Source organism: Barbus barbus (genome assembly GCF_936440315.1).
Source record: "Barbus barbus genome assembly, chromosome: 39".
In the NCBI taxonomy this organism is placed as follows: domain Eukaryota; kingdom Metazoa; phylum Chordata; class Actinopteri; order Cypriniformes; family Cyprinidae; genus Barbus; species Barbus barbus.
This window is the reverse complement of record NC_136717.1, coordinates 5,952,949-6,024,091: the sequence shown is the minus strand read 5'-3', so window position 1 is coordinate 6,024,091 and position 71,143 is coordinate 5,952,949. Positions and strand designations below refer to the sequence as shown.

The 71,143-nt window shown below is 41.5% G+C and overlaps 1 protein-coding gene across 1 annotated transcript; it reads right to left on the bottom strand.

The window, feature by feature from the left end:
- Positions 1 to 10,406: 10,406 nt before the first annotated feature.
- Positions 10,407 to 32,728, bottom strand: LOC306858523 (scavenger receptor cysteine-rich domain-containing protein DMBT1-like; the record flags this gene model as incomplete). Its single annotated transcript, XM_079399089.1, has 21 exons — positions 10,407 to 10,427; positions 10,770 to 10,825; positions 10,899 to 11,061; positions 11,146 to 11,219; positions 13,415 to 13,577; positions 13,662 to 13,735; positions 14,637 to 14,813; positions 14,912 to 14,956; positions 15,882 to 15,984; positions 16,891 to 16,950; positions 17,035 to 17,108; positions 19,670 to 19,846; positions 19,946 to 19,990; positions 22,074 to 22,250; positions 22,350 to 22,394; positions 26,063 to 26,239; positions 26,339 to 26,383; positions 30,068 to 30,244; positions 30,344 to 30,388; positions 31,419 to 31,425; positions 32,702 to 32,728. 21 exons carry the CDS (start codon positions 32,726 to 32,728, stop codon positions 10,407 to 10,409), a joined length of 1,932 nt encoding a protein of 643 aa, XP_079255215.1.
- Positions 32,729 to 71,143: the final 38,415 nt, after the last annotated feature.

Sequence of the window (71,143 nt, the reverse complement as noted above, 5' to 3'; positions counted from 1 at the left end):
ATTTAGCGTTTGATAACTTTATTCAATTTCTGTATTTTTCTGCTGAGCGGCACAGGTAGCCTAGCTAAATATTTTATTATAATGGATTTACGTGAAGATTGTTTTAAGTTCACTTAAAATTTAAGTTATTTTTAAAGTCTAATAAATGTTAAAATTGATAGCTCTTAATTATAATGTAATGTTTAATGGCTATAGCCAATGGTTAAATATTAGATTTTTTTTATAGGGAAATCAGTATTACTTGGTTTCGGTGATGCTGGTCTTCAGTCATAAAAAAGATACCATTAAACAAATATTAAATTTGTTTTTGTACATTAAAGTTTTTAAATATACTTTTATATTGCAATAATTTCACATTCAATCTTCAAATTAATGTTAGGTGGGATTAATCGTGATTAATCATGATTAATTTCAGAAAAAATGTGCGATTAATTTTTTAATCGATTGACAGCACTAATATATGTATATAAGTAATAATGCTTAATAATAACTTAATAATAATGATCATGTTAGTGGATAATATATTATTCAAATATAAATGACGATGTATTTTTTCAGCATTGCAACATTTGCTTCTTGTCATTTATTTTTGAATCCTGTAAGCAGGCCTAAAGCTTACAATTACGATAAAAAAAGTCTGAATGATGAAAAAAATATTTTTTATTAAGTATAATATGCATATCGCTTGTATAGTTGGCACACCTGGGGCCTGTACCATGATGGTAGATGTTATTGGATACGTTTGAGTTACCATGAAGCTGATCTTCAACTTTCTCTGTCAACTCAGGCTTGATCCTGAGTTGACAGAGAAAGTTTCACATGAATGTGCGACATCAGCAGTGAACAGCCAATCACAACTCAGAGCAAGTGTGATTCACTTCTCACAAGAGAGCCATTGATATTCAAAATTATTTTGTTAAAAGTTAAGAGATTAATGAATATGAGGAATTTAAACACATTTCCACTGAAGTACTTGTTCATGAAAGAGGACAAATAAAGGAAATTACCATGCTCTATCAGTGCAGTCACAACTGAAACTGTGAAGTTAGTTTATATAGTATTTGATAATATATAGCAATATAGACTCAAACATGCATGGCCACATGTAGCCATTTTTAAAGTGTTATCTATTGATTCTACCACTTATTTACACTGAACAAAATTATAAACGTAACACTTATTTTTGCCCCCATTTTTCATGAGCTGAACTCAAAGATCTAAGACTTTTTCTATGTACACAAAAGGCCCATTTCTCTCAAATATTGTTCACAAATCTGTCTAAATCTGTGTTAGTGAGCACTTCTACTTTGCCGAGATAATTCATCCACCTCACAGGTGTGGCATATCAAGATGCTGATTAGACAGCATGATTATTGCACAGGTGTACCTTAGGCTGGCCACAATAAAAGGCCACTCTAAAATGTGCAGAAATGTTTACAGAAATGTAAACAAAGGAATATTCATCCTTATTACAACGTTATTGTTTCGCTGGACTAAAAGTGCTTGCTGGATGTTGTTCTGTGGACCCTTAGCTCTCGAACTAAACTGGGATTTCAGCAGTGGACGCGTTTGTGGCTCGTTATTACAATGAATCTGGTACATACGGCTTTTTTATTCTGCCTGTTTTGATGTGTACTGCTTACACAAATGTAGCAAATACATTCCTTATAAGCTTTCCATCGAAAAACAGCGATCCGTCGTCGTTGCTTGAGACTTAGACCTTCAGAATGATATATAGTTTGTCAAGATTAATGATATTCTTTCACGTTAAATTCATTCATAAACATTAAACTAGTGGGGGAAAAAACGCTTCAGTGCGCCGTCGCTCTGGTAAACGTTAACAGGTTAAATATATTAAGGTTCTGCAATATATTCTGCAATATATTGTGGAAACTTAATTTCCTGTAGAGCTGCTTTGCAACGATTTGTATCGTGCAATATATAAATATATTGTGGAAACTTAATTTCCTGTAGAGCTGCTTTGCAACGATTTGTATCGTAAAAAGCGCTATACAAAGAAACTTAATTTCAACCACGCTATAGTCCAGTGGTTTTCCATCCTGGTCCTGGGGACCCACCGCTCTGCATTTTGCATGTCTCTCTTATTTAACACACCTGATTTAGATCAACAATATTTTAGAAAACACATTTTATTCTAAAACTGCTAGAAAATTCAAACCAACAATCTGAACAAGTTGTGTTCCAAATTTGAGGTTGATTTCTCAAAAAATGAGCTTTCAGTGAGATTTTGTTTGGGCGTAATACCAAGCTTTTCAACTAGATGACCATCAAACCCCATTAGTAACCATTTAAGGGCGCCTCCATTTCCATATATGGTTTGAGTGATCTGAAACATGTTTTTCCAATATTTATGAAGTAGACATCACATTCAGAAGAATTAATGGCAGTATGACAGTATTTGATGTCAATTCAACCTCTAAAAAACACATAAAAGACATGCAACAAGAACCTTAGACCTACATTACAGTTCATGCTGCATCAAAAATGGATAATATATTGTTTTTATTTCTTTATATTCAAAACACTTAATATCCATTCTATTTTTGAAGAAAAATAATATATTTTGAACACTTGACATGAAAATGAATGGAGGTTTTTACTAATTTTTGATGATTTCATATGTGCATCACTATTTCAAAGTAGAGGTCAGAACTTGTTCTCTGACTTTTTGTTCTTTTAGTTCTCTTCTTGCAAATTAATAAACAACTGATAAAATGATCCACCCCTAACCTATTAACAAATTTTGATGCAATAAATATGGTATAATTGAACAGTGTTCATCCTTCCAAAACACTGAAAACATCTTTCACAAACATCTACATGTCTATTTTATTTTTTTTTTTTTTTTATTTTTATTTTTTTTTTTTTGGCCTATGTCATGTCTATTTTAAAGTGATTAGTGTGTATAATAAGTTGTATTTGTAGGGGTTATTATATCACAGCTCTTATGCACCCAAGATGGCGCCGAGCATGGCAGCCGTGTTGCGAGCTCCAAGAAAACTGCAGTTTTTCTTATGTTTCTTATGTTTTATTTGTTATTTTGTTGTTTTACGTGTTGGATGTTGTCAGTATAACTGTCTACGATAGACACACGCTTTTAAACATTGGTTCCTTCGTCGCGCAACGCAAACCGGACTTTGAGTTCCTGAACGCCGGCGCCTTGTTTACAGACACCGCATCAGAGCCCTTTGTCTGGGCTGCACGATCGCGACCGAGGAAACGCCGCCGGAAAAGGGGGAAGAGAGCCGGCGTCCTTGTCAGACTCAGACGCCGTCCCCTCCGACCTCCTCTCCCAACTATTTTGCTGGCTAACGTTCAGTCACTGGACAACAAACTCTGTGAACTGCGGGCACGCATCTCATACCAACGGGAAACAAGGGACTGCTGCATTATTTGCCTCACAGAAACCTGGATGTCTGCAGTGGTTCCAGACTCAGCCATCGAGCTTACGGGGTTCTCCGTGCACCGCTCGGACAGAACGAAAGAGCTCACAGGGAAAAGCAGAGGTGGGGGCGTCTGTTTCTTTATCAACAACTCGTGGTGTGATGAAAGGAACCTACACTCTATTAAATCCTCCTGCTCCCCTGATCTGGAATTTTATATGCTTCTGTGTCGACCATTCTGGCTACCGAGGGAATTTACAGCGATCATAATCACAGCTGTTTACATTCCCCCTCAAGCCAACACAGACCAGGCACTCAAGGAACTGCATGGGAATATAAGCGAGCAGGAAACCGTGTACCCAGACGCAGCGTTTATTGTTACGGGGGACTTCAACAAAGCCAACTTCAGAACAATAGCTCCAAAATACTTCCAACACATCACCATCAACACGCGTGGTGATCGTGTACTTGACCACTGCTACTCTCCATTCCGGGACGCCTACAAATCGCTCCCCCGCCCACCTTTCGGCAAATCGTATCACTCTTCCGTTCTGCTCCTGCCTGCTTATAGACAGAAACTGAAACGAGAAGCACCCGCCCTCAGGACAATTCAATGCTGGTTGGACCAATCAGACGCTATACTACAGGACTGTTTTGATCATGTGGACTGGGACATGTTCCGGGCAGCGTCTGATGACGACATAGAGGCGTACTCAGATACTGTAACGTGTTTCATCAGGAAGTGTGTAGAGGATGTAGTACCGACAAAAACAATCCGCATCTACCCCAACCAAAAACCGTGGATTAACAGCGATGTTCGAGCAGCCTTGTCAGCGCGGTCATCTGCCTTTAAATCCGGAAACTCTGACGATCACAAACAAGCCAGTTACGATCTCAGGAAATCAATCAAAGCTGCCAAACGACAATATAAAAACAAAGTTGAAGAACAATTCAAAACCAACAACGCAAGAAGCATGTGGCAGGGTATCAATAACATCACAGATTTCAGAGGGAATAAACCAGCTACTGTGAACATTGCCGCCTCTGTACCGGACGAACTTAAATGATGTTTTATTAACAAAGTTCGGGAGGAGCACGTCAGATACTTAGCCTAATTAAACACAAGTGGTACGCAATCAAGTCAATCAACTTACGGACATAAATACAGCTGACATACCTCCACTCATTTGACGGTCTATCAGCATCCCTCCACCACCCCTTCTCCACCAATATCACTAAGTTCTCACCATACCACGGGGGGATACTCTGGGTTCGGGCCATTCCTGAGCTCAGAGCCCTTCCTCAGGACAGCACGCCAACTACGTATTACCATACTCGCCAAATACGCATTACGTAACTCGTGCTAAATATATGTAAGTGTGAACTCGTGAATCACTTTTACGCTCGTTTCGAGGCTCACAACACCGCCCACACAGAGCGCGCTCCCGCGGTTGTAGCAGAAGAGGCGAGCGCACTTTCCTTTTCTGTCGCAGATGTAACCCGATCCTTCCGACGGGTGAACATCCGCAAGGCTGTGGGTCCCGATGGCATCCCAGGCCGTGTGCTCCGAGCATGCGCATTCCAACTAGCCGGGGTTTTCACAGACATTTTTAACCTTTCCCTCTCTCTGTCTGTGGTTCCCTCATGTTTCAAAAAATCCACCATTGTGCCCATACCAAAGAAAAATAAAATCACATGCTTGAATGACTGGAGGCCCATGAAGACACCCATCTTCAGCAAGTGCTTTGAGAAACTCATCAGAGACTACATCTGTTCTGTGCTGCCTGACTCACTGGATCCCCTACAATTTGCTTATCGCAGAAACCGTTCCACAGACGATGCTATTGCCTTCACCCTGCACACTGCTCTCTCCCACCTGGAAAATAAGAACACCTATGTGAGAATGCTGTTTGTGGACTACAGCTCAGCATTTAATACCATAGTGCCTGCCACACTGGTTGAGAAGGTCCAGACTCTGGGACTAAACGGATCTCTGTGCAGCTGGATCCTGGACGTCCTGACGGGCAGATGTCAGGTGGTCAGAATGGGCAACAACACTTCATCCCCGCTGACCCTCAACACTGGTGCTCCTCAGGGCTGCGTCCTCAGCCCACTCCTCTACTCCCTGTACACACATGACTGTACAGCAACACACAGCTCCAACGTCATCGTCAAATTTGCTGACGACACAACGGTGATAGGCCTGATCACTGACAACGATAAGACGGCCTACAGAGAGGAGGTGAGAACCCTGACTAAATGGTGTCAAGAGAACCACCTCTCACTCAACATCGATAAGACCAAGGAGCTGGTGGTGGATTTCAGGAGACAGAGCAGAGAACACACACCCATCACCATCAACATGACACCTGTGGAGCGAGTAAACAGTTTCAAATTCCTTGGTGTTCACATCACTGAGGATCTCACATGGTCCGCGAAGAAGACACACCAACGCCTCTTCTTCCTGAGACGGCTGAGGAAGTTTGGACACATTATACACAGTATGTACTACATACTGTGTATAATGTGTATCGGAAACTGTATGTCTGTCTAATAGTACACTGTGTGTACGGAGTATATGTATGTGTATATTACACATTGTCATCTGTATAAGTCTGTAAGTATGTATGGTAATGTCTATATGTAAATTGTTTCTACACTGTCTGGAGCACGCTCTCAAGAATTTCACTCACGAAGGCACATGTGCTGTGGTGATGTGACAATAAAAGTGATTTGATTTGATTTGATTTAACCTCAAACCATGGCTACAGCCATGTCCACAAATTAGTTAGATTGTCTGAACTTAATTTGTCATTTATGGGACTGTTTTTGTCACGAATCCTGGCCATGCTCTTCCGTTAACTCGCCACCAGATGTCACTCACTCATCACATTGACTCTTACACTACACAGCACACTGGACTACAGTTCCCACAATCCATTGCACAGATCACAGCTGTCACCATTCACACATCACACACACCTGATTATCATTTCAATCACCACCACACACCATATAAGCCTGGGACTTGCTCTTGCTCAGGGCCGAGTATTATTTGCAGTTATCTCTCTCCTAGCGATAGCAAATTTACAGAGCCATTATCATAGTCTTAGTCTTGTCTTGTTTTCTTGCCGTGTCTGACCCTGCCTTTGTTTCCTGGATTTACCCGTTTGCCTTGCCGTTTGGACTGTGTTCGCTCCCCGTTTGGATTATTGCTTTCGTTTCTGGATTATCTCTCTGCCTTGCCCCTTTGGATACTGTTCGCTGATCGTTGACCCACGCTTGCTCCACGGATTGCTGTGTCTTGCCCTTGCCATACCTGTTTGCCACTGTCTGACCCTGCCTGTTTCTGACCATGTTTAATAATAAAGCTTTGCATATGGATCCGTATGTCTCACGTCTCGTCAGCCCTGTAACAGAATACTCGGCCTCACAAGGATCCAGCGGCTTTTCAAGAGGACATTGGCCAGGTATGGACACTGCACGACTGTTGTTAACCCTCGAGCAGGGTTTGAGACCGCTCGAGGAATACATACAGGAGTACTTAGACCTCGCCTATTTTTCTGATCTGCCAGACTATGCTCTTATAGATTTTTTTTGCGAGGGCATTAATCAGCCGCTCCGGTCAAAGTTAATCCGCGAGGGTCCCCGTTCATCTCTCAGTCAATTTATGGACTATGCTTTGCTGTGTGTGGGCTCTTCTTTTACTGTGGGCGTCGCGGAGGAACGCGGCACCGCACTCACTCACAAAATGGCGGCAACAACAACACCCCTTCACGTCTCCGCTGTCAAGCCAGAGTCTGCTCACGTCTCCGCTGTCAAGCCAGAGTCTGCTCACGTCTCCGCTGTCAAGCCAGAGTCTGCTCACGTCTCCGCTGTCAAGCCAGAGTCTGCTCACGTCTCCGCTGTCAAGCCAGAGTCTGCTCACGTCTCCGCGTTCCAGCCAGAGTCACGCCACGTCTCGGCTCCTCAGCCAGAATCTCTTCACGCCTCCGCCGAGCTGCCAGAGGCTGTCACCAGAGATCTAAGGTCAGTCCTTCGAGTTCCCTGTCTGATATCCAGTGTGATGGACCCACCACTGATGTCAGTGCGAGTAGCTGGCATACCCAGGGCCTCAACCCTGTCTGTTACAGAGACTGTTCCCCTGACCTCAGTGCTTCCCGTTATGGCGGTTGCCATTTTGAGTGTGTGGGCTGCACACTGTGCTCCTGAGGCCTCTTCAGTCCACGAGTCTGCCCCAGAACCTCCAGAGGAGGTGGCATCCACTGCAGAACCACCAGAGGTGGCAGCTTCCGCTGCAGAACCTCCCGAGGTGGTGGCGCCCACTCATGAACTCGCTGTTTGCCCTGTCACGGCCACGGAGGCCGTTCCTGTACTCACTGTCTGCCTTGTCACGGCCACGGAGGCCGTTCCTGAACTCACGGTCTGCCCCGTCACGGCCACGGAGGCCGTTCCTGAACTCACGGTCTGCCCCGTCACGGCCACGGAGGCCGTTCTTGAACTCACTGTCTGCCCCGTCACGGCCATGGAGGCCGTTCCCGAACTCCCTGTTTACCCTGTCACGGCCATGGAGGCTGTTCCTAAACTCACTGTCTGCCCTGTCACGGCCAAAGATAAGCCGTCTGTGAGCTCACGCCCTGTTCTGTCACGGCTAAAGAGGCCGTCTGTGAGCTCACGCCCTGTCCTGTCACCGCTCAAGAGGCCGTCTGTGAGCTCTCGCCCTGTCCTGTCACGGCTAAAGAGGCCGTCTGTGAGCTCACGCCCTGTCCTGTCACGGCTAAAGAGGCCGTCTGTGAGCTCACGCCCTGTCCTGTCACGGCTAAAGAGGCCGTCTGTGAGCTCACGCCCTGTCCTGTCACGGCTAAAGAGGCCGTCTGTGAGCTCACGCCCTGTCCTGTCACGGCTAAAGAGGCCGTCTGTGAGCTCTCGCCCTGTCCTGTCACGGCTAAAGAGGCCGTCTGTGAGCTCTCGCCCTGTCCTGTCACGGCTAAAGAGGCCATCTGTGAGCTCTCGCCCTGTCCTGTCACGGCTAAAGAGGCCGTCTGTGTACCCTCGCCCTGTGCTGTCACGGCTAAAAACGCCGTCTATGAATCCTCGTCCTGCCCTGCCACGGCCCCTGAGATCATGAATGCTCTCCCTGTGTTGTCTGTCTCTGTTTCCCCCAGATCTCAGACTCTGCCATGGTTTCCTGCCCAGTCTGCTTCCTGGCGATGGTTTTCTGCTCAGGTCTGGTGGTCCTCTGCCCTGCCGTGGTGGTCTTCTGCTTGGGTCTGGTGGTTGTCTGCCCCGCCGTGGTGGTCTTCTGCTCGGGTCTGGTGGTCGTCTGCTCCGCCGTGCTGGTCTTCTGCTCGGGTTTGGTGGTCTACTGGAACTGGACTACAGTTCCCACAATCCATTGCACAGATCACAGCTGTCACCATTCACATCACACACACCTGATTATCATTTCAATCACCACCACACCCCATATAAGCCTGGGACTTGCTCTTGCTCAGGGCCAAGTATTATTTGCAGTTATCTCTCTCCTAGCGATAGCAAATTGACAGAGCCATTATCATAGTCTTAGTCTTGCCTTGTTTTCTTGCCGTGTCTGACCCTGCCTTTGTTTCCTGGATTTACCCGTTTGCCTTGCCGTTTGGACTGTGTTCGCTCCCCGTTTGGATTATTGCTTTCGTTTCTGGATTATCTCTCTGCCTTGCCCCTTTGGATACTGTTCGCCGATCATTGACCCACGCTTGCTCCACGGATTGCTGTGTCTTGCCCTTGCCATACCTGTTTGCCACTGTCTGACCCTGCCTGTTTCTGACCATGTTTAATAATAAAGCTTTGCATATGGATCCGTATGTCTCACGTCTCGTCAGCCCCGTAACCGTTTTAGTCCCGACTGATTTGTTAGGTTATTTCAAGTCAGGTTTAAGACTTTAATCCCTGCTTTTCCTCACATCTCCATAGTGTTGTGATACGTGATGTTCACACAGCAGCAGTGGTGTATGAGAGAACATGCTTGAGAAACAGTTTAGAGAGGAGAAATCAATCTACATATAAAATATTGGTCACAGAATGGTTACATTCTAAACAAAAGTATAGCGCATCCACTAGTAATTATACTGTATACAAATAAACCTGTTTTTACTGCAAATGTCAAACGATTTATCGCAATACAAATGTCAATTTGTAGCTGATGCACAGTTTTTAAAATCAATACATCGCATCGTTAACTTCTATGCTGATGCATCGAGCAAATCTGTGAATCTTCCCATCCCTAGTCAACAAATATCTAAGCATGTGTTTTGTTTTAGGACATATTGCAACAAGACATGACACTAAAATATGAAGTATTTTATTATTAAATTAAAACATATTTTGGATTAAAAATTTATTGATTGTTTTGTCAGGGATAAAAATTGTATTTACAATTTAGACTAGTATTGTATTTACAAGAAACTGACAGTTTTATTTATTTTTTTATAAATTTTAGTATTTAAAAAAAAAATATATATTTAAACAATTTATTTAAACTTAACACACCCCCGAAGATGGTAATGCAGTTACACTTTCAAACTAGCAACAACATCCTGGGCTGCCTCTAAGCAGTCACTGAAGAACAAAGTTTGCCTAAGAGTGTATGTATGGTGAAAGAGAGCAAAAGAGAAAACTTGTGTAATTATTTCTCAACCAAATATTTAACCCAGAAAAAGTGTGCTAACAAAAGGAAACAGTTTATTTCTTCATTACATTTAATATAATTTACCAACTTAATAGCAATTAATCACAAACATTACAAAGATAGAAGAACAGGTGTTGTTTATTTTTTGTATTTTTGATGAGATAAATAAATGTGCAAATGGAAAATTTAATTGTTTTAATTCTCTAAACCATTTGCCTTTAATATGCAAATAAACTGACTGCAACAATGTTGACTGTGACAATGGCAAGCATGAAGTGAGGCTGTACCTTTGAACACTGAACAAAATACGGAATCTGACACTGAGGCAAGGCGATTCATTTAGCCTGCGCCATCAACTGGGTAAAAGATAGCAAAGTTATAAATGAAGTGAAATGTCTTCATAGCCTTTGATCGACTTTTCCTAAGATCACCGCCAGGCATCCTATGACCAAACAAATCTATTCAACAGTACTACGTGCATGCCATTGGTGAGCTTCACCCGGTTTGAAGTATAAAGTTTATATGAATGGAAAACTTTTGTTTTGCCTTAGGAAATTTAAAAAAGGGGAAAAATAGATTGATAAATTGGTCCTTTCACGTAGATCACGTTATGTAGAACACTAAACACTGTTGTATTGCTGAAATATAGTGTCCAACACCACGTCTATATATTAGTTGTATAAATGTGTTTGACTCACCTTGGCAGATGACTCCAGCGTCTTCTTGGTGCACACAGTCATGTGTTCCCCATCCTCTTGATGAACAGTTTTTCAGTGTAGATTCATTCCCACTGCACTGGACATCATCCAACCATATTTGTCCAGAACCTTCTCCAAAATATGCAGCTCTCTTTGCCTCTACAACACTCCCACAGCCCAGTTCTCTACACACCACTGCCGCGTCTGTAGAATCCCACAGGTCATCACACACCGTTCCCCAGATTCCATTGTGGAGAACCTCCACTCTTCCAGAACAGTGGTTGGGTCCATTCACCAACCTGAGAGCTATTAATCACAAACAATATACAGAACAGGTCATTAGATTTTTTGTTTGTCAACAAGGTAATAACAATACTGGAGTTGCATCATCCTCAACATGATTACCTCTGACTTCTGGCTGTGAAGTAGTTGTGTTCAGTGTTCCTGTTGCTACAGAAAAAATACAAACAAACACCCAAATACAAAACATTATGTTTTAATGATGGTATTGACATGTCAGACTGATTGCAGTGCTTCAAGTTTGTTCAGTTCAAACAAATGTTTTAGGTTGTTACAGGTTGTTCAGTGTTCCTGTTGCTACAGGAAAAAAAACAAACACACAAGTACAAAACATGTTTTAATGATGGTATTTACATGTCAGATTGATTGCAGTGCTTCAAGTTTGTTCAGTTCAAACCAATGTTTTAGGTTGTTGCAGATTGTGAGAACAGTTCTAATGCAAAGGTGTTTACTTGTCCGTGGTGCTGCACTAGTATGTGCCTGGCCAATTACAGAAAAGAGAGATGATTGAAGTCCATTACAATTTTTTACCTTTTGCTAGGTCTTTGCCACAGTGAAATTGGTATTCAAATGGATGGTAAACAATAAATGGTTCACATGCTAAGAAAGTTGAAAGCAATGATGCAGAGCATGAAGTGAGGCTGTATCTTTACAGACTGGAACAAAATGTGGTATATTACGTTGAGACCAGACCAATTAATTTAGCTCATGCCACCACCTCTGCAAAAGTTCCAAAGGTATAACTGAAGCAAAATATACTCATAGCCTTTCATCGACTTTTCCTTAGATCACCACCGGAAAAGCTATGACCAAACAAATCTACTCATCAGTACAACATGCATGCCACTGGTGACATTTACCCCATAATAAAGTGAGCGATTGAACGAGCGAAGTGATGTGGGGCCAAGTATAGTGATCTATACTTGGAATTTGTGCTCTGCATTTAACACATCCAAGTGTACACACACACCATGAACACACACCTGGGGCCTGTTTCATAAAACTAGTTTACCAAATAAGCCAGGCTTATTTCAGAGAGTCTGATTTATTTTGAATCAAATCAACTGACGATAAGTCAGACTAACTGAAATAAACCTGGCTTATTTGGTAAACTAGTTTTATTAAACAGGCCCCTGGAGCAGTTGTCAGCCATATTGCTGTGGCACCTGGGGAGCAGTTGGGGATCCGGTGCCTTGCGCAAGGGTCTCACCTCAGTCACCTCGGCATTGAAGGTGGAAGAGAGCGCTGATTATTCACTCCCCCCACCGACAATTCCTGCCGGACCTGAGATTTGAACCGGAAACCCTCGGGTTACAACTCAGAATCTCTAAACATTAGGCCAAGACTGCCCTTTTCCTATGTTCACCACTGGGGGTGCAATGACAAAACAAATCTACTCAACAGTGCTTGACCCCTAATTGAGGCAGAAACAGTATATAAATGGAAAACTTTGTTACGCCCTTTGGAAATTAAAAAAAAAGTAAAAAATGATACATTGTACATTGTCCTTTAAAGAAGATCACACTATTTAAGACACACGACACTGTTACATCGCTGAAATATAGTGTACAACCCCACATCTATACATCAGTTGTATAAATGTGTTTGACTCATCTGGTTCTTATTCAAAGGTGTATAATTTCTTGTCCGTGGTGCTGCACGAGTTTGTGCCTGGCCTATTACAGAAAACTAAAGATGATCGAAGTCTAATCCAGTTCCAGAATGCCTTTCTTTATTGGCGTGCTCTTTCCCACATTGAAAGTGGTATTCAAAGGGATGGTAAACAAGAAATGCAAAAAGTCGAAAGCAATGATGCAAAGAAAAACGAGAGGCTGTTCTTTGCACACTGGAACAAAATGTGGTTTCTTATGTTGAGACCAAGCCAAGTCATTTAGCCCATGCCACCAACTTGTCAAAAATTCCAAAGGTATAAAGGAATGAAATACATTCTTAGCCTTTGCTCAACTTTTCCTAAGATCACCACTGGGGGGGGGTTGCTATGACCAAAAAATATACTCAACGGTACTACGTGCATGCCATTGGTGAACTTGACCCCATAATTGAGGCATAAACAGTATATAAATCGAAAACTTTGTTTTGCCTTTGGAAACTTAAAAACGGGGAACAAATGGCTTGATAGATTGGGTCTATCTTTGCTGAAATATAGTGTACAACACCACAGCTATACATTAGCTGTATAAATGTGTTTGACTCACCTTGGCAGATGACTCCGGCATCTTCATGGTTACCACAGTTATGTGATCCCCATCCTCCCGATGAACAGTTTTTCAGTGTAGATTCATTCCCACTGCACTGGACATCATCCAACCATATTTGTCCAGAACCTTGTCCAAAATAAGCAGAACTCTTTGCCTCTACAACACTCCCACAGTCCAGTTCTCTACACACCACTGCCGCGTCTGTAGAATCCCAGTTATCATCACACACCGTTCCCCAGATTCCATTGTGGAGAACCTCCACTCTTCCAGAACAGTGGTTGGGTCCATTCACCAACCTGACAGCTATTAATCACAAACAATATACAGAACAGGTCATTAGATTTTTTGTTTGTCAATAAGGTAACAACAATACTGGAGTTGCATCCTCCTCAACGTGATTACCTCTGACAACTGGCTGTGAAGTAGTTGTGTTCAGTGTTCCTGTTGCTACAGAAAAAAAACAAACACACAAGTACAAAACATGTTTTAATGATGGTATTTACATGTCAGATTGATTGCAGTGCTTCAAGTTTGTTCAGTTCAAACCAATGCTTTAGGTTGTTGCAGATTGTGAGAACAGTTCTAATTCAAATGTGTTTACTTGTCCGTGGTGCTGCACTAGTATGTGCCTGGCCAATTACAGAAAAGAGAGATGATTGAAGTCCATTACAATTGCAGAATAGATTTTACCTTTTGCTAGGTCTTTGCCACAGTGAAATTGGTATTCAAATGGATGGTAAACAATAAATGGTTCACATGCTAAGAAAGTTGAAAGCAATGATGCAAAGCATGAAGTGAGGCTGTATCTTTACAGACTGGAACAAAATGTGGTATACAAAATCAAGACCAGGCCAATTAATTTAGCCCATGCCACAAAACTGGGCAAAAGTTCCAAAGGTATAAATGAAGCGAAATGTAATCATAGCCTTCAATCGACTTTTCCTAAGATCAGCACCGGGGTTGCTATGACTAGACAAATCTACTCATCAGTACTGCTTGCATACAATTGGTGAGCTTGACGCCGTAATTGAGGCGTGAACAGTATATAAATAGAAAACTTTGTTATGCCCTTTGGAAACGTCAAAAGGAAAAAAACGAATGATACATTGGTCCTTTCAAGTAGATCACGCTATTTAGAACACAAAACACTGTTGCATCGCTGAAATATAATGTACAAAATCACAGCAATTCATCAGCTGAATAAATGTCTTTGACTGACCTTGGCAGATGACTCCAGAATCTTTTTGGTGCCCACAGTTATGTGTTCCCCATCCGCTTGATGAACAGTTTTTGAGTGTAGATTCATTCCCACGGCACTGGACATCATCCAACCATATTTGGCCAGTACCTTGTCCAAAATATGCAGCTCTCTTTGCCTCTACAACACTCCCACAGCCCAGTTCTCTACACACCACTGCCGCATCTGTAGACTCCCACAGGTCATCACACACCGTTCCCCAGATTCCATTGTGGAGAACCTCCACTCTTCCAGAACAGATGTTGGATCCATTCACCAACCTGACAGCTATTAATCACAAACATTATACAGAACAGGTCATTAGATTTTTGTTTGTCAACAAGGTAATAACAATACTGGAGTTGCATCCTCCTCAACGTGATTACCTCTGACAACTGGCTGTGAAGTAGTTGTGTGCAGTGTTCCTGTTGCTACAGAAAAAAAAAAAACACACAAGTACAAAACATGTTTTAATGATGGTATTTACATGTCAGATTGATTGCAGTGCTTCAAGTTTGTTCAGTTCAAACCAATGTTTTAGGTTGTTGCAGATTGTGAGAACAGTTCTAATTCAAAGGTGTTTACTTGTCCGTGGTGCTGCACTAGTATGTGCCTGGCCAATTACAGAAAAGAGAGATGATTGAAGTCCATTACAATTTTTTACCTTTTGCTAGGTCTTTGCCACAGTGAAATTGGTATTCAAATGGATGGTAAACAATAAATGGTTCACATGCTAAGAAAGTTGAAAGCAATGATGCAGAGCATGAAGTGAGGCTGTACCTTTGCACACTGGAACAAAATGTGGTATATTACGTTGAGACCAAGCCAAGTCATTTAGCCCATGCCACCAACTTGTCAAAAATTCCAAAGGTATAAAGGAATGAAATACATTCTTAGCCTTTGCTCAACTTTTCCTAAGATCACCACTGGGGGGGGGGGGGGGGTTGCTATGAGCAAAAAAATATACTCAACGGTACTACGTGCATGCCATTGGTGAACTTGACCCCATAATTGAGGCATAAACAGTATATAAATCGAAAACTTTGTTTTGCCGTTGGAAACTTAAAAACGGGGAAAAAATGGGTTGATAGATTGGGTCTATCTTTGCTGAAATATAGTGTACAACACCACAGCTATACATTAGCTGTATAAATGTGTTTGACTCACCTTGGCAGATGACTCCGGCATCTTCATGGTTATCACAGTTATGTGATCCCCATCCTCCCGATGAACAGTTTTTCAGTGTAGATTCATTCCCACTGCACTGGACATCATCCAACCATATTTGTCCAGAACCTTGTCCAAAATAAGCAGAACTCTTTGCCTCTACAACACTCCCACAGCCCAGTTCTCTACACACCACTGCCGCATCTGTAGAATCCCAGTTATCATCACACACCGTTCCCCAGATTCCATTGTGGAGAACCTCCACTCTTCCAGAACAGTGGTTGGGTCCATTCACCAACCTGACAGCTATTAATCACAAACAATATACAGAACAGGTCATTTCTGTTTCATAAAACTAGTTTACCAAATAAGCCAGGCTTATTTCAGAGAGTCTGATTTATTTTGAATCAAATCAACTGACGATAAGTCAGACTAACTGAAATAAACCTGGCTTATTTGGTAAACTAGTTTTATTAAACAGGCCCCTGGAGCAGTTGTCAGCCATATTGCTGTGGCACCTGGGGAGCAGTTGGGGATCCGGTGCCTTGCGCAAGGGTCTCACCTCAGTCACCTCGGCATTGAAGGTGGAAGAGAGCGCTGATTATTCACTCCCCCCACCGACAATTCCTGCCGGACCTGAGATTTGAACCGGAAACCCTCGGGTTACAACTCAGAATCTCTAAACATTAGGCCAAGACTGCCCTTTTCCTATGTTCACCACTGGGGGTGCAATGACAAAACAAATCTACTCAACAGTGCTTGACCCCTAATTGAGGCAGAAACAGTATATAAATGGAAAACTTTGTTACGCCCTTTGGAAATTAAAAAAAAAGTAAAAAATGATACATTGTACATTGTCCTTTAAAGAAGATCACACTATTTAAGACACACGACACTGTTACATCGCTGAAATATAGTGTACAACCCCACATCTATACATCAGTTGTATAAATGTGTTTGACTCACCTTGGCAGATGACTCCAGCGTCTTCTTGGTGCACACAGTCATGTGTTCCCCATCCTCTTGATGAACAGTTTTTCAGTGTAGATTCATTCCCACTGCACTGGACATCATCCAACCATATTTGTCCAGAACCTTCTCCAAAATATGCAGCTCTCTTTGCCTCTACAACACTCCCACAGCCCAGTTCTCTACACACCACTGCCGCGTCTGTAGAATCCCACAGGTCATCACACACCGTTCCCCAGATTCCATTGTGGAGAACCTCCACTCTTCCAGAACAGTGGTTGGGTCCATTCACCAACCTGAGAGCTATTAATCACAAACAATATACAGAACAGGTCATTAGATTTTTTGTTTGTCAACAAGGTAATAACAATACTGGAGTTGCATCATCCTCAACATGATTACCTCTGACTTCTGGCTGTGAAGTAGTTGTGTTCAGTGTTCCTGTTGCTACAGAAAAAATACAAACAAACACCCAAATACAAAACATTATGTTTTAATGATGGTATTGACATGTCAGACTGATTGCAGTGCTTCAAGTTTGTTCAGTTCAAACAAATGTTTTAGGTTGTTACAGGTTGTTCAGTGTTCCTGTTGCTACAGGAAAAAAAACAAACACACAAGTACAAAACATGTTTTAATGATGGTATTTACATGTCAGATTGATTGCAGTGCTTCAAGTTTGTTCAGTTCAAACCAATGTTTTAGGTTGTTGCAGATTGTGAGAACAGTTCTAATTCAAAGGTGTTTACTTGTCCGTGGTGCTGCACTAGTATGTGCCTGGCCAATTACAGAAAAGAGAGATGATTGAAGTCCATTACAATTTTTTACCTTTTGCTAGGTCTTTGCCACAGTGAAATTGGTATTCAAATGGATGGTAAACAATAAATGGTTCACATGCTAAGAAAGTTGAAAGCAATGATGCAGAGCATGAAGTGAGGCTGTATCTTTACAGACTGGAACAAAATGTGGTATATTACGTTGAGACCAGACCAATTCATTTAGCTCATGCCACCACCTCTGCAAAAGTTCCAAAGGTATAACTGAAGCAAAATATTCAAAGGTGTATAATTTCTTGTCCGTGGTGCTGCACGAGTTTGTGCCTGGCCTATTACAGAAAACTAAAGATGATCGAAGTCTAATCCAGTTCCAGAATGCCTTTCTTTATTGGCGTGCTCTTTCCCACATTGAAAGTGGTATTCAAAGGGATGGTAAACAAGAAATGCAAAAAGTCGAAAGCAATGATGCAAAGAAAAACGAGAGGCTGTTCTTTGCACACTGGAACAAAATGTGGTTTCTTATGTTGAGACCAAGCCAAGTCATTTAGCCCATGCCACCAACTTGTCAAAAATTCCAAAGGTATAAAGGAATGAAATACATTCTTAGCCTTTGCTCAACTTTTCCTAAGATCACCACTGGGGGGGGGGGGGGGGGGGGGTTGCTATGACCAAAAAATATACTCAACGGTACTACGTGCATGCCATTGGTGAACTTGACCCCATAATTGAGGCATAAACAGTATATAAATCGAAAACTTTGTTTTGCCTTTGGAAACTTAAAAACGGGGAACAAATGGCTTGATAGATTGGGTCTATCTTTGCTGAAATATAGTGTACAACACCACAGCTATACATTAGCTGTATAAATGTGTTTGACTCACCTTGGCAGATGACTCCGGCATCTTCATGGTTACCACAGTTATGTGATCCCCATCCTCCCGATGAACAGTTTTTCAGTGTAGATTCATTCCCACTGCACTGGACATCATCCAACCATATTTGTCCAGAACCTTGTCCAAAATAAGCAGAACTCTTTGCCTCTACAACACTCCCACAGTCCAGTTCTCTACACACCACTGCCGCATCTGTAGAATCCCAGTTATCATCACACACCGTTCCCCAGATTCCATTGTGGAGAACCTCCACTCTTCCAGAACAGTGGTTGGGTCCATTCACCAACCTGACAGCTATTAATCACAAACAATATACAGAACAGGTCATTAGATTTTTTGTTTGTCAATAAGGTAACAACAATACTGGAGTTGCATCCTCCTCAACGTGATTACCTCTGACAACTGGCTGTGAAGTAGTTGTGTTCAGTGTTCCTGTTGCTACAGAAAAAAAACAAACACACAAGTACAAAACATGTTTTAATGATGGTATTTACATGTCAGATTGATTGCAGTGCTTCAAGTTTGTTCAGTTCAAACCAATGCTTTAGGTTGTTGCAGATTGTGAGAACAGTTCTAATTCAAATGTGTTTACTTGTCCGTGGTGCTGCACTAGTATGTGCCTGGCCAATTACAGAAAAGAGAGATGATTGAAGTCCATTACAATTGCAGAATAGATTTTACCTTTTGCTAGGTCTTTGCCACAGTGAAATTGGTATTCAAATGGATGGTAAACAATAAATGGTTCACATGCTAAGAAAGTTGAAAGCAATGATGCAAAGCATGAAGTGAGGCTGTATCTTTACAGACTGGAACAAAATGTGGTATACAAAATCAAGACCAGGCCAATTAATTTAGCCCATGCCACAAAACTGGGCAAAAGTTCCAAAGGTATAAATGAAGCAAAATGTAATCATAGCCTTCAATCGACTTTTCCTAAGATCAGCACCGGGGTTGCTATGACTAGACAAATCTACTCATCAGTACTGCTTGCATACAATTGGTGAGCTTGACGCCGTAATTGAGGCGTGAACAGTATATAAATAGAAAACTTTGTTATGCCCTTTGGAAACGTCAAAAGGAAAAAAACGAATGATACATTGGTCCTTTCAAGTAGATCACGCTATTTAGAACACAAAACACTGTTGCATCGCTGAAATATAATGTACAAAATCACAGCAATTCATCAGCTGAATAAATGTCTTTGACTGACCTTGGCAGATGACTCCAGAATCTTTTTGGTGCCCACAGTTATGTGTTCCCCATCCGCTTGATGAACAGTTTTTGAGTGTAGATTCATTCCCACGGCACTGGACATCATCCAACCATATTTGGCCAGTACCTTGTCCAAAATATGCAGCTCTCTTTGCCTCTACAACACTCCCACAGCCCAGTTCTCTACACACCACTGCCGCATCTGTAGACTCCCACAGGTCATCACACACCGTTCCCCAGATTCCATTGTGGAGAACCTCCACTCTTCCAGAACAGATGTTGGATCCATTCACCAACCTGACAGCTATTAATCACAAACATTATACAGAACAGGTCATTAGATTTTTTGTTTGTCAACAAGGTAATAACAATACTGGAGTTGCATCCTCCTCAACGTGATTACCTCTGACAACTGGCTGTGAAGTAGTTGTGTTCAGTGTTCCTGTTGCTACAGAAAAAAAACAAACACACAAGTACAAAACATGTTTTAATGATGGTATTTACATGTCAGATTGATTGCAGTGCTTCAAGTTTGTTCAGTTCAAACCAATGTTTTAGGTTGTTGCAGATTGTGAGAACAGTTCTAATTCAAAGGTGTTTACTTGTCCGTGGTGCTGCACTAGTATGTGCCTGGCCAATTACAGAAAAGAGAGATGATTGAAGTCCATTACAATTTTTTACCTTTTGCTAGGTCTTTGCCACAGTGAAATTGGTATTCAAATGGATGGTAAACAATAAATGGTTCACATGCTAAGAAAGTTGAAAGCAATGATGCAGAGCATGAAGTGAGGCTGTACCTTTGCACACTGGAACAAAATGTGGTATATTACGTTGAGACCAAGCCAAGTCATTTAGCCCATGCCACCAACTTGTCAAAAATTCCAAAGGTATAAAGGAATGAAATACATTCTTAGCCTTTGCTCAACTTTTCCTAAGATCACCACTGGGGGGGGGGGGTTGCTATGAGCAAAAAAATATACTCAACGGTACTACGTGCATGCCATTGGTGAACTTGACCCCATAATTGAGGCATAAACAGTATATAAATCGAAAACTTTGTTTTGCCGTTGGAAACTTAAAAACGGGGAAAAAATGGGTTGATAGATTGGGTCTATCTTTGCTGAAATATAGTGTACAACACCACAGCTATACATTAGCTGTATAAATGTGTTTGACTCACCTTGGCAGATGACTCCGGCATCTTCATGGTTATCACAGTTATGTGATCCCCATCCTCCCGATGAACAGTTTTTCAGTGTAGATTCATTCCCACTGCACTGGACATCATCCAACCATATTTGTCCAGAACCTTGTCCAAAATAAGCAGAACTCTTTGCCTCTACAACACTCCCACAGCCCAGTTCTCTACACACCACTGCCGCATCTGTAGAATCCCAGTTATCATCACACACCGTTCCCCAGATTCCATTGTGGAGAACCTCCACTCTTCCAGAACAGTGGTTGGGTCCATTCACCAACCTGACAGCTATTAATCACAAACAATATACAGAACAGGTCATTAGATTTTTTGTTTGTCAATAAGGTAACAACAATACTGGAGTTGCATCCTCCTCAACGTGATTACCTCTGACAACTGGCTGTGAAGTAGTTGTGTTCAGTGTTCCTGTTGCTACAGAAAAAAAACAAACACACAAGTACAAAACATGTTTTAATGATGGTATTTACATGTCAGATTGATTGCAGTGCTTCAAGTTTGTTCAGTTCAAACCAATGCTTTAGGTTGTTGCAGATTGTGAGAACAGTTCTAATTCAAATGTGTTTACTTGTCCGTGGTGCTGCACTAGTATGTGCCTGGCCAATTACAGAAAAGAGAGATGATTGAAGTCCATTACAATTGCAGAATAGATTTTACCTTTTGCTAGGTCTTTGCCACAGTGAAATTGGTATTCAAATGGATGGTAAACAATAAATGGTTCACATGCTAAGAAAGTTGAAAGCAATGATGCAAAGCATGAAGTGAGGCTGTATCTTTACAGACTGGAACAAAATGTGGTATACAAAATCAAGACCAGGCCAATTAATTTAGCCCATGCCACAAAACTGGGCAAAAGTTCCAAAGGTATAAATGAAGCGAAATGTAATCATAGCCTTCAATCGACTTTTCCTAAGATCAGCACCGGGGTTGCTATGACTAGACAAATCTACTCATCAGTACTGCTTGCATACAATTGGTGAGCTTGACGCCGTAATTGAGGCGTGAACAGTATATAAATAGAAAACTTTGTTATGCCCTTTGGAAACGTCAAAAGGAAAAAAACGAATGATACATTGGTCCTTTCAAGTAGATCACGCTATTTAGAACACAAAACACTGTTGCATCGCTGAAATATAATGTACAAAATCACAGCAATTCATCAGCTGAATAAATGTCTTTGACTGACCTTGGCAGATGACTCCAGAATCTTTTTGGTGCCCACAGTTATGTGTTCCCCATCCGCTTGATGAACAGTTTTTGAGTGTAGATTCATTCCCACGGCACTGGACATCATCCAACCATATTTGGCCAGTACCTTGTCCAAAATATGCAGCTCTCTTTGCCTCTACAACACTCCCACAGCCCAGTTCTCTACACACCACTGCCGCATCTGTAGACTCCCACAGGTCATCACACACCGTTCCCCAGATTCCATTGTGGAGAACCTCCACTCTTCCAGAACAGATGTTGGATCCATTCACCAACCTGACAGCTATTAATCACAAACATTATACAGAACAGGTCATTAGATTTTTTGTTTGTCAACAAGGTAATAACAATACTGGAGTTGCATCCTCCTCAACGTGATTACCTCTGACAACTGGCTGTGAAGTAGTTGTGTTCAGTGTTCCTGTTGCTACAGAAAAAAAACAAACACACAAGTACAAAACATGTTTTAATGATGGTATTTACATGTCAGATTGATTGCAGTGCTTCAAGTTTGTTCAGTTCAAACCAATGTTTTAGGTTGTTGCAGATTGTGAGAACAGTTCTAATTCAAAGGTGTTTACTTGTCCGTGGTGCTGCACTAGTATGTGCCTGGCCAATTACAGAAAAGAGAGATGATTGAAGTCCATTACAATTTTTTACCTTTTGCTAGGTCTTTGCCACAGTGAAATTGGTATTCAAATGGATGGTAAACAATAAATGGTTCACATGCTAAGAAAGTTGAAAGCAATGATGCAGAGCATGAAGTGAGGCTGTACCTTTGCACACTGGAACAAAATGTGGTATATTACGTTGAGACCAAGCCAAGTCATTTAGCCCATGCCACCAACTTGTCAAAAATTCCAAAGGTATAAAGGAATGAAATACATTCTTAGCCTTTGCTCAACTTTTCCTAAGATCACCACTGGGGGGGGGGGGGGGGGGGTTGCTATGAGCAAAAAAATATACTCAACGGTACTACGTGCATGCCATTGGTGAACTTGACCCCATAATTGAGGCATAAACAGTATATAAATCGAAAACTTTGTTTTGCCGTTGGAAACTTAAAAACGGGGAAAAAATGGGTTGATAGATTGGGTCTATCTTTGCTGAAATATAGTGTACAACACCACAGCTATACATTAGCTGTATAAATGTGTTTGACTCACCTTGGCAGATGACTCCGGCATCTTCATGGTTATCACAGTTATGTGATCCCCATCCTCCCGATGAACAGTTTTTCAGTGTAGATTCATTCCCACTGCACTGGACATCATCCAACCATATTTGTCCAGAACCTTGTCCAAAATAAGCAGAACTCTTTGCCTCTACAACACTCCCACAGCCCAGTTCTCTACACACCACTGCCGCATCTGTAGAATCCCAGTTATCATCACACACCGTTCCCCAGATTCCATTGTGGAGAACCTCCACTCTTCCAGAACAGTGGTTGGGTCCATTCACCAACCTGACAGCTATTAATCACAAACAATATACAGAACAGGTCATTTCTGTTTCATAAAACTAGTTTACCAAATAAGCCAGGCTTATTTCAGAGAGTCTGATTTATTTTGAATCAAATCAACTGACGATAAGTCAGACTAACTGAAATAAACCTGGCTTATTTGGTAAACTAGTTTTATTAAACAGGCCCCTGGAGCAGTTGTCAGCCATATTGCTGTGGCACCTGGGGAGCAGTTGGGGATCCGGTGCCTTGCGCAAGGGTCTCACCTCAGTCACCTCGGCATTGAAGGTGGAAGAGAGCGCTGATTATTCACTCCCCCCACCGACAATTCCTGCCGGACCTGAGATTTGAACCGGAAACCCTCGGGTTACAACTCAGAATCTCTAAACATTAGGCCAAGACTGCCCTTTTCCTATGTTCACCACTGGGGGTGCAATGACAAAACAAATCTACTCAACAGTGCTTGACCCCTAATTGAGGCAGAAACAGTATATAAATGGAAAACTTTGTTATGCCCTTTGGAAATTAAAAAAAAAGTAAAAAATGATACATTGTACATTGTCCTTTAAAGAAGATCACACTATTTAAGACACACGACACTGTTACATCGCTGAAATATAGTGTACAACCCCACATCTATACATCAGTTGTATAAATGTGTTTGACTCATCTGGTTCTTATTCAAAGGTGTATAATTTCTTGTCCGTGGTGCTGCACGAGTTTGTGCCTGGCCTATTACAGAAAACTAAAGATGATCGAAGTCTAATCCAGTTCCAGAATGCCTTTCTTTATTGGCGTGCTCTTTCCCACATTGAAAGTGGTATTCAAAGGGATGGTAAACAAGAAATGCAAAAAGTCGAAAGCAATGATGCAAAGAAAAACGAGAGGCTGTTCTTTGCACACTGGAACAAAATGTGGTTTCTTATGTTGAGACCAAGCCAAGTCATTTAGCCCATGCCACCAACTTGTCAAAAATTCCAAAGGTATAAAGGAATGAAATACATTCTTAGCCTTTGCTCAACTTTTCCTAAGATCACCACTGGGGGGGGGGGGGGGGGGGTTGCTATGACCAAAAAATATACTCAACGGTACTACGTGCATGCCATTGGTGAACTTGACCCCATAATTGAGGCATAAACAGTATATAAATCGAAAACTTTGTTTTGCCTTTGGAAACTTAAAAACGGGGAACAAATGGCTTGATAGATTGGGTCTATCTTTGCTGAAATATAGTGTACAACACCACAGCTATACATTAGCTGTATAAATGTGTTTGACTCACCTTGGCAGATGACTCCGGCATCTTCATGGTTACCACAGTTATGTGATCCCCATCCTCCCGATGAACAGTTTTTCAGTGTAGATTCATTCCCACTGCACTGGACATCATCCAACCATATTTGTCCAGAACCTTGTCCAAAATAAGCAGAACTCTTTGCCTCTACAACACTCCCACAGTCCAGTTCTCTACACACCACTGCCGCATCTGTAGAATCCCAGTTATCATCACACACCGTTCCCCAGATTCCATTGTGGAGAACCTCCACTCTTCCAGAACAGTGGTTGGGTCCATTCACCAACCTGACAGCTATTAATCACAAACAATATACAGAACAGGTCATTAGATTTTTTGTTTGTCAATAAGGTAACAACAATACTGGAGTTGCATCCTCCTCAACGTGATTACCTCTGACAACTGGCTGTGAAGTAGTTGTGTTCAGTGTTCCTGTTGCTACAGAAAAAAAACAAACACACAAGTACAAAACATGTTTTAATGATGGTATTTACATGTCAGATTGATTGCAGTGCTTCAAGTTTGTTCAGTTCAAACCAATGCTTTAGGTTGTTGCAGATTGTGAGAACAGTTCTAATTCAAATGTGTTTACTTGTCCGTGGTGCTGCACTAGTATGTGCCTGGCCAATTACAGAAAAGAGAGATGATTGAAGTCCATTACAATTGCAGAATAGATTTTACCTTTTGCTAGGTCTTTGCCACAGTGAAATTGGTATTCAAATGGATGGTAAACAATAAATGGTTCACATGCTAAGAAAGTTGAAAGCAATGATGCAAAGCATGAAGTGAGGCTGTATCTTTACAGACTGGAACAAAATGTGGTATACAAAATCAAGACCAGGCCAATTAATTTAGCCCATGCCACAAAACTGGGCAAAAGTTCCAAAGGTATAAATGAAGCGAAATGTAATCATAGCCTTCAATCGACTTTATCTAAGATCAGCACCGGGGTTGCTATGACTAGACAAATCTACTCATCAGTACTGCTTGCATACAATTGGTGAGCTTGACGCCGTAATTGAGGCGTGAACAGTATATAAATAGAAAACTTTGTTATGCCCTTTGGAAACGTCAAAAGGAAAAAAACGAATGATACATTGGTCCTTTCAAGTAGATCACGCTATTTAGAACACAAAACACTGTTGCATCGCTGAAATATAATGTACAAAATCACAGCAATTCATCAGCTGAATAAATGTCTTTGACTGACCTTGGCAGATGACTCCAGAATCTTTTTGGTGCCCACAGTTATGTGTTCCCCATCCGCTTGATGAACAGTTTTTGAGTGTAGATTCATTCCCACGGCACTGGACATCATCCAACCATATTTGGCCAGTACCTTGTCCAAAATATGCAGCTCTCTTTGCCTCTACAACACTCCCACAGCCCAGTTCTCTACACACCACTGCCGCATCTGTAGACTCCCACAGGTCATCACACACCGTTCCCCAGATTCCATTGTGGAGAACCTCCACTCTTCCAGAACAGATGTTGGATCCATTCACCAACCTGACAGCTATTAATCACAAACATTATACAGAACAGGTCATTAGATTTTTTGTTTGTCAACAAGGTAATAACAATACTGGAGTTGCATCCTCCTCAACGTGATTACCTCTGACAACTGGCTGTGAAGTAGTTGTGTTCAGTGTTCCTGTTGCTACAGAAAAAAAACAAACACACAAGTACAAAACATGTTTTAATGATGGTATTTACATGTCAGATTGATTGCAGTGCTTCAAGTTTGTTCAGTTCAAACCAATGTTTTAGGTTGTTGCAGATTGTGAGAACAGTTCTAATTCAAAGGTGTTTACTTGTCCGTGGTGCTGCACTAGTATGTGCCTGGCCAATTACAGAAAAGAGAGATGATTGAAGTCCATTACAATTTTTTACCTTTTGCTAGGTCTTTGCCACAGTGAAATTGGTATTCAAATGGATGGTAAACAATAAATGGTTCACATGCTAAGAAAGTTGAAAGCAATGATGCAGAGCATGAAGTGAGGCTGTACCTTTGCACACTGGAACAAAATGTGGTATATTACGTTGAGACCAAGCCAAGTCATTTAGCCCATGCCACCAACTTGTCAAAAATTCCAAAGGTATAAAGGAATGAAATACATTCTTAGCCTTTGCTCAACTTTTCCTAAGATCACCACTGGGGGGGGGGGGGGGGGGGGGGGGGGGGGGTTGGGGGGGTTGCTATGAGCAAAAAAATATACTCAACGGTACTACGTGCATGCCATTGGTGAACTTGACCCCATAATTGAGGCATAAACAGTATATAAATCGAAAACTTTGTTTTGCCGTTGGAAACTTAAAAACGGGGAAAAAATGGGTTGATAGATTGGGTCTATCTTTGCTGAAATATAGTGTACAACACCACAGCTATACATTAGCTGTATAAATGTGTTTGACTCACCTTGGCAGATGACTCCGGCATCTTCATGGTTATCACAGTTATGTGATCCCCATCCTCCCGATGAACAGTTTTTCAGTGTAGATTCATTCCCACTGCACTGGACATCATCCAACCATATTTGTCCAGAACCTTGTCCAAAATAAGCAGAACTCATTGCCTCTACAACACTCCCACAGCCCAGTTCTCTACACACCACTGCCGCATCTGTAGAATCCCAGTTATCATCACACACCGTTCCCCAGATTCCATTGTGGAGAACCTCCACTCTTCCAGAACAGTGGTTGGGTCCATTCACCAACCTGACAGCTATTAATCACAAACAATATACAGAACAGGTCATTTCTGTTTCATAAAACTAGTTTACCAAATAAGCCAGGCTTATTTCAGAGAGTCTGATTTATTTTGAATCAAATCAACTGACGATAAGTCAGACTAACTGAAATAAACCTGGCTTATTTGGTAAACTAGTTTTATTAAACAGGCCCCTGGAGCAGTTGTCAGCCATATTGCTGTGGCACCTGGGGAGCAGTTGGGGATCCGGTGCCTTGCGCAAGGGTCTCACCTCAGTCACCTCGGCATTGAAGGTGGAAGAGAGCGCTGATTATTCACTCCCCCCACCGACAATTCCTGCCGGACCTGAGATTTGAACCGGAAACCCTCGGGTTACAACTCAGAATCTCTAAACATTAGGCCAAGACTGCCCTTTTCCTATGTTCACCACTGGGGGTGCAATGACAAAACAAATCTACTCAACAGTGCTTGACCCCTAATTGAGGCAGAAACAGTATATAAATGGAAAACTTTGTTATGCCCTTTGGAAATTAAAAAAAAAGTAAAAAATGATACATTGTACATTGTCCTTTAAAGAAGATCACACTATTTAAGACACACGACACTGTTACATCGCTGAAATATAGTGTACAACCCCACATCTATACATCAGTTGTATAAATGTGTTTGACTCATCTGGTTCTTATTCAAAGGTGTATAATTTCTTGTCCGTGGTGCTGCACGAGTTTGTGCCTGGCCTATTACAGAAAACTAAAGATGATCGAAGTCTAATCCAGTTCCAGAATGCCTTTCTTTATTGGCGTGCTCTTTCCCACATTGAAAGTGGTATTCAAAGGGATGGTAAACAAGAAATGCAAAAAGTCGAAAGCAATGATGCAAAGAAAAACGAGAGGCTGTTCTTTGCACACTGGAACAAAATGTGGTTTCTTATGTTGAGACCAAGCCAAGTCATTTAGCCCATGCCACCAACTTGTCAAAAATTCCAAAGGTATAAAGGAATGAAATACATTCTTAGCCTTTGCTCAACTTTTCCTAAGATCACCACTGGGGGGGGGGGGGGGTTGCTATGACCAAAAAATATACTCAACGGTACTACGTGCATGCCATTGGTGAACTTGACCCCATAATTGAGGCATAAACAGTATATAAATCGAAAACTTTGTTTTGCCTTTGGAAACTTAAAAACGGGGAACAAATGGCTTGATAGATTGGGTCTATCTTTGCTGAAATATAGTGTACAACACCACAGCTATACATTAGCTGTATAAATGTGTTTGACTCACCTTGGCAGATGACTCCGGCATCTTCATGGTTACCACAGTTATGTGATCCCCATCCTCCCGATGAACAGTTTTTCAGTGTAGATTCATTCCCACTGCACTGGACATCATCCAACCATATTTGTCCAGAACCTTGTCCAAAATAAGCAGAACTCTTTGCCTCTACAACACTCCCACAGTCCAGTTCTCTACACACCACTGCCGCATCTGTAGAATCCCAGTTATCATCACACACCGTTCCCCAGATTCCATTGTGGAGAACCTCCACTCTTCCAGAACAGTGGTTGGGTCCATTCACCAACCTGACAGCTATTAATCACAAACAATATACAGAACAGGTCATTAGATTTTTTGTTTGTCAATAAGGTAACAACAATACTGGAGTTGCATCCTCCTCAACGTGATTACCTCTGACAACTGGCTGTGAAGTAGTTGTGTTCAGTGTTCCTGTTGCTACAGAAAAAAAACAAACACACAAGTACAAAACATGTTTTAATGATGGTATTTACATGTCAGATTGATTGCAGTGCTTCAAGTTTGTTCAGTTCAAACCAATGCTTTAGGTTGTTGCAGATTGTGAGAACAGTTCTAATTCAAATGTGTTTACTTGTCCGTGGTGCTGCACTAGTATGTGCCTGGCCAATTACAGAAAAGAGAGATGATTGAAGTCCATTACAATTGCAGAATAGATTTTACCTTTTGCTAGGTCTTTGCCACAGTGAAATTGGTATTCAAATGGATGGTAAACAATAAATGGTTCACATGCTAAGAAAGTTGAAAGCAATGATGCAAAGCATGAAGTGAGGCTGTATCTTTACAGACTGGAACAAAATGTGGTATACAAAATCAAGACCAGGCCAATTAATTTAGCCCATGCCACAAAACTGGGCAAAAGTTCCAAAGGTATAAATGAAGCGAAATGTAATCATAGCCTTCAATCGACTTTTCCTAAGATCAGCACCGGGGTTGCTATGACTAGACAAATCTACTCATCAGTACTGCTTGCATACAATTGGTGAGCTTGACGCCGTAATTGAGGCGTGAACAGTATATAAATAGAAAACTTTGTTATGCCCTTTGGAAACGTCAAAAGGAAAAAAACGAATGATACATTGGTCCTTTCAAGTAGATCACGCTATTTAGAACACAAAACACTGTTGCATCGCTGAAATATAATGTACAAAATCACAGCAATTCATCAGCTGAATAAATGTCTTTGACTGACCTTGGCAGATGACTCCAGAATCTTTTTGGTGCCCACAGTTATGTGTTCCCCATCCGCTTGATGAACAGTTTTTGAGTGTAGATTCATTCCCACGGCACTGGACATCATCCAACCATATTTGGCCAGTACCTTGTCCAAAATATGCAGCTCTCTTTGCCTCTACAACACTCCCACAGCCCAGTTCTCTACACACCACTGCCGCATCTGTAGACTCCCACAGGTCATCACACACCGTTCCCCAGATTCCATTGTGGAGAACCTCCACTCTTCCAGAACAGATGTTGGATCCATTCACCAACCTGACAGCTATTAATCACAAACATTATACAGAACAGGTCATTAGATTTTTTGTTTGTCAACAAGGTAATAACAATACTGGAGTTGCATCCTCCTCAACGTGATTACCTCTGACAACTGGCTGTGAAGTAGTTGTGTTCAGTGTTCCTGTTGCTACAGAAAAAAAACAAACACACAAGTACAAAACATGTTTTAATGATGGTATTTACATGTCAGATTGATTGCAGTGCTTCAAGTTTGTTCAGTTCAAACCAATGTTTTAGGTTGTTGCAGATTGTGAGAACAGTTCTAATTCAAAGGTGTTTACTTGTCCGTGGTGCTGCACTAGTATGTGCCTGGCCAATTACAGAAAAGAGAGATGATTGAAGTCCATTACAATTTTTTACCTTTTGCTAGGTCTTTGCCACAGTGAAATTGGTATTCAAATGGATGGTAAACAATAAATGGTTCACATGCTAAGAAAGTTGAAAGCAATGATGCAGAGCATGAAGTGAGGCTGTACCTTTGCACACTGGAACAAAATGTGGTATATTACGTTGAGACCAAGCCAAGTCATTTAGCCCATGCCACCAACTTGTCAAAAATTCCAAAGGTATAAAGGAATGAAATACATTCTTAGCCTTTGCTCAACTTTTCCTAAGATCACCACTGGGGGGGGGGTTGCTATGAGCAAAAAAATTATACTCAACGGTACTACGTGCATGCCATTGGTGAACTTGACCCCATAATTGAGGCATAAACAGTATATAAATCGAAAACTTTGTTTTGCCTTTGGAAACTTAAAAACGGGGAAAAAATGGGTTGATAGATTGGGTCTATCTTTGCTGAAATATAGTGTACAACACCACAGCTATACATTAGCTGTATAAATGTGTTTGACTCACCTTGGCAGATGACTCCGGCATCTTCATGGTTATCACAGTTATGTGATCCCCATCCTCCCGATGAACAGTTTTTCAGTGTAGATTCATTCCCACTGCACTGGACATCATCCAACCATATTTGTCCAGAACCTTGTCCAAAATAAGCAGAACTCATTGCCTCTACAACACTCCCACAGCCCAGTTCTCTACACACCACTGCCGCATCTGTAGAATCCCAGTTATCATCACACACCGTTCCCCAGATTCCATTGTGGAGAACCTCCACTCTTCCAGAACAGTGGTTGGGTCCATTCACCAACCTGACAGCTATTAAATCACAAACAATATACAGAACAGGTCATTTCTGTTTCATAAAACTAGTTTACCAAATAATCCAGGCTTATTTCAGAGAGTCTGATTATTTTGAATCAAATCAACTGACGATAAGTCAGACTAACTGAAATAAACCTGGCTTATTTGGTAAACTAGTTTTATTAAACAGGCCCCTGGAGCAGTTGTCAGCCATATTGCTGTGGCACCTGGGGAGCAGTTGGGGATCCGGTGCCTTGCGCAAGGGTCTCACCTCAGTCACCTCGGCATTGAAGGTGGAAGAGAGCGCTGATTATTCACTCCCCCCACCGACAATTCCTGCCGGACCTGAGATTTGAACCGGAAACCCTCGGGTTACAACTCAGAATCTCTAAACATTAGGCCAAGACTGCCCTTTTCCTATGTTCACCACTGGGGGTGCAATGACAAAACAAATCTACTCAACAGTGCTTGACCCCTAATTGAGGCAGAAACAGTATATAAATGGAAAACTTTGTTATGCCCTTTGGAAATTAAAAAAAAAGTAAAAAATGATACATTGTACATTGTCCTTTAAAGAAGATCACACTATTTAAGACACACGACACTGTTACATCGCTGAAATATAGTGTACAACCCCACATCTATACATCAGTTGTATAAATGTGTTTGACTCATCTGGTTCTTATTCAAAGGTGTATAATTTCTTGTCCGTGGTGCTGCACGAGTTTGTGCCTGGCCTATTACAGAAAACTAAAGATGATCGAAGTCTAATCCAGTTCCAGAATGCCTTTCTTTATTGGCGTGCTCTTTCCCACATTGAAAGTGGTATTCAAAGGGATGGTAAACAAGAAATGCAAAAAGTCGAAAGCAATGATGCAAAGAAAAACGAGAGGCTGTTCTTTGCACACTGGAACAAAATGTGGTTTCTTATGTTGAGACCAAGCCAAGTCATTTAGTCCATGCCACCAACTTGTCAAAAATTCCAAAGGTATAAAGGAATGAAATACATTCTTAGCCTTTGCTCAACTTTTCCTAAGATCACCACTGGGGGGGGGGGGGGGGGGGGGGTTGCTATGAGCAAAAAAATATACTCAACGGTACTACGTGCATGCCATTGGTGAACTTGACCCCATAATTGAGGCATAAACAGTATATAAATTGAAAACTTTGTTTTGCCTTTGGAAACTTAAAAACGGGGAAAAAATGGGTTGATAGATTGGGTCTATCTTTGCTGAAATATAGTGTACAACACCACTGCTATACATTAGCTGTATAAATGTGTTTGACTCACCTTGGCAGATGACTCCGGCATCTTCATGGTTACCACAGTTATGTGATCCCCATCCTCCCGATGAACAGTTTTTCAGTGTAGATTCATTCCCACTGCACTGGACATCATCCAACCATATTTGTCCAGAACCTTGTCCAAAATAAGCAGAACTCTTTGCCTCTACAACACTCCCACAGCCCAGTTCTCTACACACCACTGCCGCGTCTGTAGAATCCCAGTTATCATCACACACCGTTCCCCAGATTCCATTGTGGAGAACCTCCACTCTTCCAGAACAGATGTTGGATCCATTCACCAACCTGACAGCTATTAATCACAAACATTATACAGAACAGGTCATTAGATTTTTTGTTTGTCAACAAGGTAATAACAATACTGGAGTTGCATCCTCCTCAACGTGATTACCTCTGACAACTGGCTGTGAAGTAGTTGTGTTCAGTGTTCCTGTTGCTACAGAAAAAAAAACAAACACACCAGTACAAAACATGTTTTAATGATGGTATTTACATGTCAGATTGATTGCAGTGCTTCAAGTTTGTTCAGTTCAAACCAATGTTTTAGGTTGTTGCAGATTGTGAGAACAGTTCTAATTCAAAGGTGTTTACTTGTCCGTGGTGCTGCACTAGTATGTGCCTGGCCAATTACAGAAAAGAGAGATGATTGAAGTCCATTACAATTGCAGAATAGATTTTACCTTTTGCTAGGTCTTTGCCACAGTGAAATTGGTATTCAAATGGATGGTAAACAATAAATGGTTCACATGCTAAGAAAGTTGAAAGCAGTGATGCAAAGCATGAAGTGAGGCTGTATCTTTACAGACTGGAACAAAATGTGGTATACAAAATCAAGACCAGGCCAATTAATTTAGCCCATGCCACAAAACTGGGCAAAAGTTCCAAAGGTATAAATGAAGCGAAATGTAATCATAGCCTTCAATCGACTTTTCCTAAGATCACCACCGGGGTTGCTATGACTAGACAAATCTACTCATCAGTACTGCTTGCATACAATTGGTGAGCTTGACGCCGTAATTGAGGCGTGAACAGTATATAAATAGAAAACTTTGTTATGCCCTTTGGAAACGTCAAAAGGAAAAAAACGAATGATACATTGGTCCTTTCAAGTAGATCACGCTATTTAGAACACAAAACACTGTTGCATCGCTGAAATATAATGTACAAAATCACAGCAATTCATCAGCTGAATAAATGTCTTTGACTGACCTTGGCAGATGACTCCAGAATCTTTTTGGTGCCCACAGTTATGTGTTCCCCATCCTCTTGATGAACAGTTTTTGAGTGTAGATTCATTCCCACGGCACTGGACATCATCCAACCATATTTGGCCAGTACCTTGTCCAAAATATGCAGCTCTCTTTGCCTCTACAACACTCCCACAGCCCAGTTCTCTACACACCACTGCCGCATCTGTAGAGTCCCAAAGGTCATCACACACCGTTCCCCAGGTTCCATTGTGGAGAACCTCCACTCTTCCAGAACAGATGTTGGATCCATTCACCAACCTGACAGCTATTAATCACAAACATTATACAGAACAGGTCATTAGATTTTTTGTTTGTCAACAAGGTAATAACAATACTGGAGTTGCATCCTCCTCAACGTGATTACCTCTGACAACTGGCTGTGAAGTAGTTGTGTTCAGTGTTCCTGTTGCTACAGAAAAAAAAACAAACACACCAGTACAAAACATGTTTTAATGATGGTATTTACATGTCAGATTGATTGCAGTGCTTCAAGTTTGTTCAGTTCAAACCAATGTTTTAGGTTGTTGCAGATTGTGAGAACAGTTCTAATTCAAAGGTGTTTACTTGTGGTGCACTAATTCAAAGGTGCTGCACTAGTATGTGCCTGGCCAATTACAGAAAAGAGAGATGATTGAAGTCCATTACAATTTTTTACCTTTTGCTAGGTCTTTGCCACAGTGAAATTGGTATTCAAATGGATGGTAAACAATAAATGGTTCACATGCTAAGAAAGTTGAAAGCAATGATGCAGAGCATGAAGTGAGGCTGTACCTTTGCACACTGGAACAAAATGTGGTATATTACGTTGAGACCAAGCCAAGTCATTTAGCCCATGCCACCAACTTGTCAAAAATTCCAAAGGTATAAAGGAATGAAATACATTCTTAGCCTTTGCTCAACTTTTCCTAAGATCACCACTGGGGGGGGGGTTGCTATGAGCAAAAAAATATACTCAACGGTACTACGTGCATGCCATTGGTGAACTTGACCCCATAATTGAGGCATAAACAGTATATAAATCGAAAACTTTGTTTTGCCTTTGGAAACTTAAAAACGGGGAAAAAATGGGTTGATAGATTGGGTCTATCTTTGCTGAAATATAGTGTACAACACCACAGCTATACATTAGCTGTATAAATGTGTTTGACTCACCTTGGCAGATGACTCCGGCATCTTCATGGTTACCACAGTTATGTGATCCCCATCCTCCCGATGAACAGTTTTTCAGTGTAGATTCATTCCCACTGCACTGGACATCATCCAACCATATTTGTCCAGAACCTTGTCCAAAATAAGCAGAACTCTTTGCCTCTACAACACTCCCACAGCCCAGTTCTCTACACACCACTGCCGCATCTGTAGAATCCCAGTTATCATCACACACCGTTCCCCAGATTCCATTGTGGAGAACCTCCACTCTTCCAGAACAGTGGTTGGGTCCATTCACCAACCTGACAGCTATTAATCACAAACAATATACAGAACAGGTCATTAGATTTTTTGTTTGTCAACAAGGTAATAACAATACTGGAGTTGCATCCTCCTCAACGTGATTACCTCTGACAACTGGCTGTGAAGTAGTTGTGTTCAGTGTTCCTGTTGCTACAGAAAAAAAAACAAACACACCAGTACAAAACATGTTTTAATGATGGTATTTACATGTCAGATTGATTGCAGTGCTTCAAGTTTGTTCAGTTCAAACCAATGTTTTAGGTTGTTGCAGATTGTGAGAACAGTTCTAATTCAAAGGTGTTTACTTGTCCGTGGTGCTGCACTAGTATGTGCCTGGCCAATTACAGAAAAGAGAGATGATTGAAGTCCATTACAATTGCAGAATAGATTTTACCTTTTGCTAGGTCTTTGCCACAGTGAAATTGGTATTCAAATGGATGGTAAACAATAAATGGTTCACATGCTAAGAAAGTTGAAAGCAATGATGCAGAGCATGAAGTGAGGCTGTATCTTTACAGACTGGAACAAAATGTGGTATATAACATCAAGACCAGGCCAATTAATTTAGCCCATGCCACAAAACTGGGCAAAAGTTCCAAAGGTATAAATGAAGCGAAATGTAATCATAGCCTTCAATCGACTTTTCCTAAGATCACCACCGGGGTTGCTATGACTAGACAAATCTACTCATCAGTACTGCTTGCATACAATTGGTGAGCTTGACGCCGTAATTGAGGCGTGAACAGTATATAAATAGAAAACTTTGTTATGCCCTTTGGAAACGTCAAAAGGCAAGGCAAGGCAAGGCAAGGCAAGTTTATTTATATAGCACATTTCATACACAGTGGTAATTCAAAGTGCTTTACATAAAAGAAAGTGAAATAGACATTAAAATCAATAAAAACATGGAAATAAGAATAATAAAAACAAGGAATTTTAAAATGATATAGAAAATGATTTAAAATAAATTTAAAGAAAATGATTATACATAAAATTCATTGCAGTCAGTTCGGACATATAGCACAGTGCTCATTCAAATGCACAGTTAAACAGATGAGTTTTGAGTCTTGATTTAAATGTGGCTAATGTTTTAGCACATCTGATCTCTTCTGGAAGCTGGTTCCAGCTGCGGGCCGCATAATAGCTAAACGCAGACTCCCCTTGTTTTGTGTGAACTCTTGGTATTTCTAACTGACTCGATCCTAATGATCTGAGTGGTCTGTTTGGTTTATATTCAGTGAGCATATCAGCAATATATTTAGGTCCTAGGCCGTTGAGTGACTTATAAACGAGTAAAAGTACTTTAAAATCAATCCTAAATGTAACTGGAAGCCAGTGTAAGGACCTGAGGACTGGTGTGATATGCTCAGATTTTCTGGTTCTAGTCAGAATTCTGGCAGCAGCGTTCTGGATGAGCTGCAGTTGTCTAATGGTCTTCTTGGGAAGGCCGGTGAGGAGACCATTACAGTAATCCACCCTGCTGGTGATAAAGGCATGAACAAGTTTCTCCAAGTCTTGATTGGAGACAAAACATCTAATTCTTGCAATATTTTTGAGATGATAGTATGCTGATTTAGTTATTGCTTTGACATGACTACTGAAACTAAGGTCTGTCTCCAGAATCACCCCAAGATTTCTGACTTGATTTTTCGTTGTTTGACCCCTAGAGTCAAGATATGCATTCACCTTGAGAACTTCATCTTTGTTTCCAAATGCAATGATTTCAGTTTTCTCCTTGTTTAACTGAAGAAAATTCTGGCACATCCAACTGTTAATTTCATCAATGCATTGGCAGAGGGAGTCAATGGGGCTGTAGTCATTTGGAGATAAGGCTAGGTAAATCTGGGTATCATCAGCATAGCTGTGATAGGCAATTTGGTTCTTCCTCATTATCTGACTTAGTGGGAGCATATACAGGTTAAACAAGAGCGGTGCAAGAATTGAGCCTTGTGGGACTCCACATGTCATGGCCGTCCACTTAGACTTATGCTCTCCTATACTCACATAATAACCTCTCCCTTCTAAGTATGACCTGAACCATTTGAGTGCCATCCCAGAAAGCCCGACCCAGTTTTCCAGTCTCTCTAAAAGTATGTTATGATCGACAGTGTCAAACGCAGCACTAAGATCTAGTAGTACCAGCACTGATATTTTGCCAGAATCAGAATTGACGCGAATATCATTTATTATCTTAATGAGTGCTGTCTCTGTGCTGTGATGTGCTCGGAAACCAGATTGAAAATTGTCCAGGTATCCATTTGACTTTAAGTAGTTGTTCAGCTGATTAAAAACTACCTTTTCAATAATCTTACCTATGAAAGGAAGATTTGATATGGGTCTATAGTTGCTCAACATGGTGTTATCAAGATTGCGCTTTTTCAGAAGGGGCTTAACAACTGCAGTTTTAAGGGAGTTTGGAAAAGTCCCAGAAAGAAGTGAGGCGTTCACCACTTCTAAGAGATCAGCTTCTAAACAGTTAAGCACATTTTTGAAAAAGGATGTGGGAAGTGTGTCAAGATAGCAGGTTGAAGATTTAAGGTGCTGTACTATTTCTTCCAAAATTTTGTTATCAATTTCTTTAAAAACACACATAGTCACTTCTTTTTGAAATTGCGGTTGAATCTGTGTGACCTCTGCATAACTTGAGGATGTGCCAATCTCCTTTCTGATATTATTGATCTTCTCAGAAAAGAAGGAAGCAAACTCATTGCATTTGCTGTCGGAGAGCATTTCACTGGGAATCTGACTTGGGGGGTTTGTCAGTCTCTCAACAGTCGCAAAAAGAGTGCGGGTGTTGTTTAAGTTACTGTTTATAAGGTTTGAAAAGAAAGTCTGTCTAGCTGTGGCTAGTTCCACATTGAAAGCATGAAGGCTGTCTTTATAGATGCTATAGTGAATTTCGATTTGTCTTTTCATGCTCTGGACTGCTGTTGATTTTCTCCAAATTGATTTCTGTTTCCCCGTCTTCTTGCTGACCTTTATCGGGGCAATATCATCAATAACATTCTTAATTTTTGAGTTAAATGACTCCAGGAGAAGATCAACAGAGTCTGCAGAAATGCTTGGTGTTAATGATATTGCCTCCATAAATAGCGCACTAGTGTTCTCGTTAATGCATCTCTTTCTGATAGAGACAGATCTAGATTCAGTGGTGACCGAGATCAATATATCAAAGAAAATACAGAAGTGATCAGATAGTGCTACATCCTTGATTACAATGGATGAGATGTTTAGACCTCTACTGATGAGTAGATCTAGGGTGTGTCCACGATTGTGTGTGGGTCCGTGCACATGCTGACTCAGGTCAAAAGTGTTTAAAACAGTTATAATTTCTTTTGTAGTTTTGATTTCTGCATTATCTATGTGAATATTAAAATCCCCTGCAATAGCAAAACAGTCAAACTCTGAGGAAATCATTGATAACAGTTCAGTGAAATCATCAACAAAGGCTGGAGAATATTTTGGAGGCCTGTAAATAATGATAAACAGGGTGCGTGGAGCACCTTTCAGCACAATACCTAGGTATTCAAAAGATGAATACTGACCAAATGACATTTGCTTGCACTGATAAACATCTTTAAACAGAGCAGCTACACCTCCACCTCTCCTAACAGTCCTGCAGACACTTATAAAATTAAAGTTAGGAGGGGCTGTTTCATGAAGGACTGTTGCACTGCAGCTGTCTTCTAACCATGTTTCATTTAAAAACATAAAATCCAGGTTGTTTGTGGTTATTAAATCGTTGATCAGAAATGATTTATTTTTAAGTGAGCGAATGTTTAAAAATGCTAACTTGATGGAATTACATTTTGTCTCTACAGCAATCTTAGATTGATGCATTATAGGCCGCAGGTTAGATGGGTCAGCCATACGGCTTGAGAAGGCCTTAGACTTTCTATTGCTTAATAAAACAGAAATAGAGGAGGCTACAGGCACACCGGGTTCCCGCTTGTTCTGTAAACATTTGTGAATGTTGCTGCTAATATAGCGGGGACCCGACACATATCACTGAGAGCTGTTATCAGTTGTTTTTGGTTCACCTACACCAGATGGAGAGGGGTTTGGGCCCTGACGTTGTGGCAGCGGCCGGAGAGCTCTCGCAGGAGGAGGAGGGTGAGCTGGGCCTGCAGTCTTTGGTGGTTGTGGGGCCCGCCGTTTTTTAGTTGATATCTGGGGGCTTGAAGCGAAAGAGTGGGAGAGTTTGGTCCCAGCATACACCAGTTCCTCCATTTTCTGTGAGAAGCTTAGAAGTGGAGATTCTGGGGAGAGTGATAGTGTATCTGGTGAGCAGGGCTCTGGCTCTGGTGTTTCCGCTGGCTGTGAGATGTCGTTCTGGCTTCCCTGGCTGTTTTCCAGAAGGTCGTCCTTGGGTGCTGAGTCTTGGAGCTGTTGTAGTACGTCACAGTCTGCATGTGATGAGCTCTGTGGGCAGGGCTCAGCTGGGATGTCCATGAGCAGTGCTTGTTGTGGCTGCGTGGTGTTATCAGTATCCTTGTGGGATGTGTCAACCACATGTTGACTCAAAAGCTGACATGAAGTCCTGTGGTCACTCATATTCTGTCCAGGTGTGTGTGTGCCATTCAGGCCGAGTAGATTGGCACACACCGCTGAAGGATGACGGAGGGAGAAATAGATATTGTCCTTAAGCACTCTTGCACCGAGTCTGTTTGGGTGGAGGCCACCTAGTTTAAACAGTTGTCTGTGGCCCCAGAAAAGGTTGAAGTTGTCGATGAAGTTGACTCCTTTTATACTGCAGGTTCTTTGTAGCCATGTATTCAGCCCAAGCAACCGTGAGAACATGTTAGTTCCCCTTGCTGGGAGTGGTCCACTGATGAACGACTGAACTTCAAGACTTTGAAGCGTTTCAAAGAGTTCACTGAAATCCTTCTTAAGGAGTTCTGACTGCTCCTTCCGAATATCATTCTTCCCCACATGGATGATGACTCGATTTGCAGTCTTGTGCTTCATCAGAATGTTCCGAAGTTCTTTGTTCACATCAGAGACATTTGCTTGAGGAAGGCAGTAGGTAGTTGTAGTCCTGCTACTGATGTTTCTGATAATAGCATCACCCACTATCAGAGTCCTGGGCTCGACTGCGCTCTGAGCTGAAAGCCGCTGTCTGCTCGACCTTGAGCGCCTGTTAGTAGCGATGTTAGCTGCTGGCTGATTCGATCCGTGTTTAGTCACATTTGCAGATTTCTCACCCACATTCATTAATGCTTCAAATCTGTTCTCAAGATGTATAGGGGGTGGTAGAATGCCAGTGTTTACAAGTCTTGTCATAGCCGTATCTGGGGTAGAGGATGCTACAGCAGCAATACGAGATACTCGTGATAATCTGATGTCTCGATTGCCTTTGGGTCTCGCTCCCTGTTTGTGCCATCGATTTGTCTGTCGATCTGTTTCGGCTTTTTCCTCTACACTTTGTATAAACTTTTGAGATTCAGAGGACTCACCAGCTGTATGCTGAGGGGGTCCGTGATGACCGTCTGCTGTGTGTTCCGCCTGTTTTGGAAGTCCAGTAAGCAACTTTGTTTCAAGAACCGCAATCCTTTGTAGAAGTTTGTGGCAGTTCATGCAGCAAGTAGATTCCACGAGAGGCATTTTCTCTAGTCTGTTTAAATGTAGACAGCTGTGTTTTTCCGTCTCTGGAATGTAAACTGCTGGGAGAAAGTCTTAAGTTTCCCCCAAAAAAATGTGTTGTCTGAGCACTGTGCTGATCTGCTGAAGTTAAAGTTAAAATCTTGGAGAGATATGAGAAAAATGCAAAAATAGGGAGCAAAGCGGAGAGCAATAAGCAAGAGCGTCCGAACAGTAGCAAAGCCGGAAGCTATTAATCAAAAGGAAAAAAACGAATGATACATTGGTCCTTTCAAGTAGATCACGCTATTTAGAACACAAAACACTGTTGCATCGCTGAAATATAATGTACAAAATCACAGCAATTCATCAGCTGAATAAATGTCTTTGACTGACCTTGGCAGATGACTCCAGAATCTTTTTGGTGCCCACAGTTATGTGTTCCCCATCCTCTTGATGAACAGTTTTTGAGTGTAGATTCATTCCCACGGCACTGGACATCATCCAACCATATTTGGCCAGTACCTTGTCCAAAATATGCAGCTCTCTTTGCCTCTACAACACTCCCACAGCCCAGTTCTCTACACACCACTGCCGCATCTGTAGAGTCCCACAGGTCATCACACACCGTTCCCCAGGTTCCATTGTGGAGAACCTCCACTCTTCCAGAACAGATGTTGGATCCATTCACCAACCTGACAGCTATTAATCACAAACATTATACAGAACAGGTCATTAGATTTTTTGTTTGTCAACAAGGTAATAACAATACTGGAGTTGCATCCTCCTCAACGTGATTACCTCTGACAACTGGCTGTGAAGTAGTTGTGTTCAGTGTTCCTGTTGCTACAGAAAAAAAAACAAACACACCAGTACAAAACATGTTTTAATGATGGTATTTACATGTCAGATTGATTGCAGTGCTTCAAGTTTGTTCAGTTCAAACCAATGTTTTAGGTTGTTGCAGATTGTGAGAACAGTTCTAATTCAAAGGTGTTTACTTGTCCGTGGTGCTGCACTAGTATGTGCCTGGCCAATTACAGAAAAGAGAGATGATTGAAGTCCATTACAATTTTTTACCTTTTGCTAGGTCTTTGCCACAGTGAAATTGGTATTCAAATGGATGGTAAACAATAAATGGTTCACATGCTAAGAAAGTTGAAAGCAATGATGCAGAGCATGAAGTGAGGCTGTACCTTTGCACACTGGAACAAAATGTGGTATATTACGTTGAGACCAAGCCAAGTCATTTAGCCCATGCCACCAACTTGTCAAAAATTCCAAAGGTATAAAGGAATGAAATACATTCTTAGCCATTGCTCAACTTTTCCTAAGATCACCACTGGGGGGGGGGGGGTTGCTATGAGCAAAAAAATATACTCAACGGTACTACGTGCATGCCATTGGTGAACTTGACCCCATAATTGAGGCATAAACAGTATATAAATCGAAAACTTTGTTTTCCCTTTGGAAACTTAAAAACGGGGAAAAAATGGGTTGATAGATTGGGTCTATCTTTGCTGAAATATAGTGTACAACACCACAGCTATACATTAGCTGTATAAATGTGTTTGACTCACCTTGGCAGATGACTCCGGCATCTTCATGGTTACCACAGTTATGTGATCCCCATCCTCCCGATGAACAGTTTTTCAGTGTAGATTCATTCCCACTGCACTGGACATCATCCAACCATATTTGTCCAGAACCTTGTCCAAAATAAGCAGAACTCTTTGCCTCTACAACACTCCCACAGCCCAGTTCTCTACACACCACTGCCGCATCTGTAGACTCCCACAGGTCATCACACACCGTTCCCCAGATTCCATTGTGGAGAACCTCCACTCTTCCAGAACAGATGTTGGATCCATTGACCAACCTGACAGCTATTAATCACAAACATTATACAGAACAGGTCATTAGATATTTTGTTTGTCAACAAGGTAATAACAATACTGGAGTTGCATCCTCCTCAACGTGATTACCTCTGACAACTGGCTGTGAAGTAGTTGTGTTCAGTGTTCCTGTTGCTACAGAAAAAAAACAAACACACAAGTACAAACATGTTTTAATGATGGTATTTACATGTCAGATTGATTGCAGTGCTTCAAGTTTGTTCAGTTCAAACCAATGTTTTAGGTTGTTGCAGATTGTGAGAACAGTTCTAATTCAAAGGTGTTTACTCGTCCGTGGTGCTGCACTAGTATGTGCCTGGCCAATTACAGAAAAGAGAGATGATTGAAGTCCATTACAATTGCAGAATAGATTTTACCTTTTGCTAGGTCTTTGCCACAGTGAAATTGGTATTCAAATGGATGGTAAACAATAAATGGTTCACATGCTAAGAAAGTTGAAAGCAATGATGCAGAGCATGAAGGGAGGCTGTATCTTTACAGACTGGAACAAAATGTGGTATACAACATCAAGACCAGGCAAATTAATTTAGCCCATGCCACAAAACTGGGCAAAATTTCCAAAGGTATAAATGAAGCAAAATGTAATCATAGCCTTCAATCGACTTTTCCTAAGATCACCACCGGGGGGTTGCTATGACTAGACAAATCTACTCATCAGTACTGCTTGCATACAATTGGTGAGCTTGACGCCATAATTGAGGCGTGAACAGTATATAAATAGAAAACTTTGTTATGCCCTTTGGAAACGTCAAAAGGAAAAAAAAACGAATGATACATTGGTCCTTTCAAGTAGATCACGCTATTTAGAACACAAAACACTGTTGCATCGCTGAAATATAATGTACAACATCACAGCAATTCATCAGCTGAATAAATGTCTTTGACTCACCTTGGCAGATGACTCCAGAATCTTTTTGGTGCCCACAGTTATGTGTTCCCCATCCTCTTGATGAACACTTTTTGAGTGTAGATTCATTCCCACGGCACTGGACATCATCCAACCATATTTGGCCAGTACCTTGTCCAAAATATGCAGCTCTCTTTGCCTCTACAACACTCCCACAGCCCAGTTCTCTACACACCACTGCCGCATCTGTAGAGTCCCACAGGTCATCACACACCGTTCCCCAGGTTCCATTGTGGAGAACCTCCACTCTTCCAGAACAGATGTGGGATCCATTCACCAACCTGACAGCTATTAATCACAAACAATATACAGAACAGGTCATTAGATTTTTTGTTTGTCAACAAGGTAATAACAATACTGGAGTTGCATCCTCCTCAACGTGATTACCTCTGACAACTGGCTGTGAAGTAGTTGTGTTCAGTGTTCCTGTTGCTACAGAAAAAAATCAAACACACCAGTACAAAACATGTTTTAATGATGGTATTTACATGTCAGATTGATTGCAGTGCTTCAAGTTTGTTCAGTTCAAACCAATGTTTTAGGTTGTTGCAGATTGTGAGAACAGTTCTAATTCAAAGGTGTTTACTTGTCTGTGGTGCTGCACTAGTATGTGTCTGGCCAATTACAGAAAAGAGAGATGATTGAAGTCCATTACAATTGCAGAATAGATTTTACCTTTTGCTAGGTCTTTACCACAGTGAAATTGGTATTCAAATGGATGGTAAACAATAAATGGTTCACATGCTAAGAAAGTTGAAAGCAATGATGCAAAGCATGAAGTGAGGCTGTACCTTTACAGACTGGAACAAAATGTGGTATACAACATCAAGACCAGGCCAATTAATTTAGCCCATGCCACAAAACTGAGAAAACACATCTAAGATGGCGCGGGTGAGATCGGCTGCCGTCACGACTGCTCCGACCAAACTTTGTCTTCTTTTGTTATTTTTTCGTATTGTTAACTATAAACACCGGTTTCTTTTTGTAAGATGGCCATTCTTACATACGTCAGGGCCACTCTTATTTCTATTGGTGCACAATGCACTAACCTTTCGCCGTTTTTGAACCCGGACCCATCCTGGCCAAGCGAGATCCTGAGGAGGAACAAAGGACGCGGCCCGTACCGGCGTCCTCGAGGGAAACGAGCCGGCGTCAGGAACAGGCTGAGGGCACGCGCACACCGCGCTCCCTTACCAAGTGTCCTGCTCGCCAGTGTCCAGTCGCTGGATAACAAACTCGATGACCTCAGGGCAAGAGTCAGGTTCCAGAGGGACATTCGGGACTGCAACCTTCTCTGCTTCACCGAGACATGGCTGAACCCAGCGGTACCAGACCACGCCATCCAGCCGGCCGAGTTCTTCTCGGTTTACCGCATGGACAGAACGCTGGACTCGGGGAAGACTAGGGGAGGTGGAGTATGTCTGATGGTGAACAAACACTGGTGCGACAGCGTGAGCATTGTACCCCTCTCACGCTCCTGCACACCGAATCTTGAACTTCTGACCATCAAATGTCGCCCTTTTTATCTCCCTCGGGAATTTAGCTCGGTCATCGTCAGTGCCGTTTATATTCCACCTCAAGCGGACACGGACACTGCGATATGGGATTTACATGAAACACTACACCTTCACCAGACACAGCACCGGGACGCCGCATTCATTGTTTTGGGAGATTTCAACAGTGCCAACCTCAAGCGTGCACTGCCGAACTTCCATCAGCACATCAGCTGCCCCAGCAGGGGCGAAAGGACATTAGATCACTGTTACACCCCATACAAGAACAGCTACAAGGCACAGTCACAACCACCGTTTGGGAAATCGGACCACGCCGCCATCTTCCTCATGCCTGTTTACAAACAGAGGCTGAAACAGGAAGCCCCGGTGCAGAGGGAGGTCCAACGCTGGACGGACCAATCGGTGGCCGCTCTGCAGGACGCGCTAGATGACGCAGACTGGGACATGTTCTGGCGCAGCTCTGATGACGTCAGCTTGTTTACGGAAGCGGTTGTGGGATTTATAGAGAAACTAATGGATGATACGGTGCAGAAAACCATCATCAGGACGTTTCCCAACCAGAAGCCGTGGGTGGATAAAACCATCCGCGACGCCCTGAGATTCCGCTCCGCTGCCTACAACACAGGGCTCATCACCGGGAACATGGATGACTACAAGGCTGCATCTTACAGCGTGCGCAGATCGGTGAAGGAGGCGAAGCAGCGCTACGGGAGGAAACTAGAGTCGCAATTCCAACATGGCGGCTCTAGGAGCCTGTAGCAGGGACTTAGAACCATCACGGACTATAAAACACCACCCTCCAGATCGGGGAATGCGGACGCTTCTCTGGCTGACGAGCTGAACACTTTTTATGCTCGCTTCGAGGCTGCAGCTAATCACGCTAACGGCGCTAGCAGTGCTAACTGCATGCACGCTGAGGAAGCCGGTGAGGACAACGTATTCACCATCACGGAGCATGACGTGAGGAGGGCATTCAGGAGAGTGAACATCAGGAAGGCAGCAGGACCAGATGGCATCACAGGTCGGGTTCTGAAGGCCTGCGCTGACCAGCTAGCACCGGTGTTCACCGAGATCTTCAACCTCTCCCTGGAACAGTCCATAGTCCCCTCATGCTTTAAGCAGTCCACCATTGTTCCTGTCCCCAAGAAACCGCAGCCCACCTGCCTAAACGACTATCGCCCTGTAGCCCTCACATCAGTGGTGATGAAGTGCTTTGAGAGACTGGTCAGAGACTTCATCATTGCATCACTACCAGACACACTGGATCCACTACAGTTTGCATACAGGCATAACCGCTCCACGGAGGATGCCATCTCACACCTCCTCCACACCACAACAAGTCACCTGGACTGCAGAAAAGGGAATTATGTAAAAATGCTGTTTGTGGACTACAGTTCAGCGTTTAACACCATAATTCCCTCCACACTCACCTCCAAGTTGGAGGTCCTTGGTCTCAGCACATACTTGTGCCAATGGATCTCCAGCTTCCTGAAGGACAGACAGCAAGCCGTACGGATGGGTAAACACACCTCATCCTCCATCACCCTAAGCACTGGAACCCCTCAAGGTTGTGTTCTGAGCCCCCTGCTGTACTCGCTGTACACTTATGACTGCGTGGCCACTTCCAACTCCACCACCATCATCAAGTTTGCTGATGACACTGTTGTGTTGGGCCTGATCTCAGACAACGACGAGACGGCCTGCATACAGGAGATTAAGAACCTGGAGAGTTGGTGCCAGGTGAATAGTCTACACCTGAACATCAGCAAAACTAAGGAGCTGATAGTGGACTTCAGTACGAAGCAGGAGCGGTCATACCAGCCGATCACGATCAACGGGACTCCAGTGGAGAGAGTGGACAGCTTCAGATACCTGGGTGTTCACATCACGCAGGACTTGACTTGGTCCTGTCATACCAGCACCCTGGTGAAGAAGGCCAGGCAGCGTCTGTACCATCTGAGACGCTTAAAGGACTTTAGACTTCCCTCTCGGGTGCTTAAGACTTTTTACACCTGCACCATCGAGAGCGTCCTGACGGGCAGCATCACTTCCTGGTTCGGGAACTGCACTATGCAGGACAGACGAGCCCTCCAGAGGGTGGTGCGTTCAGCGGAATGTACCATTCACACCGAGCTCCCTGACCTGCAGGAGATCTACAGCAAGCGGTGCCTGACCAGGGCCAGGAAGATAGTGAAGGACCTCAGCCATCCCAACAATGGACTCTTTTCTCTGCTGCGTTCAGGGAGGCGCTTCCGCTCCATGAAGGCGAACACAGAGAGAATGAGGAGGAGCTTCTTCCCGCAGGCCATTCGGAGTCTTAACCACTCTCCACTCTAATCACATCACCCCACACTTCCACTTTGCACATTTTCAAATACAATCTGCACTAATTTGTAGAAGGTTACGAAAGGATAAATGAGTGGGACTTACATACCATTTGTCTTTGTCTTTAGTATTCCTTTTACTCACTTATACAATTTACTGCACTGCACAGCACACGGACACTTTATCACTGACATACACTTTACTTTTTATAGAATCTATATAGAATCATATTCTATTTTTATTCTTCATATCTATTTTTATTCTCATATCTATTTGTTATTTTATTTTATTGCTAGTTTATTTCTGTATATATGTTTACTGTACTTTTTCTATTTGTATTTTTGTAAACTTGAGGTTTTTCTTAATTTTGTTGGACAATTTGTTGGACAGTCGTACAATACATTTCACTACATGTCGTACTATGTATGTATATGTATGTGACAAATAAAATTTGAATTTGAATTTGAACTGGGCAAAAGTTCCAAAGGTATAAATGAAGCGAAATGTAATCATAGCCTTCAATCGACTTTTCCTAAGATCACCACCGGGGGGTTGCTATGACTAGACAAATCTACTCATCAGTACTGCTTGCATACAATTGGTGAGCTTGACGCCGTAATTGAGGCGTGAACAGTATATGAATAGAAAACTTTGTTATGCCCTTTGGAAACGTCAAAAGGAAAAAAACAAATGATACATTGGTCCTTTCAAGTAGATCACGCTATTTAGAACACAAAACACTGTTGCATCGCTGAAATATAATGTACAACATCACAGCAATTCATCAGCTGAATAAATGTCTTTGACTCACCTTGGCAGATGACTCCAGAATCTTTTTGGTGCCCACAGTTATGTGTTCCCCATCCTCTTGATGAACAGTTTTTGAGTGTAGATTCATTCCCACGGCACTGGACATCATCCAACCATATTTGGCCAGTACCTTGTCCAAAATATGCAGCTCTCTTTGCCTCTACAACACTCCCACAGCCCAGTTCTCTACACACCACTGCCGCATCTGTAGAGTCCCACAGGTCATCACACACCGTTCCCCAGGTTCCATTGTGGAGAACCTCCACTCTTCCAGAACAGATGTTGGATCCATTCACCAACCTGACAGCTATTAATCACAAACAATATACAGAACAGGTCATTAGATTTTTTGTTTGTCAACAAGGTAATAACAATACTGGAGTTGCATCCTCCTCAACGTGATTACCTCTGACAACTGGCTGTGAAGTAGTTGTGTTCAGTGTTCCTGTTGCTACAGAAAAAAATCAAACACACCAGTACAAAACATGGGTCCCACTTTATATTAGGTGGCCTTAACTACTATGTACTTACATTTAAATTAATAATTTGATACAATGCACTTATTGTGTACATACATGTTTTTACATTGTACTTATATTTTAAAAATACCTATATGTAATTACATCTGTAATTAGTTTCTGTAGTTAAATTTATAATTACACTGTTGACCCATCCCTTACACCTTAACCCACCCTTAAACCTACCCATACTACCAAACCTGTCCCTAACATCACCCATACCCCACCTCATTAGCAGCAAAAGTGTTTTGCAATACGATATGACCACAATAAGTACATTGTACTTATGTTTGATGTAAGTACATAGTAGTTAAGGCCACCTAATATAAAGTGTGACCAAAACATGTTTTAATGATGGTATTTGCATGTCAGATTGATTGCAGTGCTTCAAGTTTGTTCAGTTCAAACCAATGTTTTAGGTTGTTGCAGATTGTGAGAACAGTTCTAATTCAAAGGTGTTTACTCGTCCGTGGTGCTGCACTAGTATGTGTCTGGCCAATTACAGAAAAGAGAGATGATTGAAGTCCATTACAATTGCAGAATAGATTTTACCTTTTGCTAGGTCTTTGCCACAGTGAAATTGGTATTCAAATGGATGGTAAACAATAAATGGTTCACATGCTAAGAAAGTTGAAAGCAATGATGCAAAGCACGAAGTGAGGCTGTACCTTTACAGACTGGAACAAAATGTGGTATACAACATCAAGACCAGGCCAATTAATTTAGCCCATGCCACAAAACTGGGCAAAAGTTCCAAAGGTATAAATGAAGCGAAATGTAATCATAGCTGTAAGACCTGGTCTTAATCAGGATACGCACACACACCTATTTTCAACACATTCCTGAAGCAAGGATCAAAGCTCGCATTCCAGCGCCCATCGCTCCGAACCCCCTTTTCTCCTGGGACCATAAAACCAGGATATATGGAACAGTGACATCTGGATGCTTTTAAGAGAAGAGCAACGTTAAGCGCCTGGCTGGTTTTATCATAAATAAGTCAGATGGAGGAAACTCCCTTTGTCAATTTTGAAAATAACCAGAACTCATACTCCCGGATTTTACTTTACATTGGCGCCATAATTCAAAGGCCTTGTTACAGCCGACTCAAACTAAAGACAACTCCCAACTTTCCAAAAATAAAAGTGACCTCCTCACGAACCCGCGCTTCTCCCAGAGGAGGAGGGAAACGCGTCTTTTTTTTGTTGCGCTCTCTAAACAGACAAAGAGAGCCACACCTTTGCTTAAGGATATTTGGTTTTAAAAGGGAACGAGTTATACTAAGTTTCTGCGACTGAAACAAAGTATACTCGAAAACAAAACACTATAGACAATATAGTTACTGTCACACCACGGTCTGTCCAGCAGAGGGCAACATGGAGCACAAGGCTTTCTACAACATCCTCCTGATTTCCTGTTCATTATTGGCTCAATGATATCACCTGTGCCTGGCTTGTTAGAGTGAGTGTATATGAGACCTGCATTTGCTTGTAACTTTGCTCAGTCTTGAAGTTCTTCTGTCTAGGCAAATTTTGGTTAATGCATGTTCTCTTGAGATCCATGCTTGGATTATGTAGTAGGACTTTTTCCCAGATCTTTTTGACCTGCATATTTGGGAACTGTTCTTTGTATTTGGACATTTTGCCTACAAGTCATTTTGGATCTGTACTTTCCTCAGCCCAGCTTTTGATGCTTGATTTGTTGTGTTTATTCAAGAAGGACTTTAAGTAAAGACTGTTTACTTTCCTCAAATCCTGCCTCTTGTAGTTCTCTGAAAACTTGGGTCCACACCGCTCCATAGTACAGTGGTTAGTGCTTTGATCTTTCAACAATACACTCTGGTTTCAAGTCCCGGACGTGACAGTTACAACCTATATGAAGAATGTTTTTCTATGTTTATAAGCTTGTGGTATTATTGAAACTTATGGTATTGTTGTAATCTTTCAATGAATAAAGTTTACCTGATGACTAGATGTCAGTTCACATGCTCAATGTGATTATTTAGAATTCAGGATCGTTTAATCAATGCATTTAACCGCGTAATGAATACAAATGATATATGTATTCTTGGCTATGCTAAGTTACGTGGTGTTTGGTGTCAGACGAAATCTAATTTTATGAATAATATTGTGGTGTGAATGAAAATGATCTGTTTTCATCAATGCATGATTACAATATGAATAGAAGTCTGCTGTTCATAAGTTGTTCATGTGATAAAATAACTGAACAAGATAATGTATGCACAACACGCAGCTGTGCAGGGCGGGGCTCCGCCCCACAGACACACTTGCGATTGGATCAAACGCCCCACAGGAAGAATCCGATTGGGTCAGGCGCCCATGGGCAGATCCCAAATCGGCCCGTTAAAAACAGATGCACAACTGTAAAAGTTCAGTTGGAGTTGAAAACTGAAAAGGAAGAGCTCAAGCTCACCTCGCTCGTCTCTCGTTCTGCTCACGCGCTGCAAAGCGCTTCTGGCCACTAACATCACGGCTGAGCATTGCAACCGCGATCAAAGTTCAACTTTGAAAGAAACTAACATCTGAAGCCAAGAACCGAACGACTTCCTGAGAGCGTCATCAAGTCAGAACGAAGCCGACCAACCATTGAAGAGTGTTCTCGTGACGGCGACCTACCAAGCAGCCAATCAGCGCACAATCTTTTCTTGAGACCGGAAAGAACTGACCTCGACTGAGAACAAAGTTGAAGTAGAGCATCTTTTGAACCCGAAGAAAAGACTAAACTCAAGAGACAGTAAGACAAACAAACCTCCTTAAATCGGCTGAAACTGGTTGTATCTGTCTTTTAAGAGTAAAGATAAAAGAATTCCATGCGTATGATTTCCCTCAGGTTGAAGTAAAGCATTCGTGAGAATGAACAGTAGAACCTAAAACTCTCTTCAGATCAAACAACTCATTACCTGTATGTATGTATGTTTAAATCGTCTGTTTTGTGTTGTCTAGCGTAGTATTGTGTTAGAGTAGTAAATAAACTTTGATTCCATTAAGAAATCTCTTGTCTGTGCTATGTGATTTTGCAAATCGTAATTATTTGCCAAAAAGATTGCGTTACCTACGCTCATGAGCTTGATAACTAAAGTTAACTATTTGGGTTGTTTTATCGTTGGCCAGCGAATAAGATAAACAAATTGTTAAGAAATAACGTGCTGATTTTAATACTTGCTGGACAAGTCGTTAATAAGGTATCGTTAACCAGGTATAAGTTGGACATTCTGATTAATAGCAATTAATCATATAAATCATATAATCATCTTAAGAGTGATTCCCTAAAAGCTAAAATAAAGATAATATGTGGTTAAAACACTAAATAGCCTTCAATCGACTTTTCCTAAGATCACCACCGGGGTTGCTATGACTAGACAAATATACTCATCAGTACTGCTTGCATAAAATTGGTGAGCTTGACGCCGTAATTGAGGCATGAACGGTATATAAATAGAAAACTTTGTTATGCCCTTTGGAAAAATCAAAAGGAAAAAAACGAATGATACATTGGTCCTTTCAAGTAGATCACGCTATTTAGAACACAAAACACTGTTGCATCGCTGAAATATAATGTACAACATCACAGCAATTCATCAGCTGAATAAATGTCTTTGACTGACCTTGGCAGATGACTCCAGAATCTTTTTGGTGCCCACAGTTATGTGTTCCCCATCGTCTTGATGAACAGTTTTTGAGTGTAGATTCATTCCCACGGCACTGGACATCATCCAACCATATTTGGCCAGTACCTTGTCCAAAATATGCAGCTCTCTTTGCCTCTACAACACTCCCACAGCCCAGTTCTCTACACACCACTGCCGCATCTGTAGAGTCCCACAGGTCATCACACACCGTTCCCCAGGTTCCATTGTGGAGAACCTCCACTCTTCCAGAACAGATGTTGGATCCATTCACCAACCTGACAGCTATTAATCACAAACAATATACAGTACCCGTCATTAGATTTTTTGTTTGTCAACAAGGTAATAACAATACTGGAGTTTCATCATCCTCAACATGATTACCTCTGAGTACTGGCTGTGAAGTAGTTGTGTTCAGTGTTGCGGTTGCTACAGAAAAAAAACAAACACACAAGTACAAAACATGTTTTAATGATGGTATTTACATGTCAGATTGATTGCAGTGCTTCAAGTTTGTTCAGTTCAAACCAATGTTTTAGATTGTTGCAGATTGTGAGAACAGTTCTAATTCAAAGGTGTTTACTTGTCCGTGGTGCTGCACTAGTATGTGCCTGGCCAATTACAGAAAAGAGAGATGATTGAAGTCCATTACAATTGCAGAATAGATTTTACCTTTTGCTAGGTCTTTGCCACTATGAATGTGGTATTCAAACGGATGATACACAAGAAATGGTTAACATGCTAAGAAATTTGAAAGCAATGATGCAGAGCATGAAGTGAGGCTGTACCTTTGCACACTGGAACAAAATGTGGTATATTACGTTGAGACCAGACCAATTCATTTAGCTCATGCCACCAACTGGGCAAAAGTTCCAAAGGTATAACTGAAGCTAAACATACTCATAGCCTTTCATCGACTTTTCCTTAGATCACCACCGGAGAAGCTATGACCAAACAAATCTACTCATCAGTACAACATGCATGCCACTGGAACATTTACCCCATAATAAAGTGAGTGATTGAACGAGTGAACTGATGTGGAGCCAAGTATAGTGATCCATACTTGGATGTGTTAAATGCAGAGCACAAATTCCAAGTGTGCACACACGCCATGAACACACACCTGGGGCCTGTTTCATAAAACTAGTTTACCAAATAAGCCAGGCTTATTTCAGATAGTCTGATTTATTTTGAATCAAATCAACTGACAATAAGTCAGACTAACTGAAATAAACCTGGCTTATTTGGTAAACTAGTTTTATGAAACAGGCCCCTGGAGCAGTTGGCAGCCATATTGCTGTGGCACCTGGGGAGCAGTTGGGGATCCGGTGCCTTGCGCAAGGGTCTCACCTCAGTCACCTCGGCATTGAAGGTGGAAGAGAGCGCTGGTTATTCACTCCCCCCACCGACAATTCCTGCCGGACCTGAGATTTGAACCGGAAACCCTCGGGTTACAACTCAGAATCTCTAAACATTAGGCCAAGACTGCCCTTTTCCTATGTTCACCACTGGGGGTGCAATGACAAAACAAATCTACTCAACAGTGCTTGACCCCTAATTGAGGCAGAAACAGTATATAAATGGAAAACTTTGTTATGCCCTTTGGAAATTAAAAAAAAGTAAAATCTTATACATTGGTCCTTTAAAGAAGATCACACTATTTAAGACACAAAACACTGTTACATTGCTGAAATATAGTGTACAACCCCACATCTATACATCATTTGTATAAATGTGTTTGACTCATCTGGTTCTTATTCAAAGGTGTATAATTACTTGTCCATGGTGCTGCACGAGTTTGTGCCTGGCCTATTACAGAAAACTAAAGATGAACATCTAATACAATTCCAGAATGGATTTCTTCATTGCCGTGTTCTTTCCCACAGTGAAATTGGTATTCAAAGGGATGGTAAATAAGAAATGCAAAAAGTCGAAAGCAATGATGCAAAGAAAAACGAGAGGCTGTTCTTTGCACACTGGAACAAAATGTGGTTTCTTATGTTGAGACCAAGCCAAGTCATTTAGCCCATGCCACCAACTGGGAAAAAATTCCAAAGATATAAAAGAATGAAATATATTCTTAGCCTTTTCTCAACTTTTCCTAAGATCACCACTGGGGGTGGGGTTGCTATGATCAAAAAAATATACTCAATGGTACTACGTGCATGCCATTCGTGAACTTGACCCCATAATTGAGGCATAAGCGGTATATACATGGAAAACTTTGTTTTGCCTTTGGAATCTTAAAAACGGGGAAAAAATGGGTTGATAGATTGGGTCTTTCAAGTAGACCATATTATTTAGAACATAAAAATAATGTTGCTTTGCTGAAATATAGTGTACAACACCACAGCTATACATCAGTTGTATAAATGTGTTTTGACTCACCTTGGCAGATGACTCCGGCATCTTCATGGTTACCACAGTCATGTGTTCCCCATCCTCTCGAAGAACAGTTTTTCAATGTAGATTCATTCCCACTGCACTGGACATCATCCAACCATATTTGTCCAGAACCTTGTCCAAAATAAGCAGAACTCTTTGCCTCTACAACACTCCCACAGCCCAGTTCTCTACACACCACTGCCGCGTCTGTGGAATCCCAGTAATCATCACACACTGTTCCCCAGATTCCATTGTGGAGAATCTCCACTCTTCCAGAACAGTGGTTGGGTCCATTCACCAACCTGACAGCTATTAATCACAAACAATATAAAGATTGAAGAACAGGTCATTAGGTTTTTGGCTTGTTTCAAATGGATGGTAAACAAGAAACAGGTTTTTTATTCTCCAATCCATTTTCCTTTAAATTTGTAGAAAGTTGAACAAAATGATGCCAAGCATGAAGTGAGGCTGTAACTTTGCATATTGGAAAAAAATTCAGTGCCTAACATAGAGACCTGGCCCATTTATTTAGCCCACGTCACCAACTGTGCAAAAGTTACAAAGGTGTAAATGAAACTAAATGTACTCGTAGCCTTTAATCAACTTTTCCTAAGATCACCACTGGGGTGCTATGACCAAACAAATCTACTCAACAGCACTATGAGCATACCATTGGTAAGCTTGACCCGGTAATTTAGGCATAAATGGTATACAAATGGAATCCTACAGGTCATCACAAACTTCCCCAGATTTCACTGTGGAGAACCTCCACACTTCCAAAATAGAGGTTGGATCCATTCACCAACCTGACAGCTATTAATCACAAGCAATATAAAGTTTGAAGAACAGGTCATTAGGTTTTTGGCTCGTTTCTTTGCGTGTTTGATGAGATGATTAAATATGTACTATTCAAATGGATGGTAAACAAAAATGTTTTTTTTATTCTCTAATCCATTTTCCTTTAACATTCTTAGAAAGTCGAAAGTCTTAGAAAGTCAGTCAATGTGCTTCATTCAGGTTATGGAGGTTTTTGGCAGCGCTGCATAGGACTGTCTCCAAAGAAGTGTGTTTTTGGTTGTGAGGGAAAGATAACCTTGTCAAAGTCAAAGTCTGCTTTATTGTCAATTCTGCCACATGTACAGCACATATACATACAGAGAATTGAAATTGCGTAACTCTCAGACCCTTGGTGCATACAGGTAACATTAAACACTGACAGTAGATGTAAAAATACAGATACATACAGTTGAAATATATGCACATACAAACAATACAGATATTAAAATGAGAAAAAAAAGAGATAGAGTGGTATAAGGCACATGGCAGATAAACAAAACTGTGCATATATACAGTATATATATATATATATATATATATATGCACGGAGGATCAGAGTTCAGTGGTGCCTGGGGTAAAAGAGGATAGGGCGGCAAGGTCGGGAGGGAGTTCAGCTTTCTGACAGCCTGATGGATGAAGCTGTCCTTCAGTCTGCTGGTCCTGGCCTGGAGACTCTCTGCAGTCTCCTCCCTGATGGCAGCAGACTGAAGAAGCTGTTTGTCGGGTGGGTGGGATCACCTGCAATGCAGAGGGCTTTGCGGGTAGATGGGTGCTGTAGATGTCCTGGAGGGAGAGGAGAGAGACACCAACAGTCTTCTCAGCTGCTTTCACTATGCGTTGAAGTGACTTGCGGCAGGATGCGTTGCAAGCGCCATACCACACAGTGATGCAGCTAGTTAGAATGCTCTCGATGGTGCCTCTGTAGAAGGTGCACACGATGGGGGCCGGGGCTCTGGCTCTTCTCAGTTTGCGGAGGAAGTAGAGATGCTGGTGTGCTTTCTTGGCCAGTGCCGCAGTGTTGTTAGTCCAGGAGAGGTCCTCTGTGATGTGCACACCCAGGAACTTGGTGCTGCTCACTCTCTCCACAGTCGCACCGTCGATGGAAAGAGGAGCATGCTGAGTGTGCACTCTCCTGAAGTCAACAACAATCTCCTTTGTCTTCTCCACATTCAGAGAGAGACTGTTGTCACTGCACCACCCGGCCAGGCGGCTCACCTCTCTCCTGTAGTTTGTCTCATCTTTGTTGCTAATGAAACCCACCACAGTCGTGTCATCCGCAAACTTAATGAAAAGTTTAGAGTTGTGTGACGGTGTGCAGTCGTGGGTCAGCAGAGTGAAGAGGAGGGGGCTCAGCACATATCCTTGGGGGGCCCCTGTATTCAGTGTGATGGTGCTGGATGTGTTACTGCCAATCCGTACTGCCTGAGGTCTCCCAGTCAGGAAGTCCAACAGCCAGTTGCACAGAGAGGTGTTGAGCCCCACCTGGACCAATTTGTGAGTGAACTGTTGAGGGATGATTGTGTTGAATGCTGAACTGAAGTCTATGAACAGCATTCTGACATATGAATCTTGTTGTGCTTCCCAAAGAACACTGTGTTAAGTGGATGCTGTTTGTTTTTCTGGTGTAGCAACCGAGTTGCGCAAGTGTGTTTGTTTGTTCCCATCATTTCAGTGACGAATGTTTGGTTAATAAAGCCCAATTAGATGCTGGATTTGCAAACTGTTTGATACTAAAAGTTGGAGCAGTCCCAGTTATGAAAGTTCCCTGTCATGAGTCAGAGACACAGGCCGTAAGTAAAACTGCATCAAATTTCTGTTTTGTTTGCAGTCGGCGCGTAAGTGCATACAGTGCATCCGGAAAGTATTCACAACACTTTTTGCACATTGTGTTATGTTACAGCCTTATGCCAAAACGAATTAAATTTATTATTTTCCTCAAAATTCTACAAACAATACCCCATAATGACAACATGAAAGAAGTTTGTTTGAAATCTATTTTATTAAAAAATAAAAAAATCACATGTACATAAGTATTCACAGCGTTTGCTCAGTGCTTTAAAGCAACTTTGGCACCAATTACAGCCTCAAATCTTTTTGGGTATGATGTGACAAAATTTGATCATCATCATTTTACAATTATCTGCCATTGTTCTCTTCGCCTCTTCACCTCTCAAACTCTGTCAGGTTGGATGGGGCAGACGCATATTTTCAGGTTTCTCCAGAAATATTTGATTGGGTTCAATCCCAGGCTGTGGCTGGGCCACTCAAGGACATTCACAGAGTTGTCTATAAGCCACTCTTGCTGTGTGCTTAGGGTCATTGTCCCGTTAGAAGGTTAGCTTACACTTTATTTCGATTGTCCACTTTAGACATTCTACTAACTATAAGTAACTTTATAACTACATTTCAACTACATGTCTACTAACTCTTAGTAGGGTAGGTTTAGGGTTAGTAGAATAAGTTGACATATGTATACTTGCAAAGTTTCTAATAGTCAGTATGTTGTATGTTGTGGACCCATCAAAATAAAGTGTTAGAAGATATTAAGCAGACAGTCTACTAATACTCTAATGACTGCTAGTTGACATGTAGTTGCAAATTTACTTACTGTTAGTAAAATGTCTAAAGTGGACTATCAAAATAAAGAGTTACCGAAGGTGAACCTTCTGCCCAGACTGAGGTTCTGAATGCTCTGGACTAGGTTGAGGCTATCTCAATGTATTGGTGCACTGAGCTTTTCTTCTACTCTGAAGGGTCCCTCAGTCGCTGCTGCTGAAGAACAGCTCAACAGCATGAGGCTGCTACCAGCACACTTTTGGGATGGTACTCTGAAGGTGATGAGCAGAGTTGGTTTCCTTCAAACATGATGCTTAGAATGGAGGATCATCAGACAAGAGAATCTTGTTTCTCAGAGTTTGAGGGTCCTTCAGGTGCTTTCTTGCACATTCCAAGTGTGTTTTCATGTGTCTTCACTGAGGAGAGGATTGAGTTTGGCCGCACTGCACAGATCGGTGGAGTGTTGCAGTGATGTGTTTCCTTCTGTAGGTTTCTCCCATGCAAAAACTAAAAACTAAAGACTCTATGGAGATATGAAGGATGCAATAATACTCTATAGGTACTCAAGATTAACATGAGATTGGCAGAAACTGTGTGTCATGTCCCCTTTAGCATGCTAAGCAAGCCAATAGCAATGATGCCAAGCATGAAGTGAGGCTGTTCTTTTGCACATTGGAACAAAATGTGGTATCTGACAATGAGACCAGACCAATTCAATTAGCCCACGCCACCCACTGCTCAAATGTTCCAAAGGTATGGATGAAGTAAAATTTACTCGAGCCTTTGCTTGACTTTTCCTAAAATCCTCACTGGGGGTGCTATGACCAAACAAATCTACTCAACAGTACTACGTGCATGCCAGTGGTGAACTAGACCCATAATTGAGGCATAAACGGTATATAAATGGAAAACTTTGTTTTGCCTTTGGAAACTTAAAAACGGGAAAAAAAATGGGTTGATAGATTGGGTCTTTCAAGTAGATCATGTTATTTAGAACAAAAATAATGTTGCTTTGCTAAAATATAGTGTAAAACACCACAGCTATACATCAATTGTATAAATGTGTTTGACTCACCTTGGCAGATGACTCCGGCATCTTCATGGTTACCACAGTCATGTGATCCCCATCCTCTCGATGAACATTTTTTCAGTGTAGATTCATTCCCACGGCACTGGACATCATCCAACCATATTTGTCCAGAACCTTGTCCAAAATAAGCAGAACTCTTTGCCTCTACAACACTCCCACAGCCCAGTTCTCTACACACCACTGCCGCGTCTGTAGAATCCCAGTAATCATCACAAACTGTTCCCCAGATTCCATTGTGGAGAACCTCCACTCTTCCAGAACAGTGGTTGGGTCCATTCACTAACCTGACAGCTATTAATCACAAATTATATAAAAATAGAAGAACAGGTTTTTAGTTTTTTTGCTTGTATGTTCATTAACAAATTAGTAACAAAAGTGGAGTTTCATCCTCTTCAGCAGCATTACCTCCTACTCCTGGATGTGAGGTAGTCACGCTTAGTGTCGCTGTTGCTGCAGAAAAAAATTAACACACAAATACACAACATTGTTATGTTTTGATGATGGTATTGACATGTCAGATTGACTGCAGTACTTCAAGCTTGTTCAGTTCAAACAATTGTTTTTGGCTGTTACAGGTAGTGAGAACAGCAGATCTGGTTCTAATTCAAAGGTGTATAACTACTTGTCTGTGGTGCTGCACTAGTTTGTGCCTGGCCTATTACAGCAAACTATAGATGACTGAAGTCTAATACAGTTCCAGAATGGATTTCTTCATTGGCGTGGTCTTTCCCACATTGAAAGTGGTATTCAAAGGGATGGTAAACAAGAAATGTTTAACATGCTAAGAAAGTCGAAAGCAATGATGCAAAGAAAAACGAGAGGCTGTTCTTTGCACACTGGAACAAAATGTGGTTTCCTATGTTGAGACCAAGCCAAGTCATTTAGCCCATGTCACCAACTGGGTAAAAATTCCAAAAGTATAAAGGAATTAAATGTATTCATAGCCTTTGCTCAACTTTTCCTAGGATCACCACTGGGGGGGGGGGGGGGGGGGGGGGGGGGTTTGCTATGACCAAAAAATATACTCAACGGTACTACGTGCATGCCATTGATGAACTTGACCCCATAATTGAGGCATAAACGGTATATAAATGGAAAACTTTGTTTTGCCTTTGGAACCTTAAAAACGGGGAAAAAATGGGTTGATAGAGTGGGTCTTTCAAGTAGATCATGTTATTTAGAACATAAAAATAATGTTGCTTTGCTGAAATGTAGTGTATAACACCACAGCTATACATCAATTGTATAAATGTGTTTGACTCACCTTGGCAGATGACTCCGGCATCTTCATGGTTACCACAGTCATGTGTTCCCCATCCTCTCGAAGAACAGTTTTTCAGTGTAGATTCATTCCCACTGCACTGGACATCATCCAACCATATTTGTCCAGAACTTTGTCCAAAATAAGCAGAACTCTTTGCCTCTACAACACTCCCACAGCCCAGTTCTCTACACACCACTGCCGCGTCTGTAGAATCCCAGTAATCATCACACACTGTTCCCCAGATTCCATTGTGGAGAATCTCCACTCTTCCAGAACAGTGGTTGGGTCCATTCACCAACCTGACACCTATTAATCACAAACAATATAAAGATTGAAGAACAGGTCATTAGGTTTTTGGCTTGTTTCAAATGGATGGTAAACAAGAAATATATTTTTTATTCTCCAATCCATTTTCCTTTAACATTCTTAGAAAGTTGAACAAAATGATGCAAAGCATGAAGTGAGGCTGTAACTTTGCATATTGGAAAAAAATTCAGTGCCTGACATAGAGACCTGGCCAATTTATTGGACTTAGAAAGTCCATCAACGTGCTTCATTCAGGTTATGGAAGTTGTTGGCAGTGCTGCATAGGACTGTCACCAAAGAAGTGTGATTTTGGTTGTGAGGGAAAGATAACCTTGTTCTGTTTCCCAAAGAACACAGTGTTAAGGGAACGGTGGATGCTGTTTGTTTTTCTGGGGTAGCAACCGAGTTGCGCAAGTGTGTTTGTTTGTTCACATCATTTCAGTGACAAATGTTTTGTAAATAAGGCCCAGTTTGATGCTGTATTTGCAGACTGTTTGATACTAAAAGTTGGAGCAGTCCCAGTTATGAAAGTTCCCTGTCATGAGTCAGAGACACAGGCCGTAAGTAAAACTGCATCAAATTTCTGTTTTGTTTGCAGTCGGCGCGTAAGTGCATACAGTGCATCCGGAAAGTATTCACAACACTTCACTTTTTGCACATTGTGTTATGTTACAGCCTTATGCCAAAACGAATTAAATTTATTATTTTCCTCAAAATTCTACAAACAATACCCCATAATGACAACATGAAAGAAGTTTGTTTGAAATCTATTTTATTAAAAAATAAAAAATCACATGTACATAAGTATTCACAGCGTTTGCTCAGTGCTTTAAAGCAACTTTGGCACCAATTACAGCCTCAAATCTTTTTGGGTATGATGTGACAAAATTTGATCATCATCATTTTACAATTATCTGCCATTGTTCTCCTCGCCTCTTCACCTCTCAAACTCTGTCAGGTTGGATGGGGCAGACGCATATTTTCAGGTTTCTCCAGAAATATTTGATTGGGTTCAATCCCAGGCTGTGGCTGGGTCACTCAAGGACATTCACAGAGTTGTCTATAAGCCACTCTTGCTGTGTGCTTAGGGTCATTGTCCCGTTAGAAGGTTAGCTTACACTTTATTTCGATAGTCCACTTTAGACATTCTACTAACTATAAGTAACTTTATAACTACATTTCAACTACATGTCTACTAACTCTCAGTAGGGTAGGTTTAGGGTATTGACATATGTATACTTGCAAAGTTTCTAATAGTCAGTATGTTGTATGTTGTGGACCCATCAAAATAAAGTGTTAGAAGATATTAAGCAGACAGTCTACTAATACTCTAATGACTGCTAGTTGACATGTAGTTGCAAATTTACTTACTGTTAGTAAAATGTCTAAAGTGGACTATCAAAATAAAGAGTTACCGAAGGTGAACCTTCTGCCCAGACTGAGGTTCTGAATGCTCTGGACTAGGTTGAGGCTATCTCAATATATTGGTGCACTGAGCTTTTCTTCTACTCTGAAGAGTCCCTCAGTCGCTGCTGCTGAAGAACAGCTCAACAGCATGAGGCTGCTACCAGCACACTTTTGGGATGGTACTCTGAAGGTGATGAGCAGAGTTGGTTTCCTTCAAACATGATGCTTAGAATGGAGGATCATCAGACAAGAGAATCTTGTTTCTCAGAGTTTGAGGGTCCTTCCGGTGCTTTCTTGCACATTCCAAGTGTGTTTTCATGTGTCTTCACTGAGGAGAGGATTGAGTTTGGCCGCACTGCACAGATCGGTGGAGTGTTGCAGTGATGTGTTTCCTTCTGTAGGTTTCTCCCATGCAAAAACTAAAAACTAAAGACTCTATGGAGATATGAAGGATGCAATAATACTCTATAGGTACTCAAGATTAACATGAGATTGGCAGAAACTGTGTGTCATGTCCCCTTTAGCATGCTAAGCAAGCCAATAGCAATGATGCCAAGCATGAAGTGAGGCTGTTATTTTGCACATTGGAACAAAATGTGGAATCTGACAATGAGACCAGACCAATTCAATTAGCCCACGCCACCCACTGCTCAAATGTTCCAAAGGTATGGATGAAGTAAAATTTACTCGAGCCTTTGCTTGACTTTTCCTAAAATCCTCACTGGGGGTGCTATGACCAAACAAATCTACTCAACAGTACTACGTGCATGCCAGTGGTGAACTAGACCCATAATTGAGGCATAAACGGTATATAAATGGAAAACTTTGTTTTGCCTTTGGAAACTTAAAAACGGGAAAAAAAATGGGTTGATAGATTGGGTCTTTCAAGTAGATCATGTTATTTAGAACAAAAATAATGTTGCTTTGCTAAAATATAGTGTAAAACACCACAGCTATACATCAATTGTATAAATGTGTTTGACTCACCTTGGCAGATGACTCCGGCATCTTCATGGTTACCACAGTCATGTGATCCCCATCCTCTCGATGAACATTTTTTCAGTGTAGATTCATTCCCACGGCACTGGACATCATCCAACCATATTTGTCCAGAACCTTGTCCAAAATAAGCAGAACTCTTTGCCTCTACAACACTCCCACAGCCCAGTTCTCTACACACCACTGCCGCGTCTGTAGAATCCCAGTAATCATCACAAACTGTTCCCCAGATTCCATTGTGGAGAACCTCCACTCTTCCAGAACAGTGGTTGGGTCCATTCACCAACCTGACACCTATTAATCACAAATTATATAAAAATAGAAGAACAGGTTTTTAGTTTTTTTGCTTGTATGTTCATTAACAAATTAGTAACAAAAGTGGAGTTTCATCCTCTTCAGCAGCATTACCTCCTACTCCTGGATGTGAGGTAGTCACGCTTAGTGTCGCTGTTGCTGCAGAAAAAAATTAACACACAAATACACAACATTGTTATGTTTTGATGATGGTATTGACATGTCAGATTGACTGCAGTACTTCAAGCTTGTTCAGTTCAAACAATTGTTTTTGGCTGTTACAGGTAGTGAGAACAGCAGATCTGGTTCTAATTCAAAGGTGTATAACTACTTGTCTGTGGTGCTGCACTAGTTTGTGCCTGGCCTATTACAGCAAACTATAGATGACTGAAGTCTAATACAGTTCCAGAATGGATTTCTTCATTGGCGTGGTCTTTCCCACATTGAAAGTGGTATTCAAAGGGATGGTAAACAAGAAATGTTTAACATGCTAAGAAAGTCGAAAGCAATGATGCAAAGAAAAACGAGAGGCTGTTCTTTGCACACTGGAACAAAATGTGGTTTCCTATGTTGAGACCAAGCCAAGTCATTTAGCCCATGTCACCAACTGGGTAAAAATTCCAAAAGTATAAAGGAATTAAATGTATTCATAGCCTTTGCTCAACTTTTCCTAGGATCACCACTGGGGGGGGTTTGCTATGACCAAAAAATATACTCAACGGTACTACGTGCATGCCATTGATGAACTTGACCCCATAATTGAGGCATAAACGGTATATAAATGGAAAACTTTGTTTTGCCTTTGGAACCTTAAAAACGGGGAAAAAATGGGTTGATAGAGTGGGTCTTTCAAGTAGATCATGTTATTTAGAACATAAAAATAATGTTGCTTTGCTGAAATGTAGTGTATAACACCACAGCTATACATCAATTGTATAAATGTGTTTGACTCACCTTGGCAGATGACTCCGGCATCTTCATGGTTACCACAGTCATGTGTTCCCCATCCTCTCGAAGAACAGTTTTTCAGTGTAGATTCATTCCCACTGCACTGGACATCATCCAACCATATTTGTCCAGAACTTTGTCCAAAATAAGCAGAACTCTTTGCCTCTACAACACTCCCACAGCCCAGTTCTCTACACACCACTGCCGCGTCTGTAGAATCCCAGTAATCATCACACACTGTTCCCCAGATTCCATTGTGGAGAATCTCCACTCTTCCAGAACAGTGGTTGGGTCCATTCACCAACCTGACACCTATTAATCACAAACAATATAAAGATTGAAGAACAGGTCATTAGGTTTTTGGCTTGTTTCAAATGGATGGTAAACAAGAAATATATTTTTTATTCTCCAATCCATTTTCCTTTAACATTCTTAGAAAGTTGAACAAAATGATGCAAAGCATGAAGTGAGGCTGTAACTTTGCATATTGGAAAAAAATTCAGTGCCTGACATAGAGACCTGGCCAATTTATTGGACTTAGAAAGTCCATCAACGTGCTTCATTCAGGTTATGGAAGTTGTTGGCAGTGCTGCATAGGACTGTCACCAAAGAAGTGTGATTTTGGTTGTGAGGGAAAGATAACCTTGTTCTGTTTCCCAAAGAACACAGTGTTAAGGGAACGGTGGATGCTGTTTGTTTTTCTGGGGTAGCAACCGAGTTGCGCAAGTGTGTTTGTTTGTTCACATCATTTCAGTGACAAATGTTTTGTAAATAAGGCCCAGTTTGATGCTGTATTTGCAGACTGTTTGATACTAAAAGTTGGAGCAGTCCCAGTTATGAAAGTTCCCTGTCATGAGTCAGAGACACAGGCCGTAAGTAAAACTGCATCAAATTTCTGTTTTGTTTGCAGTCGGCGCGTAAGTGCATACAGTGCATCCGGAAAGTATTCACAACACTTCACTTTTTGCACATTGTGTTATGTTACAGCCTTATGCCAAAACGAATTAAATTTATTATTTTCCTCAAAATTCTACAAACAATACCCCATAATGACAACATGAAAGAAGTTTGTTTGAAATCTATTTTATTAAAAAATAAAAAATCACATGTACATAAGTATTCACAGCGTTTGCTCAGTGCTTTAAAGCAACTTTGGCACCAATTACAGCCTCAAATCTTTTTGGGTATGATGTGACAAAATTTGATCATCATCATTTTACAATTATCTGCCATTGTTCTCCTCGCCTCTTCACCTCTCAAACTCTGTCAGGTTGGATGGGGCAGACGCATATTTTCAGGTTTCTCCAGAAATATTTGATTGGGTTCAATCCCAGGCTGTGGCTGGGTCACTCAAGGACATTCACAGAGTTGTCTATAAGCCACTCTTGCTGTGTGCTTAGGGTCATTGTCCCGTTAGAAGGTTAGCTTACACTTTATTTCGATAGTCCACTTTAGACATTCTACTAACTATAAGTAACTTTATAACTACATTTCAACTACATGTCTACTAACTCTCAGTAGGGTAGGTTTAGGGTATTGACATATGTATACTTGCAAAGTTTCTAATAGTCAGTATGTTGTATGTTGTGGACCCATCAAAATAAAGTGTTAGAAGATATTAAGCAGACAGTCTACTAATACTCTAATGACTGCTAGTTGACATGTAGTTGCAAATTTACTTACTGTTAGTAAAATGTCTAAAGTGGACTATCAAAATAAAGAGTTACCGAAGGTGAACCTTCTGCCCAGACTGAGGTTCTGAATGCTCTGGACTAGGTTGAGGCTATCTCAATATATTGGTGCACTGAGCTTTTCTTCTACTCTGAAGAGTCCCTCAGTCGCTGCTGCTGAAGAACAGCTCAACAGCATGAGGCTGCTACCAGCACACTTTTGGGATGGTACTCTGAAGGTGATGAGCAGAGTTGGTTTCCTTCAAACATGATGCTTAGAATGGAGGATCATCAGACAAGAGAATCTTGTTTCTCAGAGTTTGAGGGTCCTTCCGGTGCTTTCTTGCACATTCCAAGTGTGTTTTCATGTGTCTTCACTGAGGAGAGGATTGAGTTTGGCCGCACTGCACAGATCGGTGGAGTGTTGCAGTGATGTGTTTCCTTCTGTAGGTTTCTCCCATGCAAAAACTAAAAACTAAAGACTCTATGGAGATATGAAGGATGCAATAATACTCTATAGGTACTCAAGATTAACATGAGATTGGCAGAAACTGTGTGTCATGTCCCCTTTAGCATGCTAAGCAAGCCAATAGCAATGATGCCAAGCATGAAGTGAGGCTGTTATTTTGCACATTGGAACAAAATGTGGAATCTGACAATGAGACCAGACCAATTCAATTAGCCCACGCCACCCACTGCTCAAATGTTCCAAAGGTATGGATGAAGTAAAATTTACTCGAGCCTTTGCTTGACTTTTCCTAAAATCCTCACTGGGGGTGCTATGACCAAACAAATCTACTCAACAGTACTACGTGCATGCCAGTGGTGAACTAGACCCATAATTGAGGCATAAACGGTATATAAATGGAAAACTTTGTTTTGCCTTTGGAAACTTAAAAACGGGAAAAAAAATGGGTTGATAGATTGGGTCTTTCAAGTAGATCATGTTATTTAGAACAAAAATAATGTTGCTTTGCTAAAATATAGTGTAAAACACCACAGCTATACATCAATTGTATAAATGTGTTTGACTCACCTTGGCAGATGACTCCGGCATCTTCATGGTTACCACAGTCATGTGATCCCCATCCTCTCGATGAACATTTTTTCAGTGTAGATTCATTCCCACGGCACTGGACATCATCCAACCATATTTGTCCAGAACCTTGTCCAAAATAAGCAGAACTCTTTGCCTCTACAACACTCCCACAGCCCAGTTCTCTACACACCACTGCCGCGTCTGTAGAATCCCAGTAATCATCACAAACTGTTCCCCAGATTCCATTGTGGAGAACCTCCACTCTTCCAGAACAGTGGTTGGGTCCATTCACTAACCTGACAGCTATTAATCACAAATTATATAAAAATAGAAGAACAGGTTTTTAGTTTTTTTGCTTGTATGTTCATTAACAAATTAGTAACAAAAGTGGAGTTTCATCCTCTTCAGCAGCATTACCTCCTACTCCTGGATGTGAGGTAGTCACGCTTAGTGTCGCTGTTGCTGCAGAAAAAAATTAACACACAAATACACAACATTGTTATGTTTTGATGATGGTATTGACATGTCAGATTGACTGCAGTACTTCAAGCTTGTTCAGTTCAAACAATTGTTTTTGGCTGTTACAGGTAGTGAGAACAGCAGATCTGGTTCTAATTCAAAGGTGTATAACTACTTGTCTGTGGTGCTGCACTAGTTTGTGCCTGGCCTATTACAGCAAACTATAGATGACTGAAGTCTAATACAGTTCCAGAATGGATTTCTTCATTGGCGTGGTCTTTCCCACATTGAAAGTGGTATTCAAAGGGATGGTAAACAAGAAATGTTTAACATGCTAAGAAAGTCGAAAGCAATGATGCAAAGAAAAACGAGAGGCTGTTCTTTGCACACTGGAACAAAATGTGGTTTCCTATGTTGAGACCAAGCCAAGTCATTTAGCCCATGTCACCAACTGGGTAAAAATTCCAAAAGTATAAAGGAATTAAATGTATTCATAGCCTTTGCTCAACTTTTCCTAGGATCACCACTGGGGGGGGTTTGCTATGACCAAAAAATATACTCAACGGTACTACGTGCATGCCATTGATGAACTTGACCCCATAATTGAGGCATAAACGGTATATAAATGGAAAACTTTGTTTTGCCTTTGGAACCTTAAAAACGGGGAAAAAATGGGTTGATAGAGTGGGTCTTTCAAGTAGATCATGTTATTTAGAACATAAAAATAATGTTGCTTTGCTGAAATGTAGTGTATAACACCACAGCTATACATCAATTGTATAAATGTGTTTGACTCACCTTGGCAGATGACTCCGGCATCTTCATGGTTACCACAGTCATGTGTTCCCCATCCTCTCGAAGAACAGTTTTTCAGTGTAGATTCATTCCCACTGCACTGGACATCATCCAACCATATTTGTCCAGAACTTTGTCCAAAATAAGCAGAACTCTTTGCCTCTACAACACTCCCACAGCCCAGTTCTCTACACACCACTGCCGCGTCTGTAGAATCCCAGTAATCATCACACACTGTTCCCCAGATTCCATTGTGGAGAATCTCCACTCTTCCAGAACAGTGGTTGGGTCCATTCACCAACCTGACACCTATTAATCACAAACAATATAAAGATTGAAGAACAGGTCATTAGGTTTTTGGCTTGTTTCAAATGGATGGTAAACAAGAAATATATTTTTTATTCTCCAATCCATTTTCCTTTAACATTCTTAGAAAGTTGAACAAAATGATGCAAAGCATGAAGTGAGGCTGTAACTTTGCATATTGGAAAAAAATTCAGTGCCTGACATAGAGACCTGGCCAATTTATTGGACTTAGAAAGTCCATCAACGTGCTTCATTCAGGTTATGGAAGTTGTTGGCAGTGCTGCATAGGACTGTCACCAAAGAAGTGTGATTTTGGTTGTGAGGGAAAGATAACCTTGTTCTGTTTCCCAAAGAACACAGTGTTAAGGGAACGGTGGATGCTGTTTGTTTTTCTGGGGTAGCAACCGAGTTGTGCAAGTGTGTTTGTTTGTTCACATCATTTCAGTGACAAATGTTTTGTAAATAAGGCCCAGTTTGATGCTGTATTTGCAGACTGTTTGATACTAAAAGTTGGAGCAGTCCCAGTTATGAAAGTTCCCTGTCATGAGTCAGAGACACAGGCCGTAAGTAAAACTGCATCAAATTTCTGTTTTGTTTGCAGTCGGCGCGTAAGTGCATACAGTGCATCCGGAAAGTATTCACAACACTTCACTTTTTGCACATTGTGTTATGTTACAGCCTTATGCCAAAACGAATTAAATTTATTATTTTCCTCAAAATTCTACAAACAATACCCCATAATGACAACATGAAAGAAGTTTGTTTGAAATCTATTTTATTAAAAAATAAAAAATCACATGTACATAAGTATTCACAGCGTTTGCTCAGTGCTTTAAAGCAACTTTGGCACCAATTACAGCCTCAAATCTTTTTGGGTATGATGTGACAAAATTTGATCATCATCATTTTACAATTATCTGCCATTGTTCTCCTCGCCTCTTCACCTCTCAAACTCTGTCAGGTTGGATGGGGCAGACGCATATTTTCAGGTTTCTCCAGAAATATTTGATTGGGTTCAATCCCAGGCTGTGGCTGGGTCACTCAAGGACATTCACAGAGTTGTCTATAAGCCACTCTTGCTGTGTGCTTAGGGTCATTGTCCCGTTAGAAGGTTAGCTTACACTTTATTTCGATAGTCCACTTTAGACATTCTACTAACTATAAGTAACTTTATAACTACATTTCAACTACATGTCTACTAACTCTCAGTAGGGTAGGTTTAGGGTATTGACATATGTATACTTGCAAAGTTTCTAATAGTCAGTATGTTGTATGTTGTGGACCCATCAAAATAAAGTGTTAGAAGATATTAAGCAGACAGTCTACTAATACTCTAATGACTGCTAGTTGACATGTAGTTGCAAATTTACTTACTGTTAGTAAAATGTCTAAAGTGGACTATCAAAATAAAGAGTTACCGAAGGTGAACCTTCTGCCCAGACTGAGGTTCTGAATGCTCTGGACTAGGTTGAGGCTATCTCAATATATTGGTGCACTGAGCTTTTCTTCTACTCTGAAGAGTCCCTCAGTCGCTGCTGCTGAAGAACAGCTCAACAGCATGAGGCTGCTACCAGCACACTTTTGGGATGGTACTCTGAAGGTGATGAGCAGAGTTGGTTTCCTTCAAACATGATGCTTAGAATGGAGGATCATCAGACAAGAGAATCTTGTTTCTCAGAGTTTGAGGGTCCTTCCGGTGCTTTCTTGCACATTCCAAGTGTGTTTTCATGTGTCTTCACTGAGGAGAGGATTGAGTTTGGCCGCACTGCACAGATTGGTGGAGTGTTGCAGTGATGTGTTTCCTTCTGTAGGTTTCTCCCATGCAAAAACTAAAAACTAAAGACTCTATGGAGATATGAATGATGCAATAATACTCTATAGGTACTCAAGATTAACATGAGATTGGCAGAAACTGTGTGTCATGTCACCTTTAGCATGCTAAGCAAGCCAATAGCAATGATGCCAAGCATGAAGTGAGGCTGTTCTTTTGCACATTGGAACAAAATGTGGTATCTGACAATGAGACCAGACCAATTCAATTAGCCCACGCCACCCACTGCTCAAATGTTCCAAAGGTATGGATGAAGTAAAATTTACTCGAGCCTTTGCTTGACTTTTCCTAAAATCCTCACTGGGGGTGCTATGACCAAACAAATCT